The sequence below is a fragment of the Nicotiana attenuata genome, chromosome 5, assembly GCF_001879085.1.
Source record: "Nicotiana attenuata strain UT chromosome 5, NIATTr2, whole genome shotgun sequence".
In the NCBI taxonomy this organism is placed as follows: Eukaryota; Viridiplantae; Streptophyta; class Magnoliopsida; order Solanales; family Solanaceae; genus Nicotiana; species Nicotiana attenuata.
The window spans coordinates 38,099,215-38,171,303 of record NC_031993.1 but is presented as its reverse complement, the minus strand read 5'-3'; the positions used below and the strand labels follow the sequence as shown (position 1 = coordinate 38,171,303).

The 72,089-nt window shown below is 38.2% G+C and overlaps 2 protein-coding genes across 2 annotated transcripts; one reads left to right on the top strand and one right to left on the bottom strand.

The window, feature by feature from the left end:
- On the top strand, window positions 29,263-38,200 carry LOC109225669 (acyl-coenzyme A thioesterase 9, mitochondrial). Its single transcript, XM_019390418.1, has 5 exons — window positions 29,263-29,805; window positions 35,264-35,441; window positions 36,350-36,819; window positions 37,283-37,411; window positions 37,793-38,200. Exons 1-5 carry the CDS (start codon window positions 29,413-29,415, stop codon window positions 37,958-37,960), a joined length of 1,338 nt encoding a protein of 445 aa, XP_019245963.1. The 5' UTR covers window positions 29,263-29,412; the 3' UTR covers window positions 37,961-38,200.
- LOC109225668 (formin-like protein 1) lies at window positions 39,250-43,821 on the bottom strand. Its single transcript, XM_019390417.1, has 4 exons — window positions 41,801-43,821; window positions 41,510-41,709; window positions 40,743-40,987; window positions 39,250-40,285 (listed from the first exon to the last, which is right to left on the bottom strand). The coding sequence occupies exons 1-4, from the start codon at window positions 43,495-43,497 to the stop codon at window positions 39,479-39,481; spliced, it is 2,949 nt and encodes a 982-aa protein (XP_019245962.1). The 5' UTR covers window positions 43,498-43,821; the 3' UTR covers window positions 39,250-39,478.

Sequence of the window (72,089 nt, the reverse complement as noted above, 5' to 3'; positions counted from 1 at the left end):
AGTTGTGAAGACAGTCCTCGAATGAATCCCCTACCACAGAGAAATCATCCATAAAAACCTCCGTAATGTCCTCCATCATGTCTGTGAAAATGGCTAACATGCACCGTTGAAAAGTCGTCGGTGCATTGCAAAGCCCAAAGGGCATTCTCCGGAAGGCGAAGATGCCATACGGACAAATGAATGATGTTTTCTCTCTATCTTCGAGGGCTATTGAGATCTGATTGTACCCCGAATATCCATCCAAGAAACAAAAGTGCGATCACTCGGCCAGCCTGTCCAACATTTGGTCAATGAATGGTAGGGGGAAGTGGTCCTTCTGGGTGGCTGTGTTCAATTTCCGGTAATCCATGCAAATCCGCCATCCCGTGACTGTACGAGTTGAGATCAACTCGTTGTTCTCATTTTGTACAACCGTCATTCCCCCCTTTTTCGGCACACATTGGACAGGGCTGACCCAATTGCTGTCAGAGATGGGAAGATGATTCCCGCATCTAACCATTTGATCACTTCCTTCTTCACCACCTCTTTCATATTCGGGTTCAACCTACGTTGATGTTCTCTGGAAGGTATGTGCCCTTCTTCCAAGAGAATCTTGTGCATACAGAAGGCTGGGCTGATACCCTTTATGTCTGCCATGGTCCAACCAATGGCAGCCTTACATTCCTGTAGTACCTGTAGGAGCTGCTCTACCTGCACATCTAGCAAACCGGATGATATAATGACAGGAAAAGTAGAATCAGGGCCTAAGAAAACATACCTGAGGTGAGCTGGGAGTGGTTTCAGCTCCAGCTTGGGTGGTTCCTCTACTGATGGCTTTGCTGGAGGTGTAGCCCTTTTTTTCTAACTCAAGGGACTCGAACTGAGGTTCCCTTTTCCAGAATCCTTGGCTTTCAAGTGCCATGACCCACTCAGCTAACCCTTCACCATCTATCTCCTCCAAATTTGTCAGGCAGGCCTCCAATGGATCTTTAGCAGTCAGGGTCATATCATCTTCGTGCAGGATTATATCCACTGCCTCCACTAGGGAGCAATTAGCATATTCACTGGGTCTCCTCATGGATTGCTGAATGTTGAATATGACTTCTTCATCGTTCAGCCTCATTTTTAATTCCCTAGTTTCACAATCGATCAGTGCTCTCCCAGTGGCTAAGAATGGCCTCCCTAAAATGGTAGGTATCTCCTCATCTACCTGACAATCTAGAATAACAAAGTCTGCAGGGAACACAAACTTCCCCACTTGTACCAACACATCATCAAGAATCCCAATTGGCCTTTTAACCGTGCGGTCAGCCAGTTGCAACAGCATCGAAGTCGTTACAGCTCTGCCACTGCCCAGTTTGGTGTATATAGCCAGCGGCATCAAATTTATGCTGGCTCCTAAGTCACATAACGCCTTTGCAAATGCATAACTCCCAATAGTACATGGAATAGTAAAGCTACCTGGGTCAGACATCTTTTGAGCCATGGGTCTTGTCACTACCGCATTGCATGTCTGAGTCAGAGTTACTGTTGATAGGTCCTGAAAATCAAACTTTCGTGACATTAGGTCCTTCATCATCTTCGCATAGCCTGGCATCTCCCTCAAGGCATCCATCAGAGGAATATTCAACTGAATTTGACGCAGCACGTCCATAAATTTCCTGTATTGATCTTCCTTCTTTTGTTTTATCAGTCTCTGAGGGAAGGGTGCAGGTATCACCCTTTGTGCACTGGTTGCTGGCTTCTCTTTGTTGGGGTTTTGTGACACAAGAGGTACCACCTGTTCTGCAACTTGTTCACTCAGCTTAGCCTTACCCTTTTCTTCTTGACCCTGTTCAACCACCACTTCAGTAAAGTTCTGTTGGTCCATCTACCTCTAATGGAACTGGAATGGCTGGCGTAGTCTCTTTGCTGGCTTGTGCAATCTCCTGCTCTCTGTCTAAATCTCTCCCATTCCGGAGACTTACTGCCATCAGCTGATTCGAGTTCTGCTCCTTGGGATTAATGTTTGTGTCCACTGGCAATGTTCCCTGGGGGCGGTTGTTCAAAGCCATAGATAGCTGCCTCAAATGTTCTTTATTGTTGAGTCATGCACTGCCAACTTTTTCTGCATCTTACCATTTGTTCCAATGAGTTGTTGAAGCATACCCCTGATCTCCACCATGTTGTTATCTTGTTGTTGAGGAAGTGGCTGATATGTCAACTGTTGCTGATTTTGCTGTGGATAGCCCTGTTGTCTCTGATATGGTACTGACACAATTTGGCCTTGGGGTTGCATACCTCCAGGCTATGGCATGTTTGGTCTGTATTGCTGATTTGGTGCCGGTCTCCACTACTGTCCTCCTTGTCTCTGACCCCCAAAGTTGTTGACATATTTCATATCTTCTCTTACACCTTGATTTTCACCTTCTCCACTCCATGAACACACATAAGACTGATTAACACAGGGTGTGCACAGTCCTCCATTTGTTGTGTCAACAATATGCACCTGCTTTGTACCCCATCTCATCAATCTTCTTTGTCAATATACTCATCTGAGTCATGAGTGTGGCTATGTTCTCTGCATGCGAATTATTTGGGTCAAGAGGAACTGAATGCACTATGGGTGCCAGTGTTGTACCTCTAGTCATCCACCCCGAATTCTGGGACATCTTGTCAAGAAGGACTTTGCACTCAGTGAATGTATTACTCAAAAATGCACCTCCAGCTGAAGCATCCACATTGGCCTTTAGATTTTCAGCTAACCCCATGTAGAACCTCTGGCCGAGCATCTGGTCTGGAATTCCATGGTGAGGACATTTCACTAGCATCCCTTTAAATCTTTCCCAAGTTTCCTGCAAGGCCTCAGTTGGCTACTGCTTGTATGTAATATTTCATCAATCTGCCTTGCAGTCTTATTGGGCGGGTAGAACTTATTCAGGAACTGCTTGACTAATTCCTCCCATGTGATAATGGAATTTAGAGGGAGCGAATTCAACCAAGTCTGAGCTTCCCTAGTCACAGAGAACGGGAACAGTAACAGCTTGATAGCTTCCGCGGTCACATTAGGCTTCCTTTGGGTCACACAAATCGACAGAAAAATTTTCAAGTGTTGCTGAGGGTCTTCAATGTGTGACCCGGAGAACAATCCCTTATTCTACAGCAGATGCAGCATGTTGTTTGGTTGATCTTCTCACACTTGTTCTTGCCTCCAAAGTAGTCTAAAAACAAGCTTAATTCTGTCTTGGGCGAGCTTCTAAAGTTTATAAGGGTTTGGAGCAAGTTTTCCCCGAATTACACTTTGGTCCCCAATTTCCTGGCACTTGAACAGTTCACCGCGGTCGCGCCAAGACCGCGGTGGATTTAACCTCAGTCCATTTTTTGCTTCTTTATGCTCGGGTGCTTCTTGATTGGGTGTTTTCTTCACGTTATTGACTCCAAAACACTCCGTAATGCTTCCTCACTTAAATTATTCCCTGCGAAGCAAAAGAACACCAATTAGAGCATTTTGTTATCAATTCGCCTATAAAACAACAATAAAGCATGGTAATATTAAGGTGTAAATATCATCTCTATAGCCTAATATCAGCCGGTGTTATGGTTTTCTTCAATTCGCCTTCGGGGCAGGGTATTGTGAAATGGTGTGGGGGAAGTGGCTGTCAAAGATCGCGCTATGCAGTGGTTCAAGGTCGAATCAGTGTTCCTAGTGTTGATGGCTCGTGAAGGATGATCCTCGAAGGGGTTTAAAGTTGGTAGCAATCTATTGGTTCAAGTGCTACAGAGATGGATTTTGATTTAAGGCAACAACCGGACAGTGAAGGATGAGGAAGGACATGTGGGAGGTGTCTTGTCATGGTTAAATTTCTAGAAGGCCAAGTGTGAGAAACAGAAGTCGAGTAGTTGCTTAAAGGAGAGGGCTTAACCAAAGTGTTAGAGTGGCATAGTAACATATGAGTACTGTGGTAGGATAGCTACACGCCTTGAGGAATGTTTGGAGTGATTTGGGATTCATGGTGGACAGTGACTAGGTCTATAGGTTTAATTTGGAAATGTTGGCTACTATACTGGGGAAGATTGGATACGAAAGAAAGGAGTTTGCTTGATATGAAAGAGAATGCAACATGACTTCGGGTTGGAATGTATTGTCGCAGTTTTAGTGATGTCAGTGGGGAGTGAACAGACTTGCACAGCTGGTGAAGGGGCATGGGCTCAGAATAGTTTATTAATTTCGTAGTAATTGTAACCAGAGCAGCGTCGTTGGAAGATGTCGGCATGGAAATTTCCACGGGTGGGCTATCTCCTGTGAGTAGGTTAGCGGTTGCGTGGTGTTGATTAAGCTTCTACGAAGAATTCTACCGGCTATCCGGTAAGAGACCGAATATGTGAATGTGGCTAGTGATTCAGAGTGTTCAAAAAATGACTAACAGGGAGATTTCGAGAGATTTGGCAGGTCGATTATGCGAGATCATGTCAATAAGGAAGGAGGGGTCTTGGTGGGTTCCAGGGCTATGTAAGTGTAGCTTCAAGCTAAGTGGGAGAGTCCCACCGTCTACGATTGGATTGCACGGTCGTCTACTTGTGAGGTTTCTGGTTATCGGCGTATTGGTAGGTTATTATGAATAAAGAAAGAGAACATCAGTGGTAATTTGAGCAAAGGATTTGTGGAAATGTGTACAATATTTGGCCTTAATCGATTCATTTTTAGGCTTTGGGAAGACTCAGAGTTTATGCTTCAAGTAGATGTGATGTACAAGAAAGATGATTCAGCCGGGTGCTTCCTTGACAGGGTGTTAATGTGCTAGCAGAGCCTTGGAGTTGATTGTGTTCGGGGTCGAAGTGGGTGACTCTCAATAACTGTCCTAGTGGATTCAAATGTTAAAGTACGGTGCCTAAGGATTTCCAGTCCGTAGTATGGTTAAGTATTGAGCTTTTGTAGCGGGTTATGAAAGGGTCTTGGAGTGTTCTATATTATCTTCGGTCTACGGTGTAGCATTGGAGGAATGGGGGAAAATAACTTCAGATTTATGGAGGAATTATCAGAATGGGTGTACCAGCTGAAGATGCGAATGTGCGCACAAGGAGGGTATGAGATGGTTCGTGGGTTTTGAGACAACGTGGTCTCATGAAATAAGGTCACTCAGGATGAGTGCGGATTTTGGTTTTTGAATGGAGCTATTATTATTCGTAAGCCAAGTCCAGAGTAAATTAGAAGAAGTTGGGTCGGTTAGCAATGCTTGAATTGGCATAATGGTAGCAATGATCAGTTCCTTCAGCGTGTTAAGTTATACATGTGCTCTGTGGCGGTACGTGCGAGGCTTGAAAGCCGCCGTAATTGATTTTATTTGGAGGCATTCGAGTATTATGGCATGTTATGCGTAGATGGATCCCAGAAGAGTTATGGTGGTTTAGACCACTACTTGAGGCTAGTATTTTCTGCAATTATGGGAATTCAGTCACGTGTTGCAATGGTTCTCCTGAAATGAGTTAAGTGAAAGGTTCCTATATGATGAAGTGTGTATCCTATTAGTGGTTCAGGAGTTAAGATGAAATTCTTATACTCTCACGTATTAGTATGTTAGATGCAGTGAGCGGCATAGGAATTTGAAGTCGAGGATCAAGGTTGCAGTTTGGTGTCGACAAGAGCGTCACGATCTCGGATGAGTAGGAAAGGATTCAGATGGTTAGAGTAAGCTGGTATTGTCTTTAGCGCCATCTGAGATTAGTGTCCTATGTAAAAGACTTTGCATACTGATTGCGGATTCTTGATTTGCTTTACAGCATTAGTGTGGCCGGTGGTATGGATGTGCAGACTCGTTACCTGGTGCGGAAGGTCGTGGAAGAGTGTCCCACGGAAAGATTGTATAAGTGTGATATGTAGTCACTTGATTGATTGAAGATTAAAACCAAGTATGGAGATTATGGTACTATCACTAATTTGAAAACTTGTGCATGAAGGGCACTCGGTTCATTTGGTTATGGACTGTGGAAGTTTGTTCCGAATTTAACGGTTGTTCTTATGTGTCATGGGAAAAAGGGTTATTGTGGATCCTTGAAAGGTTATTGGCCCAATGCGGTACGATCTGAATCGGCTTGAGGTCCGTAGATGGATCAAAATGTGAATATAGGCTCTATATGTGTTCATTTCAGCATAGCATTGTTTACGGAGGAGTCTTCGGGCCTTGGATGTTATTTCTGTCATCACCCATTCCGTGTAGTCTCTATTGTGCCATGTGGGTTATGAGGCGGTTTGATTATTCGCACTCGTATTGAGATCCCTGAAATTTGTGGTGTTGTGAGAGCGAGGTGGCTCTCCATATACAGGTCATTTATTGCACCTTAGTTTTTCTTGAGTTTTGTAGCGTATGGCATTATCCGTCTCCCCAGGATTTGTACTATGCACTTCGCGTGCTTGTGGTTGATATTCGGGGATTTTGTAGGTATGAGCGTTTTGGCTTGATGGGTACTTCCCTATTTATTATCATGTGTGGATCGGGTGGAACGCCGCCACGGGTATATGGTTGGATCGGTGGCATGCCACCACGGGCATGTTGTTTGGGTCGGGTTGCACGCTGCAATGGTAGCATGTGTGGATCGGGTTGCACACTACAACAGTGTGATGTTGATTACAGCTCCCCATATGTATTCTTGTGTGTTTTGTTTCTCATTTCTGAGGAAGGTTTATAACATCCTTTCGGTTGTTTAATTAGCCACGTCGGTTGAGTAGTTTTTCTAGAGTTCGTTTTCCTTATGTATCACATTTCGAGTTTGTAGCTTGTGGGCACATTGTGGAATCATATGAGACTTTTGGCATTGTCTGAGGTGGCTTATTTCCTGAATAGCTTGTACTAGGAGAGACAAGATTTTTGGACCTAGGATCAGTGCGATCAGATTTATATAAGGCACATTAAAGAGTAAATATTGTTATTCAGTCCAGAAGGTAATGGTTCTTGTCGGGAGGAGAGACTCCATGAACTGTGATTTGGCAGGTGGTTATGAGTTTCTACACACCTCTTCTATCGTGGCAGTATTGCGAGAGTTCAAGCAAGCTTATATTGGTCATGAGGTATACTACGGGCTTCAGGTCAGTGAAATTTCAGTTGTTCAGCTTGGGAAAGATTGCATTGGGCAAATGAGTTACACGGCGCATGGTATGAATTCAGTAAGGACATACAATCATGTTTTGGTATAGTGTGTAGTGTCTAATATGGTGTACGTATGTGGGAAACAGGCCTGGTGGAGAATGTCAGATGTTGGAATTTGACTTTAAGGCTTACTTGACCAAATAAAGGGGAGGATCTTCGGATTGGCTCGAGCTAATGTACCCAATTGAGTGGTGGTAGCACGGATAGGTGCAGGAGGTGTTAACAAGTAATTTCAGACAACTCTAGAGTAGTTCTTAGCACGTTCGAGGGCGAACATATGCTTAAGTGGGAGAGAATGTAACGACCTGACCGGTAGTTTTGAGCTCTAGTGCGTCGTTCGGTAGTTTGAGGCCATGAGTAGCTTCACTTCAGCTATTATGACTTGTACGTGTGGTCGGAATTGAATTTTGGGAAGTTCACAATTGATTTGGAAAGAAAATTCTACTTTCGGAAGCTTTAAGTTTGAGGAATTGACTAAAGTTTGACTTTTGAGTAAACGACCTCGAAATCGAGATTTGAAGGTTCCAACATGTTCGTATAATGATTTTGGACTTGGGCGTATGTCTGGATCGGGTTTGGAGGACCCGGGAATGTTTCGACGCTTATTGTAGAAGGTGGCATTTTGGAAGAATTTCATAAATTTGGGTTGGAGTGCATTTCAATGTTATCGATGTCCTTTTGGGATTCCGAGTCTGGGAATAGCTCCGTATGGTGATTCTGGTATTAGGAGCACGTCCGGATGTGGATTTGGAGGTCCGTAGGTCATTTAGAGGTCATTTGGCGAAAGTTAGAAATTTGAAGGTTTTGGAAAGTTTAACCGGGAGTGGACTTTTTGATATCAGGGTTGGATTCCAATTTTCGAAGATGGAGTAGGTCCGTAATGTCGAATGTGACTTGTGTGCAAAAATTGTGTTGCTGCTGCTGATTTCTATTACTGGTGTTGTTCTTCGCGAACGCGAAGGGCCTCACGTGTTCGCGGAGAAGGAAGTTGGTCTGTGGCATTTTTGTTCTACGTGTTCGCAAGTGGGCAGAAGCGTTCACGAAGGGCTAGCTGGTAAAGCTTCGCGTTCGCGGGCCCTGTCTCGCGTTCGCGTAGAGGAAATGGGGGCTAAGGCAGATTTTGCTTCGCAAACGCAAGGGGCTTGCCGCGTTCGCGAAGAAGGATTTCTGGGCGTGAGGTTTCTAAGCTTCGCGAACACGAGGGAGGTGCCGCGTTCGCGATGAAGGGTCGCCTGGGCAGTGTTCTCTTTAAATCGGGAGCTTGGCTCATATTCACTTCACTTCTTCCATGGGAGCCGATTTTGGAGAAATTTTGGAGCGCCATTTTCATCATCAACCATAAGGTAAGTGATTTCTACTAGTTGTGAGTTACATACAAGGTTTATACATAGATTTAGGCATGAAAATTTGTAAAAAAAAGACCTAAAAATTTGTATTTTTGGATTTTGACCATGAAATTGGACATAGAATTTGGAATAAATTATATATTTGAGTTCATGGTGTTATGGGTAAAGTTTACCTTCGAAATTTTTTGGAATCCGGGCATGTGGGCCCGGGGGTATTTTATCAAATTTTCGAGCGGAGTTGCACATTTATTAGAGTATATATTTATGGATTTGCATATTTATTGACTAGTTTTTGAGCGTTGGGCATCAGTTTGAGTTGTTGGAAAGGCTTGGGAACCGGCTATGGAACTTCGGAGCGAGGTAACTCTCTTTTCTAACCTTGTAAGTGGAAAATTAACCCCATAGGTGAATTGAATTCATGTGTGCTCTTATTTGCGCGGGCTACGTACGCACGAGGTGACGAGAGTCTGTACGTAGCTACTAGTTATGCCTACGTCGTGGTAGTTTTAGGTTTACACCATGCCTTGTTGATAGCGTTATTTGATTATGTTTTGTTATTTGCCTTGAAAAGAGTTGAGATTTGTGTATGTTTATTAATTGCCTTGAAAAGAGTTGAAATTGAGGATTTTGAGATTTGAAATTTTCCTTTGAATCTCGTATTTTTGAAAAGAATTGAGGAGTATTATAATAACTTAAGAAATCTATGTTCAACCGCATCGTAACTATATTCCGCGAGCGGAGCGGGCCGTTCCCCTCGGCGGGTTAATAGATGCATCTATGGTTCGTGTTGTTCAACCCTCAGCAGTGCACACTTTATATTTATATATTGGATCGGGCCGTACGACCTCGGCATAACTTGCACATGATAAATCTTTGGAACTAATAATAATTGATATTGCTTCATTGGCTTGAGATATAAATTACTAAATGACGAAAATAGGTATGGAATTTCCTAATAATAAAAGAAATGTTTACTTACTTCTTGTTATTGAGTTTTCAGCTATTTTATATAATTCATGCTTAATTATAATATCAGTACTTTATTGTTAGTCCATAGTAAGTGTCGAAGTCGACACCTGGTAACTACTTATTCGAGGTTAGACTGGATACTTACTGGGTACACGTTGATTTACATACTCATACTACACTTGCTGCACATTTTTGTGCAGGTACATATATGTCTAGTGGCCTTGTAAGCGCAAAGGCGTAGTTATTTGCGGGGACTTAGGTGAGCTGCATTCCATGTTACGATCTGCAACCAGTAGAGTCTCCTTCAGAGTTATTTACATTTTTCCTGTCCAATTTGTATTTCGGACAGATAATTTTACTCCCTAGTTGATGCTCAGGCACTCGTGACACTCGATTTTGGGAGTGATTACGGGTTGTTCAACATTTAAGTTGCGAAAATATTATCATTTACTTTGTAAGTTCTATTTGTTACTATTTAATCGAAGGAAATTATGATTTCAAAATACAAAAAAGAGTAATAAAGTTAATTAATTCTTGTTGGCTTGCCTAACAGCGGTGTTAGGAGCCATCACGACCTTTAATGAATTTTGGGTCGCGACAGTCGGGGTGTATTATAGCTATCAACACTCAAGTACCCACTCAATACCTTTCGGTAAGAGAGTGATTTTGCCCAATTTGCTTTCTCAAGTCCAAATGGGTATTGAACAAAATAGTTGATAAATGCGCAAGTCGGATTTTACTATCTCTAGGTTCAACCCTTTAATTAGGACTATCAATCTCTTTATTTTGTCCCAAATTCTTGTTAGCCAAGTATTCCTATACTGAGTCTCTCTTTCTCAAGTAGAGACCAAGTCAAATAGGCATGAACTAATGTTTGCAACCATAAATTCTACAATGAAAAGCAAGAACAAGGCTAAATAATAAACATCCAATCATAAACAAGTGATAAATCAAACACAATTAGGTTTACACTCTAGGGTTGGGTCACAACCCTAATGAGAATCTAGCTACTCATAGTGGGTATAGAAAAAAAACAAGGACAAAAAGATGATAAAACTCATATTACAAGATTAAAATATGAAAAACCAATGTTAAATCACCAAAATAAGCTACAGTTGCCTAAAGGAGTAAGAAGAAAAGGCTACAATACTTTGAATATTCAAAACTTGACCTAATTTCATGAAACTATTCGATTTATACAAAGATGGAATTTTCGGACAAAAAATACCCTTTCAGAGGTTCGGCGACCGTAAAATTCCATGTGTGGTCCGCACTTCTCTTCAATCTTGATAGGAGTTGAATCTGCGGCCGCACAATTTTGAAATGCGGTCGCATCTCTCATATTCTGCGGTCCACACAATTCTGGATGCGGTCAGTAGGGCTCTTCTGCGGACCGCACGTTTTTGAGTGCGACTGCGTAGCTGACTTTTGCGACCGTACAATAATTGTGCGGTCCACATTTCCTTTATTCCTGAAATGATAACTCTCCAAACTTCTGCTCTTGGTTAGCTTCTGCGGCCGCACATTTTATTTGCGCTCCTAGTGCAAAATGTGCGGTCCGCACTTTGCGCTAGGACTCTAATATATTTTCCTTCACATTCTACAGCCGCAGATGGAAATCTGCGGTCCGCACTTGAGCTTTTGTGCCTGATTTTGTCCTTGAGTTCAGATCACTCCTTCTTGAGTTGGATTCATCTTAGTGGCTCATTTTCCAATACTCCTGCAATTAAGCATATTTCATCAGTTTTCGGGAATAGAGTTAAACACTTTTGGTCTAAAACGAAAGCTAAAAGGGGCTAATAAGTAGTCAAAATCCCCACTTATCAACTCCCCCAAACTTAAGCTTTTGCTTGTCCTCAAGCAAATAAGGTAATTCACACCTCCACTATTTAAGAGCTATTCCAGCTAATCTAAGGTGCATCAATCACACATCAATTGGGACCAACAATTACCCACAACACTTATGAATTATCAATAAGGCAATGATTTGAAGTTTTAAGCACAAATAGTTCTAATGTGACACTTGAGCATCAAGAGTTGACTTTATTCATCAAGGAAGCTCGGTCTTTCATGTAGGTCATTTTGGATCCCAAACTCCTCCTCCTCTACTCTCCGTTAGCATATCTCAATATAGCACTCAATTCAAGGATTTGTGAAAAGTTCGCTCATCTCTCTCAAAAGAATGTCACAAGTAGGGCTCTAAGTACCGTATGTTTGTCCCTCATGTAAATCACCACTAATGTAAGTTCACTCGGCTTGAAATCACGTAGGGATTTTTCGGAATGTAATGAAGGCTTTTGGACTAAGGTTGCATATGTTGGAATAGAATGGGTTCATCTTTCCTTAAGCACTCCATTTTCTCTTTTTGGCTCATGTTTTGACGACTCTTTGAGGCATTTTCATTTTCCATAGGGGAACTAGAGAGACTTAGCATCACTCTTTCTTGGTCATTATATTCATTTTCTCCTTCTTTGTTTTCTCCATGCTTTGCATCGTCGCTTTTCTTTGAATCCCTTCAACTCTTCCACTTATTCACTTTCTTTTTGCATTTTTTTTCTTTTTGTTCTTTCTTTCTTTTCTTTGCATTTCCTTTTCTTCATTTCTTTTCTCTTTTTGTGACTTGATACCATATTCAACCTCCTCCTCTCTCCCCCAAACTTATGTTTTAGCCAATTATGTCTCAAGAGTGTTAAGGAAAGCTTGGGTGCCAAGAGAGGGTAACTACAAAACGAATAAAGGCTTGTAACATGGTTATCAAATGAGAAATGTTTAAGGCTATAATGGGTTGACTAGGGATAACAACATTGGTGGGTCATGGAAAATTTCAAAAGGGTCAAGGAGAGCCTACAATCACTTCTCAAGCCAAGCAAAACTTAGAATTTCGCCTAGAAACACATTCAGGGCAAGTTCTAGAACATTCGGGTATTTGGACTTGCAACAAAAACATCTCAACTCACACAGCTGGATTGTTAAAGAAGATAGAGTCAAAGACCCACAACAACCATGTTCAAGATTGAAAATCACTAATGGTTCGACTAAACCACTCGATGATTGCTTAAGTCAACACAAGAGTCAGAAGGTCACTAACTAGAGCTATTTCATTCCAAGAACTTGTTTTTAATCATAAGCACGTAGTTAAGTATGTTGGTACCAAGTGAAGCATGGTTGACTCTTCTAGTCTGACTCAATGAGGTCCTCTTATTCATTATTACTACTATTCTTACCTAAACATCAAAAACGGACTCAATCCCTTAAGAAGGTTGTCACGTCATCCATCGTTGGGAAGAGTCACACGGTTCACACAAAAACTACCTTTGGAAAGAACCGTGGCATTAAGAAAACCAAAGGCTTATTAATCACTTAAATATGAAAAGAAACTACTAAATTGAAAAGAAGCTATTAAAGTAAATAAGAAGCTAGAAGATATAAAGTAAACTACTGAAAGTATAAAAGAATATACAAATGAGAGAGAAAGAGAGAGAGAGAATATATACATCAATAGAGAGAGAAGAATATGTAATAATGAAAAGAAAAAGAGAATGTTATCAGTTATTATAGGCCAATGTCAAATATCAAATCAAATAAACTCTCCCCTCCCCCCCTCCCCCCCCAGAATAAGAATAAGTATTGTCCCCAATGCTTAGCAAAATAAGAATAAGGAAGGGAAAGAGTAAAGAGGACTACGTATGTGGTCTTTGACATCTCCGTGTCCATAGCATCGTCACCACCCTCAAGCTCCTCCAACTAGATGTCATCATCCTCTACTCGGGGAGTAGCTGCGTTGGCGAACATCTGTTGCACCGCCTCAACAGTGTGGGCAGTGAGGTCTGGCTCCTCAGACTGGCCAGCTGGTGCCACTGGTGCTTATGGTGTTGCTGGAGCTGTCTCCATCAGTAGATCAAATGGAAGGTCCCTAGTGGCTGCTATCTTTGTGACCTCTCTGCTCAATCTGTCTACTGATTTATTGGACGCTTGGGATTTTCTCATCTTCTTCACCTACTTCCCAAGCTCCTCAATCTCTCCTCCATGTGCCACCAAAGTGTCCATGATAGTCTTCTGGTTCTCCAATATCTTCTTCAAAGTGTCCTCCACTATAGGAGAAATCTGGGGTGCCGGGGTAGATGTCTGGGCTGCAACAGCATTGGATAGGTTAGACATCTTTGAAGTAGCTGTTTGCATCCAGTTGTTGAGACTCGCCAGTGTTTGGGAGACTCGTAGGCAGAAAGTGGATGAGCAGGCATAGGCACCGGAATATGAGTAGAGGTGGAAGGAATTGATGCTGACGGCCCTGAAGATGGAGGTGGAGTCATGGTAGTTGTACTGGTGGATATGTTGAGGTGAGTAAGGGGGGTTTCTGGCTTGCTGGCTAGCTCGTGCAATCAAGGAAAAATGCCTTCGCCTTCTTTTTTCAAAATGAAAAAGTAAACTACCGGCCTGGCTGTAGTGGTAGGCCTATCAGCTGAATCTGTAACTACGACCGAAGGCTCAACAGACTGGCCTACGATAGTAATCGGCTGACCCTTGTTCTTCGGGTTCCTCGGGTCCTTCAAAGAGTACCATGTGAAGGGCTTCTTTGCCCGAACCTTTGTGTCAAAACTCTTTGACTCCACCCCCACATCCGTAAGATACTCTGTGATAGTGTTGGGATACGAGTAGGAGCTGTCACCCTACCTACCGACCAGAGACATGTTGGCCAACATGATGGCACCCATATTGATTGGGTACCCAGCCATGATGGAAGCCAGTAGAACTACCCTTGGGATTGGGAGGTTGTTTTCATTCTGGCTCGGGTCTAGTCGATTGCACACAAAGGACTGCCACCCTTTTGCTTCAAAGTTCAGGGTGTTCCGCTGAATATGAACCCCTGTTGTGATCCATGGTGGTGGTGGTCCTAGAGCTGCCAAAATCTCAGCTAGCCAAGGGCGAGCTGCATCACCCAATGCAAACTTCTCCAAATATTGCACCGACTCCATCCCCGAGCCCCAAATATGTGTTCAAGGTGCTCTGATCAAATCTAACTTTTAAGTTCCTCACTTTAGTCACCTTGGTCCCCTTCTTGATATGCGCCACATTGGCATAGAATTCCCGGACCAAGTGTTCCTTGGAATCCACCAGACTCTAAGTGAACCATGTCCACCCTTTTCTCTCCCGGAATTGTCTTGACATATTAAGGTTGTACCATCCAAGTCTTTCAACAAAAACTGACGCTCAAACGTGAGCTATCTCTGAGGCCACCACTCTCGGAACATGTTGAATGCAGTCAGGCTCACAAACTTATCTTCCCAAACTTCCTTCTTCTTTGACCTCTCAAGGCCGGCAACCCTGGTATCACCCCCTCGGCCATTGTTTGGAATATCATCATCATCAGCAGTAGTAGCTGGTGCGTCGGAGGCATGTGTAGAAGAGGGCTCTGAACCTTGAATATCATCTTTCGAGCCCTCGGAAGTGCTTGCTGAGGTGGAAGGCTCATCTCGGAGCTGAAATCTCCCCTGAAGTTGTCGTGGCTGTGATTGAGCATCAGGCTGCTCTTGCACAGAGTTGCCCTCCGATATTTCCCTAGATGAGACATATGAACTAGACTCAGCTGGCTCAGGAGCTCTCCTGGATGTTGCCTCTTTGGCTATAACTCTTTGCACGAAGAGTGGTAAGGTACCCCTACCTCAGCCTCGGGAGGGTTCACCCCTCCCCTTTGATGTATCACCACGTCCCCGAGATCTAACCATTTTCTGCAATAGATAGCAATAGGAGTCAGTTGTAGATCAAGATCAGAATAGGAGACAATTGCAGAACAAAACAGTATGCAGGGTAGGAAAGTGCGGTCTGCACATTTTTTAGTGCGACCGCAGATGGGTTTGTGCGAACCACACAATTTAAAAGTGTGGCCACAGTGATGATTCTGCGGTCTGCACAATTTTGAGTGCGACCGCACATCTGGAGTACGGTCCGCACAATTTTGGGTGCGGCCGCACAATGAAATCTCAAAAATGACAGCTCTCTAAAAACATAGATTTGCTTGATCTGCGTCCGCAGTTGAATTTCTGCGGACTGCGCAATTTCAAGTGCGGTCCGCATAATTATGCTACATCAAAGGCCCTAGCCTACTGATCTGCGGATCGCACAATTCCTTGTGCGGTCGCACAATTCAAAAATTAATCGAGCAGAGTTCTAGGGTTTCTAATTCACGTACAATTTAGACATGGTAGTAGCAATATAGACATGATAAACAGTATACACATCCCCCATATAGCAACTAGGAGTTTACCCATTACAAATTTCAGCCCACATGATTATGAATTTGACAATAGATCTAAAAATAACTAAACTAATTATGAAAAAAATTAAGAAAATTGAAAAAGTATAAAGGTTTTAAGGAAGGATTAAAGATGATGAACTAAGTTCCAGATGCTTGAATCAGTTAAGTGCACTATTTTTTTCTTTGTGTTAATTCTCAGAGATTATAAAGTTCTAACAGTAGAATGAAGGCCATTATTTATACTTAACGGGTTTTGGAAAGAGTTCAAGAGATGAGTGCGGTCCGCACTCTGATACCTGATGTGCAATTAACCTTAAATGATTTGCGATCCACACATTTTATAGTGCAGCCGCAGACTTTAGTGCGGACCGCATATTTCCTTGTGCGGTCGCACTTTGGCCATTTCTCTGACAAGAAAACTTCAGAGAGTGTGCAATTATTGATTTCCAGTTGTGCGGTCCGCACAAGAATTGTGTGGCCGCAGATCCTCTTCTGTTGTGGTATTTCGAATTGTGCGGTCCGCGCTTTTTCCATACTTCAGCCAACTTTTCTGATCACAGTCCCTGTAAAGCACACTCATTCCTACAACACACTTCAAAACCAGTTAGCACAAAATAAAATCTATCTAAAGAAGAAGAAGAAGAAGAAGAAGAAGAAGAAGAAGAAGAAGAAGAACATGGGTTGCCTCCCAAAAAGCGCCTGATTTAACGTTGCGGCATGACACAGATTACCATCATCACTTGAAATGAATTATCGCCATGACGTGGCCATCACCAACTTTTCCCTGATAGTGCTTCACACGGTGACCATTGACTCTAAACACCTCATCATTTTTATTCTACAAGTCCAATTCACCAAAGGGTGTCACACCCACAACCTCAAACGGGCCACTCCATTTGGACTTCAACTTTTTCGAGAACATCCGTAACCGAGAATTGAACAACAACACCTTCTTCAGACTCCTTGTTCCGAATGCACTTATCATGTAGGTACTTCATCTTCTCCTTGTATAAGGACGAACTTGTGTATGCATGGTACTAGAACTCATCTAACTCATTCAATTGTGCCAGCCTTAAGTTGGCAGCGACATCCCACTCAAGATTCAACTTCTTTAAAGCCCACATGGCTTTGTGCTCATGTTCCACCAGAAGATGACAAGCTTTCCTGAACACCAACCAGTATAGAGACATTCCAATTGCTGTTTTGGAAGCCTTCCTGTAATCCCATAAAGCATCATCAAGTTTCTTGGACCAATCCGTCCGGTTAGCGTTCACTGTTTTGGACAAAATACTCTTTATCTCCCGATTGGAGACTTCCACTTGACCTCTTGATTGAGGATGATAGGGGGTCGTGACTTTATGAGTGACACCATACTTGGTGAGTAAGGTATTGAAAGCTTTGTTGCAAAAATGCGATCCCCTATCACTTATGATAGCTCTTGGAGTACCAAATCTTGTAAAATGTTCTTCTTCAAAAACGCCACCACACTTCTCGCTTCATTGTTGGGCAAAGCAACGGCCTCAACCCATTTGGACACATAATCAACCACGACCAAGATGTAGGTGTTTCCACAAGAACTCACAAAAGGAACCATGAAGTCAATACCCCACACATCGAAAATGTCAATCTCCAAAATGGTGGTGAGGGGAATTTCATGTTTCTATGAGATTCCACCGGCCCTTTGACATTCATCACAACGGTTGACGAGATCACTTGCATCCTTGTAAAGAGTAGGCCAATAGAAACTGCAACTTAACACTTTGGTCACCGTTCTTGCTCCACCATGGTGACCACCGTAAGGCGAAGAATGACAAGCCCCAAGAATTTCAACTTGTTCCTCCTCCGGTACACATCTTCTAATCACTCCATCCGTACAAATCCGAAAAAGTTACGGTTCATCCCAATAATAGTCTTGACAATCCCGTTTGAGCTTCTTCCTTTGGTTTGAAGAGAACTCAACCGGAATGATATTGCTCACAAGGTAATTTGCTAGATCCGGGAACCATGGCACCTCTTTCATTGAAATAGCAAAGAGTTTCTCATCGGGAAAGGAGTCATTGATTTCAAGGCCATCATGCGGCCTCCCCTCCTCCTCCAAATGAGACAAGTGGGCCGCCGCTTGATTTTCACTCGCTTTTCAATCTTGGATGTCTATATCAAACTCTTGCAACAAAAGTACCCATCTTATCAAACGGGCGTTTGAATCTTTCTTGCTCATAAGATAGCGAAGTGCCGCATGATCTGTATGAACAATCACCTTTGCACCCATCAAGTACGGGCAAAACTTCTCAATAGCAAACATAATGGCAAGAAGCTCTTTCTCTGTAACGGTGTAGTTGACTTGGGCACTATTCATGGTTTTGCTTGCATAATAGACCGGATGAAAGATTTTGTTGATGCGTTTTCCCAAAACAGCCCCTACCGCTACATCACTTGCATTGCACATGAGCTCAAAAGAAACACTCCAATTTGGAGTGGTGATGATGGGAGTAGTAGTCAACTTGAGATTTAGCAATTCAAATGCTCTCATGCAATCATTATTGAAATGAAACTTGGCATCTTTCTCCAAAAGCCTACACAACGGGTTCACCACTTTAGAGAAATCCTTGATGAAACGCCGGTAAAATCTCGCGTGGCCTAAGAAACTCCGCACACATTTGACTGAAGTTGGAGGTGGAAGTTTAGAAATCACCTCAATCTTTGCCTTGTCAACTTCAGTTTCATTCTTTGAGAACTTGTGGCCAAGGACAATGCCCTCCTCAACCATGAAATGACATTTCTCCCAATTGAGTACCAAGTTTGTTTCCTCACATATTGCCATCACTTTATCCAAGTTTTCTAGACAATCATCAAAAGAATTCCCGACCACCGAAAAGTCATCCATGAAGACTTCAAGGTAATCCTCCACCATGTCCGTGAAGATAGCCATCATACACTTTTGAAAAGTCGTCGGTGCATTGCACAACCCAAATGGCATCCGCGAGAATGCGAAAGTACCATAGGGACATGTGAAAGTAGTTTTCTCTTGATCCTCCGGAGCAATAAGAATTTGATTGTAGCCGGAATACCCATCAAGGAAACAATAGAAAGCACGGTCGGCCAATCTATCAAGCATTTGATCTAGGAAGGGAAGTGGGAAATGATCCTTCCTTATGACATTGTTGAGAATTCGATAGTCCATACACACTCTCCACCCGGTCACCGTTCTTGTAGGAATCAACTCATTCTTATCATTGTTAACCACCATCATGCCCCCTTTCTTTGGGACACATTAAACTGGAGAAGTCCACGAACTATCGGAAATGGGGTAAACAACCCCGACATCCAACCACTTGATGATCTCCTTTTTGACAACCTCTTGTATGGCTTCATTAAGTCTCCTTTGATGTTCAATAGTGGTTTGGCACCTTCCTCCAAGTTAATCTTATGCATGCAAAATGCGGGGCTTATCCCCCGAATATCCGCCAAAGTCCATCCAATAGCTTTCTTCCTCTTTTGTAGCACCGCCAATGTAGAATCTACCTGCACGTTAGTCAAACAAGAGGAAAGAATAACCTATAAAGTAGAAGAAGGGCCAGGAAATTCATACCGAAGATGTGGAGGCAATGGATTCAACTCCAAGATGGGAGGCTCCTCAATTGAAGGCTTTGTTGGCGGAGTGGTTCTATTTTCAAGATCCAAGTACAATTTGCGAGGCTCAGAAGTGTACAACCCTATTCCTTGCAAAGAGTTCACACATTCCACGTAACCCTCCATTTCTTCATCATCACAATTGAGCAATACGGCCTCCAATGTATCATCAATATTCATCACAACACTTGTTTCATCCACTATCACATTGGTTACCAAGTCCACGAAAGAGCACACCTCATTGCTATTGGGTTGCCTCATAAACTTATACACATGGAAAACCACTTTTTCATCACCAACCCGGAAAGTAAGTTCTCCGGCTTCAACATCAACTAGAGCCTTCCCCGTAGCAAGGAAAGGTCTCTCAAGAATAATCGGCACCTCATAGTCAACCTCACAATCAAGGATAACAAAATCCGCCGGAAGAATGAATTTATCAACACGATCCAACACGCCATCAATCACTCCTAACAGTCTCTTCATGGTCCGATCCGCCATTTGTAATCTCATAGATGTGGGTCTTGGTTTCCCAATTCCCAAAGTCTCGAACACCGAATAGGGCATCAAATTGATACTTGCCCCAAGATCACAAAGATCTTCAGCAAATTCGGCACTTCCAATGGTATAAGAGATTGTGAAAGCGTCGAGATCTTCCAATTTAGGAGCTATTGAATGCACAATTGCACTCACTTGATAAGTCATCTTTATAGTTTAACAATTCATCAACCGCTTCTTTGTCACCAAGTCCTTCATGAACTTTGCATAACCGCGCATTTTCTCCAAAGCCTCAACCAATGGCACATTACTAAATATATTCTTCATTATGTCAATGAACTTCCTCACTTCATCATTTGCTTGCATCTCATTATTCGGAAACTCATCTTCTTGTACCACTTGCTCATCATCCACAAGTTTCCTTTGACTAGAGGTGGTTGCATCCCCACCTTTTCCACTCCTTGTAGTAACGCCCATCGCATGTCCCGTGTTGTTCTACCCTTTGGGTTCACCTTCGTGTCACTTGGTAGTGCCCCCTTAGGGTGAGTGTTTAAAGCTTGGGAGATTTTCCCAATTGAACTTCCAAATTGTGAATTGAAGTGTTGTGAGAGGCTAGTTGGGCATCGGAGTCGGCATTCTTCTCCATCATTTGTTTGAAAATATTCTCAATTCGTCCCATCTCATTGTTGGAAGATCTTGGACCATGGAAAGGATAAGAAGGTGGGTTGCTCGGTTGTTGATACATCGAGGGCCTTTGAAAGCCCGACCCTCGATTGCCTTGGTTATTGTTCCATCCCCCTTGGTTGTTGCCTCCCCAATATCCTTGACTATTTCCACTCCAATTGCCTTGGTTATTTTGACCATTCCAATTTCCTTGATTGTTTTGATTGTTCCAATTCCCTTTGTTGTTACCATCATTCCAATTACCTTGGTTGCTCGAATTCCAATTCCCTTGATTACCTTGAGGTCGCCATCATTGTTGATTCGGGCCTTGAGAGTTGTTTCTTTGCCTTTGGAAGTAGTTCACATATTGTACTTCCTCTTCTTGTTCATTGTAAGATTCATCTTGATCAAACCCACTATCATCTTGTACATAATTTTCCACATGGTTTTGCATTTGTGGACCCTTTTGCCTTCTCTTATTTACAATCATACTAACTCCCTCCATTGCATTGACTTGCTTAGGACCTTGCACTTGTTGAAGTTGAGCCTTAGCTAATTGATTCATTGTGGTGGTCAACTCGGCAATTGCTTGCCCATGATCATGCAATTCTTTATGTAGGTGAATCGCATTTGGATTACCTTGAGGAACATTTGCTCTATGTTACCATGCCGATGATGTATCTGCCATTTCATCTCAGATCTCACAAGCTTTCGCATATGGCATTGTCATGAAATTTCCACCGGCAAGTTGGTTGACCACGCATTGATTGGTAGTATTGATCCCCCGATAGAAAGTTTGTTGAATCATAGCCTCCGTCATGTCATTGTTTGGGCACTCTATCACCATAATTCGGTACCTCTCCCATATTTCATGTAACGGCTCATTGGGTTCTTGTTTGAAAGCTAGAATCTCGTCTCTAAGAGTAGCCATATGCCCAGGAGAAAAGAACTTGGAAATAAATTTCTCCGCCAATTCATCCCATGTATGGATAGAATGGTTTGGCAATTTCTCTAACCAATCCAAGGCTTTCCCCCGTAGAGAAAAAGTAAATAGCCTCAACCTTAAAGCATCCTCGGAGACGTTTGTCTGTTTACTCCCCCAACAAGTGTCCACAAACCCCTTCAAGTGTTCGTATGCATTTTGATTCGGAGCCACGGTGAAGAATCCCCATTTCTCTAGCAATGTGAGCATAACATTCGTGATTTAAAAATTGCCCGCCCTAATGTGGGGCGGGACTATGGCACTTGCATACCCTTCATTCGGCAATACCTGGTGTGGAGCTGCTCTTGGTGGAGGTGGGGTGGAACGGGAACGTTTTCTTGAGGCGGTCGTCCTCGTCTATTTGCTTGAGGTTCAAGAGGAACCTCTTCAACTTGGTCATCTTCCACGTCCACATCCCCATAGGCATGTTTTCGAGTGGATCATTGTTGTTGAGAGCCATTATTGTACCTACAATTGTTTCACAAAAAGATTAGTGCGGAAAAGAAGACAATTCACACACGAAATCAAATATATAACTAAATCCATTTTTAGCTCCTCGGTAACAGTGCCAAAAATTGATCCCGTCCGAGTCACACCTCTATTTGAGGTTATGAAACGGTCGATGCAATATTAATACCCATCAGAGAGTCGGGGTCGAATTCCACAGGGAGCTATATGAATGGGATTTACAGGTATATATTATGGTGAATGAGCTTGAACTATCTTAAATTACACTTCCACAAAATTGGTTGATTCTAGGTCTAGTTTAAACTAAAATTTCAAGATAAATAATGGAAACTAAGAAATTGCTTTTGTTGTTGTTTTCAAATAATGTAAAAAGTAGGGCTATGACCTTCACCTAGGTGATTGCCTAACGGGTTGTATACTTTAAAGCTTGTTTTGTTGGTCGGGATGTATTATAGCTATCAACACTCAAGTACCCACTCAATACCTCTTGGTAAGAGAGTGATTTTTCCCAATTTAGCTTTCTCAAGTCCAAATGGGAATCGAACAAAACAGTTGATAAAATGCTCAAGTCGGGTTTTACTATCTCTAGGTTCAACCCTTTAATTGGGACTATAAATCTCTTGATTTAGTCCCGAATTCTTGTTAGCCAAGTTTTCCTAGACTAAGTCTCTCTTTCTCAAGTAAAGACCAAGTCAAATAGACATGAACTAATTTTTGCAACCATTAATTCTACAATTAAAAGCAAGAACAAGGCTAAATAATAAACACCCAACCATAAACAAGCCATAAATCAAACACCCATTAGGTTTACACTCTAGGGTTGGGTCACAACCCTAGTGAGAATCTAGCTACTCATAGTGGGCATAGAAGAAAACAAGGAAGAAAAGATGATAAAACTCATATTGCAAGATTAAAATATGAAAAACCAATGTTAAATCACCAAAATAAGCTAAAGTTGCCTAAAGAAGTAAGAAGAAACGGCTACAACACTTTGAATATTCAAAACTTGACCTAATTTCGTGAAACTATTCTATTTATACAAAGCTGGAATATTCGGACAAAAATACCCTTTCAAAGGTTCTGCGGCCACACAATTCCATGTGCAGTCCGCATTTTTCTTCAGTCTTGATAGGAATTGAATCTGCGGCTGCGTAGCTGACTTCTGCTGCCGCACAATTATTGTGCAGTCTGCATTTCCTTTAATCCTGAAATGATAACTCTCTGAACTTCTGCTCTTGGTTAGCTTCTGCGGCCGCACATTTCATGTGCGGTCCGCACTTTGCACTAGGACTCTGATATATTTTCCTTCACATTCTGCGACCCCAGATGGAAATCTGCGGTCCGCACTTGAGCTTTTGTGCCTGATTTTATCCTTGAGTTCATATCACTCCTTTTTGAGTTGAATTTTATTTTAGTTGCTCATTTTCCAATATTCCTGCAATTAAGCATATTTTATCGGTTTTAGGAAATACAATTAAATACTTTTTGACTAAAACGAAAGCTAAAAGGCGCTAATAAGTAGTCAAAATCCCCACTTATCAATTATCGCTTTCGTTGAAAAGGTAAAGAAAGTATTATTTTCCCATCCTTAAAGGTTAAGGAGATTAACTGAAATTTACTCTTTTGTTTCTGAGCAACTTTCATTCTTAAAAAGAGTAAAACTTGTTATTGAATGATAGATTAATCATCGACAGAAAGAACAATGATCTCTCAGTTATTTACAACATTACACATATGAATGAATGCTTATTTTGATGGAATTTGGAATTAGGTTAATTGTTCATAGCCTAGAATGATAGTGATGTGCTCCAAGTGGTGGATAAATAAAAGTTCTAATATTAAATACTATGTGTGTGGATAAGTGAGGCCCAATAACAATTGACATGTGATGGGTAGACACTCTTTATAAATAGAGGTCAACTCCCCTTTCCCTAGCTATCAGAAAACCCTAGTGTATTCTGCCTCTTGAATACGTGGTAACGATGGACGTCCCATCAGTCAAGTTTTTCGAGTTGTGAGAACGCGTAGATAGTGGATCGTGAAAGTTGGTCTCGGGCTTAATCGTTGTTTCCTATCGCTGTTGAATCCATACAGTTTAATGGTATGGTTCCTTAGACTCCAACTCTAGATTGATTGCACAGTTGTATCTTAATCTATGCTATGGCTGCAAATTAATTATCTAACAGTTGGTATCAGAGCCACCATAGTTCGAGATTAAGATCATTATTTAATCTTGAGTCTATACATATTAACTCATGTTCATTTCAAATACTGGATAACGAAATTAATTGAACATGTTCAACCCGTTAAAGTTGAACTAAAATGTTTTCAATTCTACTGACTTGTTTTGATAGCCACTGCCGAATCTCTATTTTTCTTAAGTGAAGATTAATTTTGTGAATTAAAGATACGAGTGCTCCGGTGGTGACAAAACCCACAATTTTATTCTTATAGGCGGTTTATGATCCCTCTTCTAATCTGTATTGAAGAGATTCTGAACGGATTATCTGGTTGAATCATGCTTTCCTGAGCCAGCATGTTTAGATATTTTGTGATTTCTACTGACAGCGACGGTAAACAAAATAATACCTTGAAGGGAATACCTTGATGTATACTGACAGAGGCGAGAAACAAATTAATAGACCTACAGTATGTGAATTGTGATAAGCACACGCATAGTAAATTAATAATTAACCATTCCCTCTGTTTCAGTTTATGTGAACATATCTTCTTTTTGGTACGTTCCAAAAAGAATGACCCCTTTTCAAGTTTGGTAACAATTTAGTTTAAACTTACAATTTTTCCCTTAATGAGAAGCTTTTACAACTACACAAATAATTTGGGCCCCTTTTTGACTTGTTTAGGACACAAATTTCAAAAGTCTTCATTTTTTTCTTAAACTCCGTGCTCAATCAAACATGTTCACATAAATAGAAACGGGAGAAGTAACTTACAAAAGGTCTTTGGCTTTACGTGGAAACTAAAGAGAGTAACTAATAAAGACCTTTCTATTTAGGAGTGATTATCTCCTTATTTACATAATATATTATTTTTTGTGCCAAGTAAACAGCCAAACTCACAGTTGGTCGTTATATTCCTTCATTTTAATGAATTTTATCTGTGCTCTTACTATTTGGTCTATGAATGGAATTAATAAATATATATTACAGAGTCTACACATATGGGTGTGTATAACTAAGATCTTGTGATTAATATCACCAAAGTGTTCTATTTATTTGGAATTACTGAAAAGTTTTTAATATTATATACACTGGAGATTATTCAATAATTGTATTGAGAATTATGATTAATGAATAGTTTCTACCATAGTGGTCTGTTTATTTGAGTATTAGAATATTCTCAATGTACCATGCCTAAATTGTTCTTAAAAGGTGTATACTAGTATTGGAGGTTTACCTTTTTGATACTAGTGACGCTAAATTAATTTATCAAATGAGATATTGTGTTTTCGCCTAGAGGATGAAACTTAATGTCTTGGATTCTCATGTATATATATAAGATAAGGACAATTTGTTGTAAGAGAAGGTTTTGTGTCTCTTGCCTAAAGGAAGGACACAATGTATGCCTTGTACTCTTGGATGATATGGGGAGGAGGTTTTGTATCTCTTGCCTAAGGTGAGGATACAATGAATGCCTTGGACTTCATGATCTTTTAAAGGGGAGATAGTTGCATCTTCTACCCAAAGGAGGGGGGTAATAGATGTCTTTGACTCTTTTGATTTATACATTCATGCCCATGGTTTTCTCTAACTTTTGTGTTGTTTGCTTATACAGCTGTTAACAACATGAATACTCAGTTGAATTCCATTGAAACTCTGACTAGTAGCAACTACAAGATGTTGAAATAAATTTAGGTTTGATGGACCTGGACTTTGCATTGATTGAATAGAAACCTACTGAACCTACAACTACTAGCACTGCTGATGAAAAGGCTAAGTATGAGAAATGGATGAAGGCTAACAAATTGAGTCTTATGATCATAAAGAGATCCATTTCTGATCACATAAAAGGTTAAATTAAGGTTAATGGCAATGCAAAGGATTTCTTGAGTGCCATTGGACAGAAATTCCTAGATTCTGATAAAGCTGAGATATGTAGCCTAATTGATTCCCTGTCTACCATAAAGTATGACCTTGTAGGTAGTGTCCGTGATTATATCATGAAATTGGTTAACATTTCCACCAAACTGAATAATTTAGGTGTAACCATTACCGATGATTTTCTTGTTCAGTCATCCCTAAGGTCCCTTCCTGAGCAGTTCAGCCAGCTTAAGACAACCTATAATGCACAAAAGGATATGTGGAGTATTGGTAAGCTTATTACTGTTTGTGTGGTAGAGGAAGAGAGGATCCAAAAGGAGAAGGTTGAGGGCGTAGTAAATCTTGTTTGTTCGTTAAGATTAGCTGATTATCCCTCTTATAAAAGAAAAGGTGGACCCAAATTTCATAAAAAGAGACATAGTCAGTCTCATCGTCCAGGTGGTAATAGTGGTCATACTAATAAGTCTGGTGTTAACCAAGGTCAGTCTCATAATCCTCTTGGTCCTCTAGTTGTAATTAAGAAAGAAATCAAGTGATGGGATTGCAAACAAGTAGGTCATAAGAAAGCTGGGTGTCCTCTAAAAAAGAAACCAGGTAATCTTTTGGCTTATGTCTGCTTTGAAACTAGTCTTGTTCATGTTCCTTTAAATTCATGGTGGTTGGATAGTGGTGCAACTGTTCATGTAACCAATGACTTGTAGGATCTAGTAAGTAGACGGAAGGTTGTTGTGGGCAATGGACTCAAAGCAAAAATAGTGTTTATAGGGATTGTTATTTTACCTTTTAAAAATAATTCTAGCATTCTGATGATAGGCTATAATTACGTATTTTAGTCGCTTATTACACTCAAATTTACTGCACTTTAGTTGAGTTTGCGTTTTAATCGTTAGTGTTTTGCACTAATAATGTGTTTTATGCCTTGTATGAGTGATTCCGAGCTATATAGATGTTATGAAATAAATTCAAGTGATTTGGAGCTTTGAAGTCTGAGTAAAAGCCCAAGAAATTAAGCCAGGATCGTATTCAGGGATCAACAGATGATAGAGCAACAAAACGAAGAATCGAGTAGGCATATTGCGCACTTTCTAGTAAAATGCACATAACATTTTGCTCAGAACTCCATTTGGGTTTCACAATATATAGTTAGAAAGCTAACTCAAAGGGCTACAACTTTCATATTTTATATTTTTCCAAATTCCAAACGGAACAGGATAAAAAACGCGGTCGAAACCGCGATCGTGGACTTGAGGCGGGCTGAGGCAGTATACTTGCCATATACCGCGGTCGTACCGCGGTTGACCGCGGCCGCGGCTGTCCAGACGTGAAAAAATTATCCTTTTTCGCGTAGGAGAAGGTATAATAGTTTGGGCCCAACCCTACTTGGTATATATACATGGAAAACGGTATTTTAAAGGAGGAGACCAATTTTTGATACACTTTTGACATAATTTTGACCTAAGGAGGCTAAGGAGACCGGGGATTCGACCTAAGGAGTCAAGAACACACTGGAAGCAAGGCGGAGAATTCTTCAACGAGTTTTTCCTTCCTCTTCCTATTTTTCATTGTTGGTTATGATTTTTAGTATTGTAGTTTTACATACTATTATGAATAGCTAATTTGTTATCTAGGGTTTTGATGGAACCTTTTGTAGGATAAATTCTTGTTGTGTTTTTATATAATTGAGTCGTTGGATTTCTCTACTTGTTCAACTACGTGTTTATTGTTGTTGATTGAATGGCCATCGATTGACTATGCCTATTTATTATGTGTTGCTTGAGAAAGGATACATATTTAGGTAGTTGTTGAACAACATCACTCCTAAAGTATGTGAGAGATCAATACGGAGGGTTTAAAGGCGAGATTAGAGATAACGAAACCTTGGTGCGATCGTAGTGAGCAGTGAATTAATGTCAGCTAGTGTAGTTCGAGAGAATACATCTAGTAAATTGTGGTAGTTGCTCGAGTGAGAATTACGACAACCAAAGTACTCACAATCGGTAGAGAATACATTGGCGAAATTGTAGGGAACATAGCTAGAAGGATTCCGACAATTGGGGAAATCATAACTCTAGACCTCCTTAATTTAGTCTCCAACCCTTTGTTTCGTTAGTTGATAATTTTATTGCTTTGTAGTATTATTAGTTAGAAATATAAATCTCAATCTTTATAATTTAGAAAATTGTTCAAACTTGTCTTCTTAGTGATATTAAACAGATATAGCTAGCCTTAGTTCTCTGTGGGATTCGACTCCGGACTTTTAGACCGGATTATATTTGCAGCAACCGCTTATCCTTTTTAGGACTAGAGTTGGGCGTGATCACATTCGTTTATAAAATATTGTGTTTGTACCGTTTATGAGACAAAAATTAGTTTCAGTTTCACTGTTGGACAAAGCTGGTTATTCATTCCAACAAAATAATAGCATTATTAAAATTTTCTACGATTCACATGTTGTTGATGATGCCTTTTAAGTGATGGTCTATATCGCTTGAACGTGTTGAATGAATTTTTTTTTCCTGCAATGCATGTTGAAAATATTGCCCACAAAAGGTCTGATATGAGTAAAATGTTTTACCTATTATAGCATAGGCATCTTGGTCATATTTCTAAAGAAAGAACTGAACGATTGGTGAAGGATAGATTGTTATATGGGTCATTGTTAGTGTTCTCCATTAAGACTGGATGGATTGCTATGGGTCATTCTATCCTTAGCTATATAAGTAGTGTGGCCACTATATAGTCTAAAATCTTTTTTAGAAAATATTTTTCTCAAAACTCAAAAGTTTAACATTGTTTTCTTGTCCTCAATTAACGTTGGCATCCAAGTGGGAGAATGTTGGACTTTGAACTTGCGTTAATTGTTTATAGCCTGAAAGATAGTGATGTGGTCCAAGTGATGGATAAATAAAAGGCCTAACATTAATACTATGTGTGTGGATAAGTGATGCCCAATAACAAATGGTCTTTGATGGGTAGAAACTCTTTATAAATAGAAGCCAACTCCCCTTTCCTTAGCTATCAGAAAATCCTAGTGTATTCTGGCTCTTGAATACGCGAGAACAATAGACATCCCATCAGTTAAGTTTTCTGGATCTCTGCTATGGCTGCGAATTAATCCTTTTACGTCGAGTACTCTGGTCAGTGGAAATGTTTTATTCGTAAAAGTTGAGGGACCAGAGTGAAGTTAACGACATAAACTTAGGGACCGAACTGCCGTTTTAGCTCTAATTACAGAGCTTTTTAAGAAAGAATTTGTCCTAACTCCTAACTTCCTTATTAAAAGGAAAGAGAAAGTGGGGTCCAAAAATTGTCCTTTTCCAACAGTTTCTTCGTGACTTGCTTTTTGGAATTCCCAAAGTTCCAAACTTCAGCTGCTTCTTACCAAATTCAATCTCACCTTCCAGTCAAAACTGTTTATTTTTCAACAAAGATTTACTGCCTTCCAATGGAATTTAGCTCTTCTTCTCCAAATACCATTCGTGTAGTGTCCACTTTTGCTTCACCATTTGAGGGTTCTCCTGACCAAAATGATTCCTCCAATTCTTCTTCAAGCAGAAAACCACTTAGTTTATGGCCAGGAATGTATCATTCTCCAGTGACTAATGCTCTTTGGGAAACAAGGTCTAAGATTTTCGAAAGACTTCTTGATCCACCACTTGATGCTCCCCCACAAAGTGAATTGCTTAAGAAAACCCCAGCAGAGAGCAGGACTTCAATTCTTTATAATTTCTCCACTGATTATATACTGAGGGAACAGTACAGGGATCCTTGGAATGAGGTCAGAATTGGGAAGTTGCTTGAAGATCTCGATGCTCTTGCTGGTACTATCTCTGTCAAGGTACAAGCTTTATTATCTATGCCAATTTCGTATTTGATTAATTGTATGTCTTTATTTCCATTGCTGCATTAACATTTTAACTTTTCATCGGGTGGAGAAGGGTAGAAGGGCAGGCGGCAGGCCATTATCCACCGAGTTTTGAACCGTGCTCCTGGGTATTTCTCGGATACTGAAAATAGAAAAAATTTGGATTTTCATGGTTGAATTTAGAAGTCTAAGGTTGGTTGTTCTGTTGTACATATATGTTTGTCGTTGTTCAAATTTTCAGTGTTTCCATGTATTTTAATGCCTGATTCCATTGGCTAAAACTATTTATCAATATAGTTCCATTAAGTTACTTACTTAGTCCTATTTTTCATATCATGTTTTGCACAAGACTATTGTTAGCTTGATACCATCAAATAGGGGATAGTGGCAAATATGCATACTCATCACTGAGCTGAATATCTTCGGTGCTTGGCACTGTTGAAAAGGGGATAGTGGTAAATACGTATACTCAGTAGTGGTAGTATACATACTCAGTACCAAGTTGCATATCTCGTTATGGTTGGCACCATCAAAAAGGGGATAGTGGTAAGTATGCATACGAGTTGCAGATCTTTGTATGCTTGGCACCCTTTGAAATGGGGATAGTGGTAAATATGAATGCTCTAGAGTTTAAAAAAAAAGAAGATACTTTTTGTCTAAGTCACTAAGGTCAAGTGTTAAAATACAGATTGCTTAGGTCATGTGATTCAAACTTTTAGTTTATTGTTTATTTTAGAACCACGTGACTAGATTTTCAGAAATTGGATTGATGTGCATAGTGATGCATATGCAATACAGGGAAGTAGACATTGTTCAAAACACTACAGAAAAGAAAAGTGGACATTGTTCAAAAACACTACAGAAAAGAAAAGTGGACCATTAATAGGTGATGTAGCAGTACTGTTCATATGTATGATCTGATCCATCTGTTATTTTCTTCGGTATGTTCATCTAAATTCACTTCATTTGAGGAATAATATTAGGCAATGTCCTGCACTTACGCATGAAATATCTGCAACATTTGCTAAAAAGCTATTGAAAAATGACAGATTTTTGGATTAGATGAGGTCCACCTATGAGAGTTGATGTTGAACTAAGTTTCCTGTCTTTGTTTCATGTAAGAACTATAAGAAGATGAAGTCCTTGTACAGAGGGACATGCTCTTTCTCTTTTGATCAACTGCAAACAAGATCAGGGTTCCAACTGTAATATCCTGTGAGCAGTCACCATCCAACCTCACCAACAAAGTTACAGATTGATTTGCATGGATTGTAAGCTTAGTGTATGTAACAGCTTCATCTGGCAAGGTTATGTGGGGGAACAGGATGATGGCTTCTTGGATAAGTAGAGTTCTTATATCAACTGAGTAGGATGAGAGATTCCCAGACTTAGTTCACATGCCTACCAACAACTGACCATTGTCCTATTTTTTTTTACAGTGTGGAGGTCCATCACTGTTTCAGAATAGAAAATATGTCAGTAAAATAGCATGACGTCAAAAAGATGGAAAAGGAATGGTGGGACATCTACCAAGTTTCATGTTGGTGATTGATAGTGTACCATATTGGTTGAAGGAGTGAGTTGTTGTCTCTGGACAATTCATGCCTCATGAACTAACTTTTAAGGCTGAGTTAGCTCCAACATCAATTTTCATAACATGGTATCAGAGGCAGACTCATCTCTATTGTTATGTTATCCAATGTTGGACCCCCTATTTTAAGCTATTCACGAGCTATATGTCAATTTTGTACATGTTGCGGAGGGGGAAAGCGGTGTTAGAGTGTCTCATATTGGTTGATGGAATGAGCTGCAATCTCCTTATATGGTGTTGGGTATTCCGAAGCTCATGTGCTATCTTTTGAGGTCAAGTAGGCCCATGGTCAATTTACTTAACATGGTATCAGATTTAGACTCATCCTTATTATTGTGTTACCCAGTGTTGGGTTCCCCCGTAATGTTATCCGCACTCCGAATATTCAGTGCTAGGCATGTAGGAGGGGATAGGAGGGAGGGTAAGGTGCTACAATGTCCCAAATAGGTTGAGAAAATGGGATGTAGTTCATTTATGGTCTTGAGCAGTCCTCATCCTTTTAGGTTGACTTTTGGGGTTGAGAAAGTCCAGTTTCTCAACAATGAAATGAGTTGTAGTCTCCTTATATGCTCTTGGGCAATCCTGTACTAGTTTTTTGGTTAAGTTAGGCCTAAAGTTATTTTTAGACATATCCTTGTTCTATTTTTCGATATTGGGCCCTCATAGTATATTATCCATACTTAAAGGTCCAGTCATAGGCGTATGGGGGGAGTGTTAGAGTGCTCCATATTGGTTCACAATAGTTATAACAACAACAACAACATACCTAGTATATTCCTACTAGTGGGGTCTGGGGAGAGTAGTATATATGCAGTCCTTACCCCTACCCTGCGAAGGTAGAGAGGATGTTTCCGTAAGACCCTCGGCTCAATAAAAACCCTCGCTCAATAAAGTAAAATCACAGCAGTTATGACAAAAGTTCACACTAGTTATATTCTCCTTATATGGTCTTCTTCAATTCTTATCTCATGCACTAGCTTTTAAAGTTGAGGTTGTTCCAAGATCCATTTTCTTAACAGCGATGAAGCTGAAAGCAGTAAAATGGATTTGAGGAAGAGAACCTAAAAGCTTATTCCATGAAGTGAATATTCTGAAAGGAAAAGGGGAGACTGATTGAGATAAGATTCAGCAGGACATATCACAGATAGCTTGGGACGAATTTTTCCCACATAGGAGACTTGCTGAAAAAATAAACACATAAGTTGGTTGAAAGAGGGAGACAATAATATCAAGTTCTTCCAATGCATGGTTAGTGCCCTTAAAAGATCCAATTTCCTTAAAACATAGAAATCAACAGAGACGAGCTCTTGAAGGATAATGGAGCTTGGCAAAAGATGCTACAGTATTATCAAGACACTACATACTGAAGAAGGAAGCCTAGCGACAAGGCATGGATGGTGTTACTTTCTCGAGTATTAGCCATGAGAATGAGGAAGAGCTTGAGAAATCTTTCAGGAAGTGGTGGTTAAACAAGTTATTTTGTCATTGCTTAGGTAATGAGGCACCAAGGTTTGATGGTTTGCACTCTAACCCTAACATTCTTCAACATTGTAGGGAAATGGTATTAGAAAAAAGATGTGTTGGAATGCATAGATATTTCCATTTTTGTGGATCATTTGGGATAAGTTTCAGCTCATCATTTAATAGTTTTGATGCCCAAGAGAAGAGGGGCATATGATATAGAGCATGTACAAAATCATGGCAAAAATAGTATAAATAAGGTATAGGATAGTAATGGATTAGAATCTTTTACTTAGTGCCTTTATGAGTGGAAGACAAATCTTGGATGCCAGTTTTATTTCTAATGAGACAGTGTACTCGAGGCTCAGAAGCGGAAGATCATGGTTTATGTGCTAAGCAGATATGGGAAAGCTTATGACCATGTAAAAAGGAAGTTCTTACATAAATACTACTGCAGAATGGGCTTTTGGGGACAAAAAGTTGATACATTATCACATATCCACCGTAAAGTTCTCCATAATGATTAAAAGGACTCCAATGGCTTTTCCAGTAATAATAGAGGCATTAGACAAGGAAACTCATCATCTCTTGAGTATAACTCATTGAGCAATTCTTAAATATAGGCTTCTGAATGGAATTGTGGCGATCGAGGGAATGAATGAAAAGATCCATATTTCACATCTTTTATTCCTAGATGATAAATTGATATTGTGCAAATCACACATAAGACATGTATGATTATTGTTCAAAAATATGGATATGGTTTCAGGTTAACCCAAACAATGTATAGATATAATGAAGTAAGATTATATTCCCATAGGAGAAGCACAGACCATACAAGAATTAACATCATTATATGGATATAAGATGGCTAATCTCCTGAGAACTTATCTGATCCCACTTTCTATCATTCATCTACTCCACCATCTCAAACTAGTTGAGATAGGCTATTTGAATCCTCTATACACCGTCCACTCTACTTGAGACCATTTATCTGACCTTACCTTAGGGTGGTGACCAGTGATGCGAAAAATTTAAAGGAGATTGAAGAATAGAAAAAGCAATATTTTTCCAATAGGGGTGTAAAAACTCTTGTAGAAGCGACACTTTCAAGCCGGTAGTTCACAACTCATGTTATTGCTCACCATTTTGCTTCTATTAGCTTGAGTAAGAAATTAATGAGACTTTTTGTGGTGTGAAGCAACAGTTGAGAGGAGATATTAGCCGGTAGAATGCGACAAGGTCATGGCCTCAATTTGAGCAAAAGGTTTGGGAGTCAGGAAAATAAAGATTCATTATGCTTTATTCAGAAGTGGTTATCGAGATTTGCATGCGGAGAAATGATGAGGACGGTAGTTCTTGGAAAATATGGATGTTACAACATAGTTGGTTCTACAATGAAGTTAATACTTCAGATGGGACATGCCTATGGAAAGGAATCATGAGGTGAATGAAAGAATTCTCTAGATTCATTGGCTTCATAATGAATAATGACAACCGCATTCAATTTTGGTTGGATATATGATGCGGAGAGTTGGCTAAGAAAGTTTCCTGATATATTCTCAATCATGACTAACAAATGGTAGCCAAAATATTAAGAAGAGATGCAGTTCAAGTGTCATGTGATATCTCATTCTGGAGATCCATTCATGACTGGGAATGGGAGACATTGAGAATTCCTTGAGAAACTTAACGTCACACCCAATTTGGATGCTGGTAATGGTATGGAAAAATAAGGTACTGAAGAATGTGACTTTCTCTACATGGTGTTGCATTTGGGTTGTAACCCAAATGTGGATAAAAGGAGGGATTGCATAGTAGCGAAATGATACTGCTCTGCATGGGCAAAAGAAGAGGTGAGGATGTGGATCACCTACTGTTAACTTCGTGGTGGAGTTATGCACATCTACTATTCCTCTTTAATATGTTATAGGTATGACCTTAAAAGATGACAAAGTTTTTAGCAAGTTGGAGGATGAGAAAAGTTGAACAAGGAAGAAAAAAGCATGGAATATTTCTCTCTTGTATTTTTTGGTTGATTTGGAGAGAAATAGTAGAATTTGTAGGGTGTGGAGAACTCTATGTGGGGGGTTAAAGTGTTTGTTTTTCTCATTTATATTTTGGTGTAAACAAGATCTTCATTTCATAGATAGTTGGATGGATCTTGTGGACTTTAATGTGCTTCCTTACTTTTGTGTTTCAACACTGCCTTGGCATAATTATAATTAGTATTTGATTTTTTTTTTAAAGGAATATAATGCTGTGCGCTGTATGATTTTTGGAACTTTTTCCTTAGAAAGCGACATTCTTGAGTGCTAGCTTATGTACTTCAATATATTATTGGGATGTGTCTGCTAAACTTCTTGTTGGTTGAATCAGCATTGCTCGGATGTTGATAGCATGACTAGACCACTCTATTTGGTGACTGCCTCCGTTGATAAAATGGTGCTGAAGAAGCCAATCAGTGTTGACACTGATCTGAAAATGGTTGGTGCAGTTATTTGGGTTGGCTTTTCTTCAATTGAAATTCAACTTGACGTTATACAGCCATCAAGTGGTATTTTCTTAAACTGAATTCGTTTACTAGAATTATGCAACATTTTTCATTAGCTGCTCGTCTAAAGTGTATCAACTAATATCATTTAGTTAACCACTTTCATACTTTAAAAAAAAGTATCTTTAAGTTAGTGACAAAGACTGATACTTACAGAGAACCAGAAAGTGTTTACATAGTTTACCATATATATGTACCTAGTGTATGAATATGTTAAATTCAAAAACAATTACGATCTAGCCTAAACCTGGTTTTGAGACTTAATCTTGCTTTTTCTTATTTAAGTCCGCATCGGCCGGTAAAATCTCATGTTGACAATACTATTTAAATCGTTTCATCTTTAACTTGTATGGTTGTACCCCTAAGACATGGCATTTTATAGTTGAAGTATGCCAGCATTGCCATCATCCCCAAATTTTACTTGACGCAAAGTTCGTGAATGTAGATCTTCTCTCCCTATAGAAACCAACACTTCTTTGTCAACCCTAGCCACATATTCTAAATCTTTGTATTATCGTGACAAGTGATAACCTAGAGTGTTCTTTCCTTTTCTATAAGCTGCTATTTTCACATCTCTCTCAGTTTCTCACATGTAGATCTTATCTCTGCTGTCAACACCACCGAGACTCCCATTCTTGCTATAAATTTCCTTTTATTAAAGTTACGATAGGGGCTTACATTTTACGGCTAACTCTTCATTGAATACAGTGGTAAATAAAAATGATTTTATCTGCTGGTCATTGCATGTTTCTTGCTTGTCTTTCTCATCTTTGGTCTCGTTAATCTTTTATTCATTTGATAACTAAATCCCACAAAATAACTTTGCATTCTATGCTTTCACCTTTGTCAATTATAGACTCGTTCTTTCAACATTTGAGAAATCCAGTTTAACTTGGAGAATTTTCTTACAGGGAGTAGTGACCCCTCAGAGTCAGTTGCTCTGACAGCAAACTTCATTTTTGTTGCTCGTGACTATAAGACAGGGAAAGCTGCTCCAGTGAATCGATTGTGTCCCGAGACAGAAGCAGAAAAGCTGCTTTATGAAGCAGCAGAAGCTAGAAATAACATTAGGAAAAGAAAGAGAGGGGAGGACAAAAGGGAGATTGAAAATGGGGGAGTTAACAGACTTGAAGAATTATTAGCTGAAGGTAGAATATTCTGTGACATGCCGGCATTGGCTGATAGGGACACCATTCTTCTCAGAGATACCCGCCTTGAAAATTCTTTGATTTGTCAGCCCCAGCAAAGAAATATTCATGGTCGTATCTTTGGGGGTTTCCTGATGCTCAGAGCATTCGAACTAGCATTTTCTACGGCTTATGCTTTTGCTGGCCTGATGCCGTCCTTCCTGGAGGTTGATCATGTTAATTTCCTTAGGCCTGTAAGTGCATTATCTTGAACATCTCCTCTTCAGTTATCACTGTTAACTTGATTCATAGTGGAGCTATTTCAATTCTTTTACGAGGGGTTAGGGTTGGTCTCACACCAACACCAGAATACAGCACACCTAAACCTGTTACCCATGAATAAAACTAGTACAACGATGGTTATTCTTTCCTCCACCGCTAGAATACTTGTTAGCTACATACAAAATGAAAATGCAAGAAGTGCTCTTTGTTCCCCCAGCGCTAAATACTTTTCATGACTGATCAGTTGAATCATAACAAGCCACAAGAAAGGCCCTACTTTTGTATGTGAATATGGAAAAGATGAAATACTAGTATATGTTAAAGGAACTTGTCGCTTAATCACTAGTATCATTCAAGGGACAAAAAGAAAGGAGTGTATCATCTTAACATTATCTTTCCAAGTTTATTCCAGAGGTGCATTTGTTCCTGTTGCAGGTGGATGTTGGAGACTTTTTACGTTTCAAATCATGTGTACTTTACACTGAACACGAGAATACTGATCAGCCTCTGATCAATGTAGAAGTTGTTGCTCATGTTACTAGGCCAGAGCAGAGGTCTAGTGAGGTATATTGAACTTCTAAAAACACAAACTACTCCCTCTGTTACATTTTGTATGGCATTCTTTCTTTTTCAGTCTGTTCTATAAAAATGATACATTTCTATACTTGGAAATTCTTCAACTTTAAAATTCTCATTTTACTCTTAATGACTTGCACTTATTATTATAGAAATGTCATGGTATGTTTTTAAGGCCGCAAGTTCTAAGAGTAATTTTGGTATGTAGTAAAAGTCTTTCTTTTTTAAAAACTCTGCGTTTAAATAAAAATGGATTTACGAAATAAAACCACGGGAGTGGTTAATGCTACAGCACAAACAGTTGGCTTTTGCTAATGTAGCAATCTACAAAATCCTGAAACTGCTCTTTTTCTCTAACCTGAAATGCAGGTATCCAATAGGTTCTACTTCACATTTACTGTCCGTCCAGAGGCGAAGGCCACAAATTCTCAATTCAGGATCCGGAAAGTTGTTCCAGCTACAGAAGAGGAAGCTCGTAGGGTCCTGGAACGCGTGGATGCTGATCATCTGCAGTCAATTAATTATACCTGCAAATAAACTTTTAATTACAAAACTAAATAGATGGCGACTTGAGTTTTAACATGTAAGTAAGACAGTTCATATAAATTGAAACTGAGAGACCAATGTTGTAGAGTAATTTATATTGCTAGATTACTTATACAAATTACCTAGGAGATGAGGCTGAATGATGGAACAAAGTTCTAAATTAGGAAAGACGTTATACGCAGACATTCCTCTTTTTTATTACAAAACTAAATAGAAATGTTTCTTTGGTAATGCTACTTCTGTTATTTCTGTTTTGCTACAGCCATCATTATTTGTGTATGCAAACTTAGGCAGGTATCGCCAGTTATAGATATTTTTTTACCAGATTTTGAGTGATTTCTTTTGGAATTCATTTCTACAATATCAGTCTAACGGAAATTTTTTTCTGGTTTTCCAAAATAGTACTCCCTCCGTTCCGATTTATGTGAACCTGTATGATTGGGCACGAAGTTTAAGAAAAAATAAGACTTTTGGAATTTGTGGTCCTAAACAAGTCAAAAAGGGGCCGAGTATTTGTGTGGCTATAAAAACTTCTCATTAAGGGTAGAATTGTAAGTTTAAGCTAAATTGTTACCAAATTTAGAAAGGGTTCATTTTTGGAACGGACCAAAAAGAAAATAGGTTCACATAAATTGGAACAGAGGGAGTAGCAGCTATTTAAAGACTTCTTTCAAGTAGAATGGGGAATTGCCATCAATTATTGCCAAAAAGGAGGTGAAAGCATTTCTAGGAGTATTTGTTTTTGAATTTAAGTTTTATACACTAACAATAGTATATTAATATAACCTATAACAAGTGACATTTCATGGCAAACATGACATAGTAACATAGAAAATAGAGTAATAATTTGATAAAATCAGTTGAATTATACTTACAAATTTTGCACTGTTAGTAAATATAACTTAAAATCATTGCTCTTTATGCAATACACAAATGCATCTAGCTTTTCTCTCCCTAAAATGCGTAGCGAGATTGCATTCTGTCTTTACTTTCTCCTGCAATCATGCTTTCTTGTTTCTCATACTTTTATAAGGTAAGTTCTTTTGAACCAACGGTCAAATAAAGCACAAGGCAACCAATACACAGCTGGCTCACAATGTTAAATTTTAAAAGTTCCTTCCTTTTTTTGGATGGAGGTATCCTATTTCCCCACCAGCCCTAGCCATAACACTCAGATGTTTCACTTTACAAATAACACTGGCCAATTCCTGCATTCTTGATTTGGAGGCTCTGATCTTACAAACTTAAAACATAAAATGTTTCTGGCGACACGCTTTCGATATTTGCTAAAGAAATGCTCTTTATATTTCTATGAGAATGGATACATTTCCAGATCTTGTACAATGAACTATATAAATACAAAATTTCAAAAAAAAAAAGATTACATGTACCTTAAAGGCAGGCAGTCTCAGACAAACTCCTAGTGGCCTTTATAGTAGTAGATTACATTGGTTTTGGCCAAAAACAAAAATCTAGGGTTCTGCCTGCTATAAGCTAATATTTTTATTATTAAGGGGATGAACTGTCCTCGTCGGAGGAACTATGCTGCCTTATTGCAGTCAACCCGCCAATGGCTGGTTGTAGAGTTGGATTTACTGGAACTGGAAACTTGTGGGCAGAACTAACTATTGTACGTTCATTTATCATCCCAACTTCCTTGCAAACGCGATCAAGAACCATTAGGAAGTCTCTCACCACCATAAAGATTCTAAAAGGGTGAGCCTCTTCTCTGGCTGAATTTCCGTGGAAGTATTCAGTTATTTCTTTCACCAAGGACATGGCGACACTTTCTAGGGCTTGGAGCCTTATGATCTCCTCCTCTGCCATTTTCATAAACCTTCTCATGGACTCGGAAAATTCTTCTATGCTGCTGTCCTTCAATCCAACTGCTTCAATTGATCGGACAACTTCAGCGATGTTTCCAATCCCTTTAGAAAGCTTTAAGACCTCACTATGAAGCACTTCTGAATCCATTGCAGCAGCCTTCTTAACATTTATAAGCTCTGAACTAAGGTTTGAAACAACTTGGAGGCCAAGCTTCCGGCACTTAGCATCATCACTAATGGTCGACTGTTGATCTTGATTTCCACCAGAGAGGCGAGCTCCTTCACTTCTTATGATCTCCTGTACCACAAAATGCAAGAGGGATGTTTTCCCATCTGCTCCCTTCACATCTGCAAGTTTTAGCAGTGTATCCAGTTTGAACGCATGTGCATCACCGCGATTTGTCCCAACATTCATGCGGTTACCGGTTTTCAGCACTGCTTCCAGAAGCTTTAAGAACATTCTATTACTTCTCAGCTCTTCACAAGAAGCCTGTCAAGTAGCAAAGCTTATAAGGATTACAATTTCCAAGACGACCTCATAAAAACTTAAGAAAAGACTTCCCAGTCTGCTATCGGTTTGTGTGAGCATATAATAAACAGAGTATGAATACTTGAATTGGTTCAATTAGCATGCAATTCGATAGTTCAAGACAGAAGTACATGATTAGTTTGTCACAAATTCCGACAGTTCAAGATAAAATGCATGATTATTCCCTAGTCCAACAGATGTCCTATCATATCAGCATCAGCACTTCCTTCCAAAATCACAGAATGCTATTTTTGAGTCTCATTAATCATAGGTACCAGCATATTTTCTTAATTAACTTGTTATACATCAAGACCTTACAAAAGCCTCTCTTCTGTCAAATCAAAACTCAGAATTGTTTTGTGATTTTTAGAGAACTCAATATACAACTAGAAGCAAGATATGACTTTGAAACAATTACCTCTAGAGTTTCAAAAGACTTTCTGAGGTAGTCAACCTCAGAATCAAAATTTGAAATGTACAGCATAGCATCTACCCTTTTGAATGCAAAAGGTATATCAAGCACTGCTTTGAGAAACTTCTCGGCTGGCCCAAGCTTAAATGGAGAATCATCTTTATACTCTTTCAGCTTGCGTTCTTCTTCTTTCGATGGAGCCATCTTCAATAAACTCTCAAGGAGCTCAGTCCCTAGGGCATCAGCATTTCCTGAAAAAAGAATGTACTTCATTTCTAAATCCGAAAACATTATATATTCTAGATATGCTTGCACCCAAAAAGGAGAATTAGAAAAAGGATCATCTTATTGAAGGTAAAGAGCAACAATCAGCAGAAAACCCGAAATGTACAGCTGTGGACATGGTTTGGCAACAGATACACCAATATGCTTTACCAGAACCAAATAAAGTGAGATGCTATAGCCCAATAATTAGAATTAATACCCTGAAATCCAGGGAGCAAATGCAAAATTACCCTTTGAACACCTATAAACTAGTCACGTATCAATACCTGCTAAGACAATGTGAATGTCTACACTATGTTCATTTATACTAGTGCAGGTAAATTGTTTAATACCAGAAGCACATATGAACTGATTGATAATTCAGCAGTAAGTAAAAGATCTTTTCTGTAGCACGAGAGCGATCAAGCAACAATAAACTGGCATTTCTATCATCCGAGTCATTTTTCAGTTATAATTTACAAGTCCAAAAAAACAGAGTAGAAGAATACCTTCTAAAAGTGCTTCGCATACTTCCTCAACAGTCACATTTAGTGCCCTTAGCTGAATTGAAATGTTCTGTGACTTCTTTGGGTCAAGTACCCTATTCTCTTGACTCTGCGAGGGAAGAACAGCGCGTCTAGTTGTTTCTTTTGGATTTGAAGTTGGAGTCTTCACAACAAACAAGGTTTCTATCATCTCTTCATCCAATCTGCAATTAATCAGCTATATTTAATTACCCAATAAAAAAATGAGGAGCATTTAAACATAAGTGTAACAACAAGAGTTTAGATTATCCTTACTTAAATGAACTTGATTTGAGTTGATCCCACACCGTTTCTCGATCAGAACTTGCTCTTACTTTATCCCAATGCAAAGTTTTTAACTTTGGTTTAGGAGTTTCCTCGTTTTCTATTTTCTGCTCATTCTTCTCAATGGGTTCCGAATTAGAAGGCAACTGATCCATTGGAGAAATCAATACTGGACTTTCAAGTGCTATAGGCCTTAAAGGAGTTACAAGAACTGGAGGCTTAGATGGTGGCTTTGAAATTGGTGGCGTTGGAGTTTTTGGACTATCCCAATTTTTACATGGTGGTGGCGGAGGCGGAGGCGGTACACTAGCCGGGATACTAATCGAAAGAGGCGGTGGCGGCGGTGGCGGTGGCGGCGGTGGTGGCGGGGCAACGGAAACTGGCTCAATCTGCTGTATCTGATTGGTGATTCTCGCTGGAGATTCAAGATTCTGATCCCAAACATTGAAACCTCGGGGCGAAGAGTCAACGCTTCTGCATGAATATCTCTCCGGTGATGATGAACTAGGAGGAGATGGTGAATCAGATTCATTCCCCATGACTAATATCGGCACAAAATTTGCTCGCGGCGGAAGCGGAGGCGGAGGAGGCGGAGGAGAATACTGAGGTGGTGGAGCAGTATAAATAGCGACCAGTTCCGGTGACTTAGGCATTAAGCTTTTCGGACTCAAACTCACCGGCGGTGAAATGCTCAGTGATACAGACCGAACCGGTGAACCCGAACCGGAACTGGAAGACGAGTACGAAGAAGAAGATGAGCTGGACCTGGACCCACCACCAAAATTCTCCACCTCAACGGCAGCAAATGCCCTACGTGACGCCGATCCAGTACCGATCGAACTTTCTCTGCCGTCCAAAGATCCTCTCGGAGAGTAAAACTCCTCATCCTCTTCAGTTCTACCCGAGATTACATCTGCATTATTATTATTATTCCCATAATTTTGACTCAAATTCCGTCCAAGTAACGGCGGCAATGGATGGATCTCCGGCGATTCCATTTTTCTCGACGCTGGGACACTAGTCACGTTGCCGCTACGACGACGTTGCGGAGGGTTGTGGGGCCCATCAATTCCACCATGTGAACTGACCATAGTACCCAAGTAGAGAAACTCCGAACTGGTCTGCGATGGTCTTTGTAGCTTAGGAATATGACTGCGGTTACCACTACTACTGTTATTACCATTATTACTATTACCATTAGAATAATTGAAGTGAGTGCTGCTGTTAGATCTCTGGGTTTTAGCATCACTAGTAGAAGCAGCTTGATTTCTTCGCTTGCGGATGTGCAAGAATACAGCAAGTGAAAGAACAAGGACAGCAGCGACGACACAGATGATAGCGGTGGCGATGAGTTTGGAGGAAAGGGGTTTGGATTTAGCGGAATGGGGAAGGATAAGAGAAGAAATATTAGCAGGGAAAGAAGCAAAAGCAGAAGGGGAAGGTGGGGGAGGAGGAGAAGGGAAAGAGGGGAAAAAGGGAGTATTATTGTTATTGTTATTGTTATTGTTATTAGGAGTAGTAGAAGAGTCAAAAGGGTATTTAGGAGTAGTAGTACCTGTCGGTGATGGAGCAGAAGAAGAAGGTGGTGGTGAATCTACTGGGAAAAAAGGTTGGTGGAGAACACGGCGGTTTGTGGCGGAGACGGTAGCGGCGAAGAGGAGGAGGAAGAAGAAGGAGGAGGATAACATGGCGGTGTTGGGTGTGAAAGGGAGAGGGGAGAAGATAGCGAAAGAGAGAGAGAGGAGTAATAAATGTAGCTAATTAGCTAAGAGGACTTGGAAGCACAGTGAGGAGAGAGAGAAAGAGAAAAGTGGAGATCTGCATCAGTCAGCACAGAAACATCTGTTGCATGGATTTGGAGTAGTAGTAATTGAGAGTGTGAAAAGGTAGAAACAGAGTGTGTGTGTGTGAGAGAGAGAGAGAGAGAGAGAAAATGATGATTAAGGGAGTAATTAGAGAGAAATGAGTGGAGCAGTACGTGCGTGGCTGCATCCAGCTAATATTCTGCTGCTCATTTTCCGCACTCAAACAACGGCAAATTGTAAATAGTAAATACTACTGCTTTCTTTTCAATTTGTCAGGCGAGTATAATGTTATTTACGGTATTGATCTCATTACAAGATTATTCAATACAAGTAATATTAATAGTAAAGGATGTTTGACTAAGCTACATTTATCTGTTCCTTAAATGTTTTGATTATGTTATATTTACTTTTTTTTTAATGAGTAATTAATAGCTACTATTCCCTTTGTTCACTTTTAAGTGACCAATTTACTTTTTTATTTTGGTCTAAAATACGTGTCCATTTATATAATCAAGAAAAAATTCAATTTGTTTTTTCAAAACTACCTTTATGTACGTATCCCTAAAAAGTTATTTACTCCTCACATTTGAGAAGAGAAGTAAGTACTACAATAACTATGCCGCAACATTTAGTTAAGGTAGTTTAGTCACACTAACTATTTTTGTCTAGACTTTAGTATTTTCTTAATAGGTGTGCCCAAAGCAAATTGATCACTTATTGTGTACCGGAGGAAGTAATAAATATAGTATGTACTTTACCACACAGCCCCTAATAATGATAGCCTTTTAAAAAGTCCAGGGAAATAAGTTTGAAAATGAGTAATTAATGATAAGGGTAAAACAGGAAAAAAAATATTATCTTTCTTTTGATTTAATATAATGGACAAATAAAAATAAAAATATATTTTTAGTATAGTGGAGAAGTAAAAATGAATATCTTCCGTTTAAGGTGGAATTTTGAAGGAAAAAAGTATAATGAATGCCTATTTAGTTTCCTATATATGATAAATATTTAATATTTGGACCAATTGTTTTTACCTAAAGTGCAAGATAAAAAGACCGGAAGAAGTATTTATTTGTTTTAACATAAGTATTTTTATCTACATATTGCTAACTCATGTATTATGATTTCAAGCATAAGAAAATACATAATTTTTGCATAATTCAAATGCTAGTTTTAGTTAATATATCCAACAAATTATTGCATTAGTTATGCATGGATTATATTTTCTTATACGACAAATCCAATGTTGTAATTAAGTATAGTTGTATAATATGTCGAAACTACTTTTACCTTATTCCGAACCATTTTATTTTTACAAGACGACATTCGATTTACATGAAATTTAAAATCTAAGTTAATTTTATATTATAGTAGTGATAGTGAATTTTGAATTTTTAAAAGCTGCAAAAGATAGGTGCAATTATTTGTTAATGTTATGAAACAATAAAAGAAGAAGAAGAATATTACAGAGAAAAGTAGAGAGAGAATTCTTATTGATTTGGGATCAATTACACCTCTATTTATAGGGAAAGAGTGACTTAGCCATCAAGTAACAAACCCTAAGATCTCTCTAAAATATAGACATTCACCATAAACACAATTATATTTATAACACTCCCCCTTGAATGTCTATTCAACAGATAATGTGCCTCGTTAAAACCTTAACTAGAATAAAACCCAGTGGAAAAAATTCTAGGGAAGGAAAAAGAGTACACATATATAACAATACGCTTTTGGTTGCCTCGTTAAAAACCTTGCAAGGAAAACCCAGTGAGACAAAACCTTGTAAGGGAAAAAGAGTACAACGCGTATTAACTCCCCCTGATAAAAGCATCAATTCACATCCTTGAACCTTCGCGTTCCAATCTTGTGCACCATCTTCAAAAGATCGTTGGTAGAAATTTGATAAACAAATCAGCCATATTAACTTGAATGAATATATTGCGCCTTGAAATCACCATTTTTGATAGATATATAATGTCTTCATATAATGTCGTGGAATGGCTCTTCAATATCTCCATAGAGATTCTCACTATCATATTATCATGCTTATAATTATAGCAAGATACATATGTGCACAAATTGCACTTAGGATGTGGTACTTCAGGACCAAGAATTCTATATGCTTTAAGCAATTTAAATCCTTCAAAGATTGTCATATAAGTTAAGCCATATAATAGACTTTAATTAGACGCATATCAAGTTTTCATGTCATGCTAGACAAATAAGATATCGAAAACTGATTGCACATATCATTGATTTATACTTTCAAGTGGTTGAACTGTAGGTCCAAAACTACATGTCTTTCATATGAAACCAATTCTATTCGAATTGTGTCTCTTCCATTTGGCCAATATTTTTGTGTCTGTATTCGGCAGACTTGAGGTCCTCATCTATACTTAGCGCTATGATAGATGTCGTCGACGAACATTTTATATCGGTTCCAATATTTTTTAATAAAGACATAACATAGCGATCTCTTCATTCATATTTTCAGGTACCTGAACCTCTCCTGAGATTTTATGAAGTATTATGTCATGTGATGTTCTAGATCACTTGCCTCCTTTATTATGATCATTTTGATCATTTGCTCATCTTCTTTATCAAGAAGTTTATTTGAAACCGATTTTTCTATACGCTTTAAACGTACCATAGACTTTGTCCTTCTAGGACTTATTTTAATATGAGCATTTGCAGTGAGAATATTGTTACTTTCTTTGGGTCAACAAATGCGTCTAGCATGCTTTGCAATATATTGCAGATGAATTATCTTTTTATGAACTTCAAGTTCATATTATCGTATTCGAGGATCTAGATATACAAATGATAATTCATTCCACGTAACTTTTTCTCAACTGTTTATCTTATCTCCCTCTCATGTTAGAAAAACCAACTTTCTTCCTCAATTTTGGGAACCCATTTTTGTGCATTATGGTATTAGTAAAAATATACACCGCACATCAATAATAATAAGATGAAATGATTTGGTTCCTGACCCTGAACCACTTGTGAGGGGAGAATGGTAATATACTTTCGTATATAACATATATCAAATTATAGATAACTTTATTCTCATAAGCAATAATTTAGCTATTAAGTGGAGACACTCAATAAATTATTTTGCTAAATCAACTGTGATGTAAACCAACTTATCAAGATGAACTGTCTTGAATAGAAATCTGGAAATTATGCTCTAAATTGAATTATTGAGCAAGTTACCTCGCAAACATCAGGTTGCAGGTTAATAATAATCGCACATGTAACCATCTCATAGATGCATCTTATGTGGTATACATGGCAGGTGAATGGGCCCATATTCACCTTTGATATTTTCAGCATTCATGGGATTCAATTCCAATTTTAGTTGGTCTATTAATTAATTAGAACAAGCAACAAAAGAGAATTTGTAAAGAACTTTCTAGTTCTTTAATATTTACCCATGTGAATTCTCTTTTATTTTTGTGCATCATACTTAAATTAACATGGCTAAACCAATTATGCCAACTGAATAGATTATCAAGATTGATAAAGTTCAGGTTACACCATGACGTGTGCAATTATCAATAAACTCCAAGTTTATTATGATATGGGGTTTTTATATAAATAAATACCCACTTTATTGTGATATTCTTTTATTTATGTAGTACAAATTGAGGAATAAAGCGGATAACTTTTCACATACATATTACCCCGCTACAAGTTGTAGTAATAGAAGATATTAAATATTTCCTTTATTTATAGTCTCAATATAACCAACCGCTTTCGCGAATACTTTAGAAACTCAATTAAGTTTCTTTGAGACTTACTGCGGCATCATACCTTATTGATAATCAATTTTATTTCTCCAAAGTAGTATAATTGGCTCTTCTAGAGCTTTCAATTAATTTTGTACTACCACATATTCATCAACATCCATATGGTGAATATCTCTTTCAAGGAGAAAGTTTTATCATAATGGCCATGGTCAAAATCATTATAGGCAAGATATGTTGCTTCTATTACTTTTGCCCTGTAATAAACTAATAATCACATTTCTATAATACTTTGGCATAATCACAATAGGTACGTGATCAATGACCATTCATGCGATAATAATGAAATTATCTTCTTATTTCATCTCAAACCTCTTTCTAGAGGTGAGTGTGGTATATTTACTACCACTAGCACGTTCATATTCTTTCAAGAATGAATATGTATTCATAAATCACATGCGTCACATCACATCATGAATGGACCATAACCATCTATATATGCTTTACAAAATCTCATGTCAAATCGATGACAAATATTACTTTCACGTAGTGAAGGATTATTTTGAGAATACTTATTGTTCTCATTATCACAATGATGACGATTATAATTTCGTCTATTGTCACGTCCACATCCATTGATACATTCATGGTAATAATTTTGTCTTCCTTCAGACGTATCACATACTGCTATCACATTCTCTTAAGGTAATGAGAATGAAGCAAATTCAATGGTACGGGTTTTCACTTCTTTTGCTCACAATCATACATAAATTTGGCCATGGCAAGACATAAAAATTTTACCACTTCGAGTGGTTATAATTTCTTACTAACTCCATTAGAGTTATAATCAAAATTTATTGTTTTTGCTTGTTTTTAAAATCAAATTATATAATGTCAAGAATTTAAAAGAGAAAAATAAAGTAAAATACTTACCTTAAATCCAGAATTTAATCATGAAGGAAGTTCATGGAACAATTGACAATCATTATGCTCAATCCCAAAGCTTCTACTCAATTGGTTAGAGTCTCGTGCTGATAACGTGTTATGAACCAATAAAAGAAGAAGAAGAGTATTGCAAGAAAAGTAGAGAGAGAATGCTTATTGATTTGGAATCAATTACACCTCTATTTATAGGGAAAGAGTGACTTAGGACACCAAGTAACAAACCCTAACATCTCTCTAAAATATAGACATTCACCGTAAATACAATTATATTTATAACAGTTAATACAATTTTGTCAACTATTTTATAAAATTAATTGCAATAGAGAATTGAAAGGATTCTAAGAAGTGAAGCAGTAGTTTAACGACTATAATTCCATATTGTACGGGTTATTAACAGTCCCCTTAAGAGAATATTATAATAAGAAGAAAGGTTAGTTTCAAAGACCTCTAATCACGTTTCACATGCACTAGTCTTTTTTGTGGTTTATAATATTATTTTTATTTCTCTTATTTCGATTCATGGTAACAATTTTTTAAATTTTTTTTTATTAATGAAAAAAATTATGACGTGCCTAATTTATCCTAATATATTCTTTTATTCAAGTAATTTTATAAATATTTCTTAATTAACAAATTCACTTGAAATTCCTTCCTATCCTGCAAACATTGCTTTCGTTCCATGTTATTCTTCTTTGTGGGAACCAGTGGAAAAATTGCTTTCTAGCTCCTTGTAAAAAAGTTACTGTATTGTATTTACACATCAAAATAAAATGTTCTTTACAAATGTTTATCTCAATAAACCTATACTACATGTTCTTGTAGTAAACCAAAATAAAATTAAGTGAAGTAATTCGTTTATCTTGAAAGACAGGAAATCTTCTCTGTATCTATACTTTGACTGGCCTTTTCTTTTCCGGCGAAACAATTTAAGGCAACATCTCTCCCAAGTTTGATGGAGAAAAATGAACTCCCTAAACGATGAAGCCGATGGATTTAGGGTTTCAATTTGTAGAGACCTTATTAAAAAAAGATATATTTATGAGGGTAAAGTACTCAAATATCTTTTTTATGTTAATAAAAGATAGATTAAAAGAATTATTTCAAAGAAATCAAAATAAGAGGGATATGCGTAATATCATAAATCACAAGGGAGGTAAGTGTGACACTTAAAAGATGCAGTCAAAACTTATAGTAAAAAAGAAGTTAAAATTCTTAATTTTAAAAATAAGTCTCATCTGTAACATTTTGGTAATAAGAGTATTGAATTGAATAAAGAATAATTCTGTTTACATAACTAGATGCTATTATAAGAGAATGCAAATTTATTATATTAGTTGGGACAGATACAATTAATTTTCAGTTATGTTTAGTTTGCGATCAAAAAACGTTTGCTATCTAATTCAAGAACAAAGTAAATACTCACTTTTTACATCATACACTTTTGTGTCATAATAAATGATACTTTTCTAAATTTTGAAATAATTTAACTTAAATTTTTTTATCCTTAATTATATAATTTTAAAGCAACTAAAATATTGTCACATCTTTAAGGTCATAAATCTTAATTATTTTTATACATAAAATGGGGTGACAACCATATTACATTTGTTACCATTGTTTGCTACTTGGCTGCTTTATCTTATCTCCACTGTTCCCTGAGCCGAGGTCTATAAACAGGTTCTCTACCTTTATAAGATATGGGTAAGGTATACGTACATACTACCCTTCTCAAACCTTATTTATGGGATTACACTGAGTTTGTTGTTGTTGTTGTTGTTGTGGTATAAAATGGGGCGAAGGGAGTGCAAACCTAGTTAAGCAGTCACATCTACTCATGGACGAGCCAACTCTTAGATTAGCGCTGGCAAGTGGGCTGGTCCGGTTCCTAAACGGGCCAAGTGGACCGGTCCCAAAATAAATGGGCCTAACGGTCCCCGGCTAAAGGATCTTTTTGTAGGAACCGGCGCGGGACCGGGCCCACAAACTCATGGTCCCGGGCTAAACGGGCCGGGCCCGCGGGCTAAGTTGGCCCAACGGCTAAATTTTAAAAAAAAATAGAAATTAGAGACGAAAAGATGTTAAAAAAATATCTAAGGCAATGCCTTGTAAATTTTATTATAGAATTGTGACCTAAATTTTTTAATTCAAATTTAAAGACAAAAGTATTGTAAAGAGATATTCAAAATAATGCCTTGTAATCTTATTATAGCATTAAAAAAATATGGCAATATTTTTCTTAGTCTTCCTCCCCCCTATGGAATGAGCACAACAAGGAGTTAATACCACCATTGAGAAGAAAAAGAAACTAATCAACATGTGCCAAAATACAAGTTGCATAATACATACTAATTTCTGTTCATACAAGTTACATGGTATCTCTTACAAACTTCATAAATCCTTCAAGGTCCGGAGGAATTTCCGTTGGTGGTGGCGAAAAAGTAGCTTGGTCATTGTCGCTTCCATTGCTGGGCGAAGCAGCATCCTCCGCAAGTTCAACTGGCATTTCTTCGTAAGCTTCGTCTTCCTCTGGTTGTGATTCAGCAAGTCCAAAATTTCTTCTTTCCTAACGGATCCAACCTCTGAAAAGTACTGATTTTTTCAAGCTCTCCCTCATAGACGCTCTATAATCACCGAGTTGAAGTCTTGCTTGACTGAAAGCGCTCTCCGATGCCACCGTTGAAGCTTGAATAGTAAAAGTATCTCGGGCCATCCTTGAAAGAATCAGAAAGTGTTTTTCTTTGTCCTTCCACAATTCCCTGCGACAAATAAATTTCAAGCTCATTTAGTTGTGAAAAATTATTACTACTAGAACCTTGAGAACCCCTAAACTCCGCCCAAGCACTAAGTGCTCTTACTCCCACAGTTCTTTTAGATGATTGAGAATCAAAAGAAGAAGGAGTTGGAACATTTGGTCTAGCATGATTTAATGTAACTTGATAAGCATTATAAATAGTTTGAGCATTTATTCTAATTGAGGATATTGCTTCCAGAAGTTGAGACAACTCATCTTTTGTTATTTAAACTTTTCAAATGGCTAGTTTTCTTTTTTAAAAAAATTAATGTTGGGACCGTTTGGCCCGCCAAGGGACCGGTCCGGTCGGTCCCGGTCCCTTGGCGGGCCAAACGGTCCCGGTCCTACCGGTCCCAAATCCTAGAATCGGCCCACGAGACCGGCCCAGGCCCACATATACCGGTCATACTAGTCCTGGCCCGTTTGAATCGCGGTCCCGGGCTGGTCCCGGATCGGCCCACTTGCCACCCTTATCTTAGATTATCAAATTTCTATGTTGTATTCGGTTTATCATCAAGAATATCTCAAGGAATATACGGATCACACCAAAGAAAAACAAAAAAGAACAAAAGTTCTTGGGATAATTGTAATAGAAATTAAATTCTGGACTAAAATTACAAACCAAGTCTTGTTTTTCACTTTTCCTAGAGACGAGCCTAGCTTTAAGTTGTTGAATTATAGGGTTATTAATTTTGACAATTTTGCCAAACAAATTAGTCCTAGTATTACTTTTTCTTCTTGTTGGTGGCCCCCTACTACGTAGGCCACTCTTCCACCTTATTTTGCCAAATTATCAGTATGTATTTTGTCACATTGCTTTTCATGTGAACAATTGACAATTTCAAAATCTAAATAGTGTGTGCTTGAGTCAAGAGTAACCAAAAAAAAAAAAAAAAGAAAAAAAGATTTTTACTTATCTATACTACATCATAAACTTATTTATCCTTTTATACAGAGGTTATTACTTAATTACATTAGCATATATATTTTACCATTTATATACAAATTAAATATATTAGACTCCAATAATGTTACCCATTATAGGCTTTATTCTTTTCTATTTTTCTTCTCCGTATATATGTTTCTCTCTACGTTCCTCTTCGATTCGGCTTTTGCGGATGAACATGCTCGGAGCTTTGATGAATGGTGAAGAAAAATGATTCAACTTGTTAAAAGCCGTAGAATACATACATGAAGTACCAATACAAATGTGTTACCAGAACTTCTTTTTAGATGAACAAACAAAAAATTGTCAACAGAAGTGGCGTTTGGAACTAAACTAAAACTAATTGACGATGTAATTGAAACTAAACTGAAGTTGGTCGTGTATACATGAGCTTAAACTCCATTGATAGTCATTAGAAAGCTTAGAAGTTTAAATTCGAAAATCGAAATTTGAAAAATTATTTTTTTGTTTGGATTGGGTGTTGTTGCGAATGATTAGGTGTCCTTTATAGTTTATATCTTAATTTTGAGAAAATTTGGTGAAGACATAAACAAATTTTATATAGTTTGTATGCTGAGTGTAAAAACAGTACACAAAATATCTACAACTTATATATATGTAGTATATAAGCTGCATAAAAATTGTATGTGAATTATAGTTTTGACCGAATTCTGTACAAAAATTTTGTATTTAAGTTTTAGATAAATTGTAGATTTTGACCGAATTTGTATATATTTTGTAAAAAACGTTAGTTACTTTATGTAAATATGAAAACTTAGACAAAGTGGATAATAAGTTTAAAATTTCGTGTATATACGAAAAAAATCCTATAAAAAAAGGGACAGCTGGTGTATTAAGCTTCGGCTATGCGTGAGGCTCGGAGAAAGGTCGGACCAAGTGTCTATCGTACGCAGCCTTACCTTGCATTTCTACAAAGTTTTCACGGCTCGAACTCATGACCTCCTGGTCACCTGCCAATTAAGAGTAACAGTTTTGAAATATATATCTAATTTTATTTTTATAAACTTTCACATAATAAAATTATTGAGTTCTGTTGAACCTCAAACTTATTGTTGGACCAGTCACTTTTCCCCTATCTTTTTCCTACTCCATTGAACATTTCCAAGTGGTGTTTTTTAATTTTAATTTCATCCCATGCCTTTATATATTTATTAGCAAAAACGGAACATATATTTTTCAATTATATATATATAGAGGTAAACTTTTATAATCAAACACATGCTAACAAGAAACAAGAATATTCAAGTTCTTAAAAATCGGGAATAAAAGTTTATGAAAATAAAAGCTTATAAGTGAGGAAGAAAATGAGAGATTTTTGAACAAGGAGAAATTTTGTAACTTGAACGAAATTTTATCCAGGAAATAGTATTAGGTGCCTTCTAGCTCTTCAACGCCGTTGAAGTGTTTGGCCAAACTTTTAGAAAAAGAAAAAGTGCTTTTGAATATAAGCAGAAAGTTTTGGAGAAGTGGAAAAAGTAACTTCTCCCAGAAGCACTTTTGAGAAAAATACTCTTAGAAGCACTTTTTAAAAGTTTGGCCAAACAATAATTGTTCTCAAAAGTATTTTTCAAATTTATTAACCATAACACAAACTGCTTTTCACCAAAAATAATTTTGAGAAAAATGATTTTAAGAAGAAACACTTTTCAAAATAAGCTGATTTTAGAAATTAGCCCAAACATGCTATTAGTTCTCCACCTTGATATGATTCCAGCTCTTCTAGAAGTGAAGCGCTGTTTAATCATAATACCTGTTTACCCTGGAATCCGGATAACAATTGAATTTATATGGGGTTTTAAGGATCCGTGAACTAAAAGATACAAAAGGTTTAGGTTGAGGAAAATAAAGATAAAGACTCAACAATTGCTGTTAAAGTAAATAATCGCAGAATATAATATTGCTTAGAACAATTGTGCTTGATAGTGTACAAGAATTTAGAGAGATGGTACTGTAGTGTAATGGTTTTTTTTCCGGTCCCCTCTTTATGGGGTCTTCTCCCCTTTTATACATTCTGATTAAGGGTAAAAATAAGGTAGGTAAATTAATTACATCGTGGATCCCTGTAATTACGCCTTAATGGCCTGAAGTGGTTGAGAAAATCACGTTTGGGCGAGATATCCGGCGACGCTTGGTTATCCGTTACGAGTCCGGCTTCCGACCTTGTGTGTTTCTCCATCCGGTGGTGACTCATATCGAGCTCTGCAACGGTCTCGAAATGACTCGACCTCGGTTGTAGACGTGGCCGTCGTTCTACCTTGCATCCAGGTCGGGTTCGATGGCCCCGACTTGCCCCGGACCGGACCCAACCCGGTCGGGCTCAAGCAAAAAAGGGTATCACCCAATACAATACCATTGACTGTTCTTAAACAAATCGCCATTTTGTTTTCCTCAACAAACAACTAGGGGGTGTTGTCCATCAAAAATTTACTCTTTTGAACGGATTTAACTTATAATAATGATTGTGTAAATAATTTTATCACTATTAGTGTAATTCTATATGTTGTAGTCCGTTGTTTGCCTTGTTTTTTGGGTTATTAATTGCACATATTATGAGCAACTACATATCTTTTAAGTGACCTAAAACTTCTTTTACACACCAATATATAAAAATTAACATCTTTTTGAATATGTTTAACTAGGTGGATTTTTCTTAAAAAAATTAAGTTTAAATTGCCTTAGACCACTTTTTTAGAAACTTTTTGAAAAAAGAAAAAGACAACTTCTAGCAACTATCCCATTTCCTCTAGCAAACTTTTTTTCTTTAAAAAAACAAAGAAAATTCAAAAACTTTTCCAAAAATTTCCCGACAGGCTTAAATGATATGTTCAAAGAGTTTGTTGTAAAATAGAAGTGATATCTGAACATATGCATTAGGCCTTGCACCATATACTTGTCGGATTTAGCGTACCAAAACTATTTGGCAATAGATTTTATTGGAAGTTCAACACCTCATAGAATTGAATATAATTGGAAATATACATCTACTCTTTTAGGAATTAAAGAGTGAGTGAGGTGGATTGAAGTATGTGTAGGGTTCAAATTGACCCATAACAAGGAAAGGTCAAAGTGACAGCCGAAGTACGAGTTGATGCACAAGTTAGTAAAGGAACCTCAAAGGGATCAACCAACATACTTAAATAAAATTTAACATAAACGGATTGGTATTTATATGGGGTCTACCATATCTGGTACGCATATGACGGAAAATTTTATTTTGTGTTTTGTAGGAGGTATTTTTTTTGTCTTACAGTTTTGTGGACCCAAATTTTGTGGACCAAAAAGTGTAATATTGAGGTCCACAAATTTATGAGAGAAAAAGGAGTCTCACACAACTAATGTCAGTTGTGTGAGGCACACAATAAAATTTTCGCATATGACATACCTTATTTGAGTTTAATAGTTTGTTTGGCCAAAGCTTTTTCGGGACGAATCATTTTTTCTTTAAAAAAAGTGTTTTCGTTTAAAGTATAGGTGTTTGGTCAAGTGTTTGAATACAATGTGTTTTTGAAAAACTTGATCAAACACTAATTGCTTGATCAAATACTAATTATTGTTCAAAAATACTTTTAAAATTGATTAACCACACACAAATTCTTTTGAGCTAATTTTAAAAGCTTGGCCAAACGATGTATAAGTAATATAGATCGTCAGTATAAACAATTCTTTACACTAAGATAAATCTCCTTAGAACATGCTCATCTATTTGTTTGATCTTTTGCAAAAGCTTTTAGGAAAAAGAAAATGCTTAGACAATTATTGCTTCCTTGTTTTCAAAAAGTTCTTTGTTTTTTTTTCTAAAAGGAGACATCTCGAAAACTTTTTTTAAGAGACTCTATAAGTATCAAAAGGTTACGTAAACAAACACAAATATATGAGAGCGTTTCCTTATCCAAATTTATATTCCTTTCTTTGACACTGGGAAGTTGGGGTTGAAATTGAAATGGACAAAATTTATACGCACACAAAGTTTAAACCGAATGAATAAAACATATGTTTTTACATAAACTTGTATATTTCTTCTCACATTAAATTAATTAATATAGTGTAAGTAAACATAGAATGAGAATAATTTTTTTAACACATTGAAAAACTAAAACAGAGATTGCCGACAGTCCTGTCCTACCCAAGATTGTACGGTCAACGAAAGTGGTCGGTAAAATGTCTCATGATTCTGTCGAAGCTGCATAACAACTCCATATTCCCATCCCACCACCGACACGCTTCCCATGTTTTTCACTAGGTTAATTAGAGTTCGGAATCAAAATATTGCTTTTTTAGACTTAAAGCATAAAAATAGGTGGAAAAAAACTAATGACCAAAGTATATATATCGCATTTATTTAATGCGCTATATCTTAACAGCACGTTTGTCCGTTAAGATATAGCGCTTGGGTTACATGAGCTTTATGTAAACTTTATTGACCCACCAATAATTTATCTGAATTTTACTGACCCACCAATAATTTATCATAGGCGCTATACAAAGCGCCTATGATGCATGTGTTATACCCTTCAATTATTGTACCCCCGGACTGGTTTTTTGCTTAAGGAGGATCAGAATTTCGGGAAAAATTCATTCAGGATCCTTGAGGTCTTCCAAAATATTTGTTTGCTTAACTTATTTTGCATTTTGTTATTAGTTTGCGTTGATTTTTCATTTTCGAGCACTACGACATGTTTGGACTCAATGTTGTACCAAGGTGTTACTGTGGCAAACGTGCGATTTTGAAGCCATGTTGGTCAAATTGCAATCTGGGACGCAGACGCTGGACGTGTAAGCAAGTTGTAAGTTATTATTACTGGAAAAAATATTTGTTAATAGTTTTTATATAACATGTTAATTAATAGTCTTTTCTTATCATCTATATTGGTAAGATGAAAATCAATGTGGTTTTGAAGAATGATATGATGAACCCATTAACCGGGAATACTACAAATCATGTTTGCTAAACATTTGAAATTTGGCCGGTGAGTACGAACTCCAGATCTTGAAACTGCAAGAACAACTTGCGGCAGTGAAAGAGGAACTAAAAGAGGCAGAAGAAGAAAATAATCGTTTGGAAGAGAAATTTAAGTGGTTGACACATAGAATAATGAGCGATAGTGACTAAACAAACACATGTATGCGTTTAGTGTAGTTTTATATTTTTATGTCGTACATGTCATGTATTATCTTTAATTGTTAACGAATTTAAATTTATGTTAAGCTGTCTTTTTTTTGTTTGTGTTCTAGTGTTAAACTAATAATAACCCGAATAATAAAAACACATGTGCAAATTATATAAAACATAAATAATTTTGCTTATTATATATTTAATTTCATATATACAACTAAGAATACATATCAATGAGTCCCACAGCCTGTATGCTTTAAAGCATTGGCGGGCCTGAGGCGCATCCCATCCCGTCCGGCTACGCTATCAGGATCATCCTCATCATGTGCCCTCTTTATCGAAGGATGGCTGCAGCATTATCGTCAGTAAGGCTGGCAGCCTCGGTAGAAGCGGCAGTTGGGGCAGCAGTAACCTACAGAATAATAAGATAATTTAGTATATGACATATAGAATACTAACATACGTGCTAGAAAAAAAAAATATAATGGTCATAGCATGATCTCAGCGGGCTCTTGAATAAGATCATCCGTCTCCGGCAAGTTAGTATGCACAATGTGGCCTTCGTGGCGGGCGACGAAATCTTTAAAAAAATAAAAACACTTAAGACATTACTGACTAATCTATAAGGTAAAAACAAATTGAAATAATAGTAATACAAACATACCTGCACTTAAGTAGCGACACAATGCTCTGTCGGAACAACGAGGTGCACTGGAGTAGATGAAGTATGTGAAAGATCCTCAGTATCCCTCCGTGATGAGCCATAACTCAGTCGTCGCCCACTATGCACCTCTCGTATCAGACGATCAGCAACCACCATCGATGGCTCTGAACGATCAGGAAAATACTGATCCCACTCCTGCTGTAATGGCCGTGCCCACGATCAACAATGAAGCTGACGGGGTCACCTACAAAGTCCCCAGTGACAGCTGAAGGCTGAATGATGGCATATCATGAGGAGCATCGTGTGGCTCAGGGTGGTCACCCGACTAAATCATCTCTAATGTCCTCCACGGGTGCCTCAACGCCCCCTTGCTTGGGACCCCGTCCTCGGCGACCACCACGACTACGTGGGCCACCCCTTCCTCTCTGGCCACGCCTGCCACGTCTACCACGTTCAGGATCCACTGGTGGCCCATGATGGTACTCCTCGGACGGCATATAAGATGCCTCTTATCGTAAGCGCACATCCTCTCTGGCACGTGTCAATGTGGCAGCAGCAAGATCAGTTACCCAACGGCCAAGCCCGTGCATAACTGTCGCTCCCTCTCCTGTATGTGGTAGCATCTCTAATCCCAATTGGTAGAACTGGTGTAAGCCAATAGCATGCATATCATATAAAATATTAATTACGGAAGGATAATGTAACATTATAAGTAAGTATAACAAATAACATACCAGTGCCTCATGCCTCCCGGCGTATGGAATGTACCGACCACCTGCGCGATGAACGGGATTCCCGACGAGAAGTCGGGTAACACCGCGATATAAACCCATGTACTCATGCTCGCCTTTCATATGGTCAGGTGGAGGGTATGGCGGAATCAGGCCATACCTCTTGTCCCAATCCTCAATCTAGGCCTCTAGCCAGGCCAAGTATGTCTGGTCGACCCTACAGTGATCATCCCGCTAGTAATGTATCATGTGCCAAGTGGGCGGAATATGTACAAGATGGGGTCGACCAAACTGGCGAAGGACTCGCTCGGTGGCATGATGCTCGACTATATCGAGACATATCAGTGGGATGGAAGAGCTCCATATAGCTCGACCGTGGGAGCAATAATCTGGCAATCCAGCTATGGGCGCGTCGCTGTATGGCGTCCATACGAACTATTTATTAAACACAAGAATCGTGAGTAAACGCAATACATATCAAGCCAGGCCAAGTAAACTTAAGTATATATGTACCTGAGAGCCTTCAAGTAAATCTAACAAATCCCTGCAATAAGGGAGATAATTTCGAGCCTCGACCTCACGGGCGTGGCCTCGCCTATCAACCCACCTCCAAGCTAGCAGGAGAAACGGTGCATCCAGAGCTATCGGTGGAAGAGGTGGCTGAAACTGCAGGAATCGCTCCCAGCCCTAAACCTAATATAGATTGTGGACGTAAAATTTAAGGAATTTTTTACTATATATGTTATAATCATGAAAAGAATTGACTATGTTTTCACCTGCAACTGCGGGTAAAAAACCGGCAGTGTCTCTCCGGGTGTCCATGCACGCCCGACACATCTGCCTATACAGGTAAGCTAGAATAGCTGCAACCCCGCTGTAACCAGATAAATCATCTATGCGCTCCAGATGATGTAGAAATCGCAAGTTGACTAGATTTCCCAAAGTGTTCGGGAATAATATACCACCAAACATCATTAGCAGCAACAGCCTCATGTTCCAGTCGATATCCTCTGGCGGTGAATCATTACTAATCTCCGGGTCCATCACCACCAGATGCTACCGAACATGTGTCAGCTGCAACCGACTGGCCTCACTCAATGCAGTCGGCTCCGCAGGCTGGAAACCAGTGAGCCGCTGCAATATATGAAGGTAATCCTCTCATGTATAGTCTCTAAGAGCATGCAGGTAAGCTACATGTATACCATCAACAGGCAGCACGAAAAGAACATCGACGTCCTCTAGCGTGATGGTAGCCTCACCGATGGGTAGATGAAACGTGTGTGTATCCGATCGCCACCGCTCTATCATAGCCGTGATCAACTCCCAGTCAAACTGCAACCGGTCAATCTCTATGATCCTGTAAAAACCCATCCCCTGAAGGCGTCTATCTATATTGGGATGTAGTGGGTGGTCTCTAATAAACTCCCACATATCGTCTATACGTCTGGGGCAGAATGTCTGGGACAGACACTTCCCATCCCAGATGTGATGGTTGCCCTGTAGCAACTGTAGCTCTCGAGATGTAGGGTTTGGGATACACAGAGGGAAGCTCTATGACGATGTATGTAAATTGAACAATATTAATTAAAATATTTTTCTATTTAATTGTTTAACATCTTTAAATATATTGCAATATCTTTTATATTAATATTTAATTGATAATTTTTCTATATTATTACTTAGGTTGATACATTTTCTATATTATTAATTTATATGTTAGTTTCTTCATTTTTTTTACTAAAATTCGGAAGGGTTTGTTTGAACTATCATCTTTTTCAGCTATTTTTGGGTATAATAGAATTAAATAATTAATTTTCAAAACTATACATTACATAATTAATAAGTATCCATATAAAATTACTTATTTTGACAAATTTTCTATATTATTGTTTTATATGTTATTTTACATTTTTTGACTAAAATTCGAAAGGAATTTTGTTTGAACTATCATCTTTTTTTAGATATTTTTGGGGTTAGCAGATTATTAAATAATTAATTTTAATAACTAAAAAGATATTTCTAGATAGACTAATGGCTACTCATTTGGACGTTAAATATTATTGTAAGTATTTTAACAACCGATTTTTCGTATTTCTAAATACTGATACGGTTCTTAATATATAAATGTCAAACTTAATATTTTTCATGTTGGAGAAACTGAAATGATGATTTACCTCACAAATTTTTTATTTCCACAAACCTTTTTTTTTCCAAAAGAACAACAACAAATTCAGTGTAATCTCATAAGTGGGGTTTGGAGAGAATCAGACCTTATTCCTTGTGAAGGTAGATAGGTTGTTTCCAATAGACTCTTGGCTCAAGAAACAGTGAAAATAAAGCAACAAATAATAGTAACAACAATGTAATAGGGTAACGGAAGCGAATGACACAATATGTAATAATAAAGAATCAAGAATAAGAAAATACAAGAATAGTACTAGTACTACAGGTAAGCGTAGGAGAAACTCATCGCTACATGTCAACCTTCAACCCTTACTCGATCTCTACACCTTCAAAAGAACTTTTTTAAAAGGCGAAATACATAAATGGCCCCTTCAAGTTGTCCTCAACGACCAGCTGAACACCTCAAGTGAGCCTATTTTCAATTAGACCCTTTATTTATTTACAAAAGAAGATCAGCTAAACACCCGACCATGTCAGCCCCCATTGCGTGAAATCCACTCTCTGGGACGCGAGTTGCAACCTAAAATTAGGATTTTTTTTTTTTACTAAAATAATGCGGACCCCACTTAATTTTCACACCCCTTCTCCTCCAATTCTCTCTTCCACCATTCAACACTCTCCTCTACCCTAAATCACCTTTGCCTCCATTTCAAAAGAACAAAATTAACAAATATATCATCACATCAAATTCAACAATTTACAAAGTCTATATTCAGGAATATAATGAGCACCCATTTTCTTACAGAAATGAATACTTTCTTCATTCCAATCAGCCACAAGCCAATCAACCATCCCCATTCCCATTTTCGCAGCTTGTGATGCAACAGCAGAAAATAACATTTTCCCAAATCTCATCCCTCTGTAACACTTCCTCACAAACATTTGGTCTAAATATAAACCAGGTTTCTCAAAAAAAAACCATTGTAGCTTGGAAAAACAAGCACGTGACCTGCTACATAAACATTGCCATTATTCTCACCATCTCCTTTAAATTTTGATCTAAAAGTCTCAATTTCAGGGTCCAAAATTTCCATTTGATCAAGATTGTAATTATTCTTGATTATAGGGGTGAAACTCATGAGGTTATTGGATTTGGTTATGGGAGGAAAGGGGTTGGGAGAAATTTCAAGGATAAGGGCAGTGAAAGAATGAAAAGGAGGATTAATGGATTTGAATAAATTGTTGTGAAGTGATGTCTCTGTTGTAGTGAAGATTTCTGATAGGCCATGGTATTCTGCCATTTGGGTAAACCCATCTACCACCATTCTTGTGCTTAGAGGAGGTGGCGTGAAAAACACCATAAGTAGTGCCATTAGTACCCATTTGCAGCAATATCTGGTCATCCGTGAGAGGCAACGAGACAGAAGGGGATTGGTCGGAAGGGGCTCTTTGACATCGGAAAATGAAGTTGGAGGTTGGGGTTGGGGGGGGGGGGGGGTAGGAGGAGAAAGGGACGCTGGTTTTCATTTTAAATTTATTTTGTTTTTTTTTGGTTAATTTGTGTTAAGTTTTAATTACAAATTACACGTGTCGTTCATTGATTGGCTCATTTGGCAAGTGTAACTCATGCATATGGTATGCTGTACTGGTGTGTCTATTTGATTTACTTAATAGACACTTGAAATGTCTACTTGATAAATATGTCTGTTGAGGTGTTTGAGGTGTTCAAATGACCGTTGTGGACAACTTGGAAGGGCCATTTATGTATTTCGCCTTTTTAAAATGCAACTTAAAATAATTTTTAATTTCATCCAAATATTATTCAGACACCTACTGAATTTTTTCATGTCTATCTTCTAAATTAGATATGAAATACTACTGAAAGTGATTTTAGGAAAAGATTCCACGGAGCAGTAAGAATATTAACTCGGGAAACTACTATGTACCTGTTTCCTCGAAACACATCTGAAAATGTTGCAACGAAGAAATTGACAACAATATGTGAAGCAGTGAAGTGAATTTCACATATTGTCAGTTTACAACTAAAGTTTATTCATTGTACAGTAAAGTTACAGAACTATATTTGTTTTAATTAAAGCTAGTAATGTAAAAGTAACATCACAAAATTATTATTTGTCTTATTAAAGTTATTGAACTATGTGTTAGCCCAAAAATTACAACTCACGGAAAGCCAATTTTCCGACCCAAAAAATGACACATCATTGCCATGTCAACATTTCTTTTTATGAATCGTGATTCACCCAGTAAATGTGATGCAAATTTAACCAATCGCGTAAACAGTCAAATCCTACCTAAGCATGTTATGCTTCGGATTGGGATGGCGTGATGGCACTCATTCTACCTAATCCGTCGAACGAAGCCTATTCAAACTAGCTGAAAGTCTAAACTGAATATCATACTCAAGAATTCATAAATAAGACTTAAGATAATAATCGTCTCAAAACTGAATTCCAATATAAACTTTAACGTATCTGACAATTGAACCTAAACTTTTTATCAGACAAGCTGCACCGGGCTGGACATAGGAAAAAATAGCCCGTCCAATTAGTGTAGCGGGCTGAGGTACCGGGCTGAAAAATTTTGAGTTTAGGTGGGCCCGTCCGGGTTCGAGCCTATCCGGTTCGAACCGGGCTGGTTTTTCTTTAGAGTGTATTATTATACCTTGTTCAGTGTAATTGATACTTGAGTGTTTACAAACTTCTAAATTATAAAATAAGTATTTTAAGACATAAAATTAAACTTTTAAACTTTAAAGTCTTAAATTTGAAATTTGAAAATTAAAATTAAGTGGTAATATTTAATAAGACTAATATATAAGGATAAAACTTCAAAGGTTTCATTTCATTGTATAATAATACTTCAAATTAACTTGAAGGTTCTATTTTAAAATGAAACAATTATAAAAAATAAGAAAGAATACATCACATGCTTTGCATCATTTTTGTAAGTTCTTCCATGTCAACACGAGGTTCTTGATTTTTGGCATTGCTTGATTCGGAACCATAAACCATTATATCTCCAATTTCTTGTCCTCCGGTTTATCTACCTCTTCACGTCCTTGATTTTGTCGTTCTGATCTTATCCAATCTCTGAAGCACATTAGAACTTTCAAAGCGTTGCTACCCAATGAGTGACAGGTATCTCCTAGTTGCTATTTTGCTTGACTAAATGCGCTCTCTGATGTAACTGTTGAAATCGGCACGTTTAGCACGTCTCGAGCCATGGCTGAAAGAATAAGAAATTGTTTTGAGTTGGTCTTCCTTCAAGCCAGCGGTAGAAATTTTTTGTGCGGGCTATGTTACTTTTTGCAAGTAGAATTGGAGTTCATCAATATGCTACTGGGTTGTTGATAATCTCTTAGTGTAGATCAATTTAAATAATCTTCAACACTATCATCTTTCTCCATAGAACTAGATGGAGATGTTGAAACCGAACTTGAAAGAATATTTGTATTGGCATCTACAACAGAAAAAGCATCAACTTTGTTAGCATATAATTATATAAAGCTTGTAAATATTTGTGTAGATCAGAAATGCAAGTGCCAATATCAGGGGTCTCAGTTGGTCCAATATCCGTAAACATATAAAGCATTGATTAATTGACGACAAGTAACTATCTTGATAGGAGTGTTTAAAATGCACCAATTAGATAAATAGAGGGAATATGATAGAAATATTTCTTAAATTTTTTTTAGCATAGATTCAACAATAGAGTTATATCCTTCTTTCTAGCATAAATTCAACAATAGGTATATGATAGAGTTTCTCTTTTACTCCATGCTAGAAAGGATATAAGCTTTCTTCTCCGTTGTAAGAGAAACTATATAATGAAGACTAGTGAACAAATAACAGATATATGTATGATGTTGTCCAAAAGCCTAAAAATACTATATAATGAAGACTAGCGAACAAATAACAGATATATGTATGATGTTGTCCAAAAGCCTAAAAATATAAGCTCTACAAGTACTTCTAGGAATACCTTTAAATAAAGGGTTATAAATTCTTTGAATATAAGTAGCAAGATATGGTGAATAAGCAAAGCTAAAAAATCTAAAATAATCATTTTAGCTAATTCTTCCCGGTCTTTCAAAATATCGTATTTACCAATACCCGAATTAAGTTTTTGTTGCCCAGATTATTCATCAGCACCTATACAATAGGGTGGTTATCTACCATGTACCTACGAAGTTGACCCGTTCTCCCTTGCTTAGCCCCGGTCTCATATTTATAAACTCCACGACAAATATTACATCTTACATAATTATTATCTTTTTCTAGTCTAGTAAAAAATTTACAACACTTACTTCTCAATCTTTGATTCTCTTATTAGGGAGAGGAAGCCGACCTATATTACCGAGACCGCTATCCCTAGTAGTTCGACTAGCAGTACCAGATGCAATGGTATTTCAAGATTATCAGGGGGGTTAATATTATCTAAATTATCATATATAACATAATTTCTTGTAATTATTCATAATTTACACTTATAGTTTCAGGTGAACTTTCAAAAATATGTGTAAAGCTAGTAGAAGAACCACTTTTTATTTTCTACTCTTACTAATACCATCCCTATTAGTACATATTATTTTTGGATACTCTAAATATATACATTATGCAAATTAAATTAAAAACTAAATTGGTAATTCTAAATAATAAAATAAAAATAAATACTAAAGAAGAGAAAGAGATGAAACGAGTATATCGGGAGTGCGGGATGCCGCACTAAATTTCATATTTGAAAATTGAAAACCTGCTCACTTTACTTGTAAATTTGTAATATCACACTTCAATCGATATTTGATAATATCGCAGTTCAATTGATAATTATAATTTTGTAGTGACTACCATAAATAAAATTAATAAAACTTAAAATAACAATTAATTTAAAGCAATTCAATTATCAAGAGAGAATTGAAAGAGAATTAGAGTAGAAGAAGAGAGCAAGTCGTGAGAAAAAAATGAAGAAAGGGGGGCTATTTTTGGTTTTTAAACGGCTAAATATGTAATTTATCAACTATTAGGGGTGGACAACTATTTCATTAGTGGGGTAGGCCGAAATGGCCTTTTTTTGCAAAAAATTAGCCGTTGGCCAACTGTCTTCACAAATTTTGACCATTGCAACTGTTAGATTTTTTCTAAAAGAATTAGGTAACAGCTACCGGGCTGGACAGGATGGAACTTGGTAAAATCCCGTTAAGGAGTTACTGAGCTAGCTAGGTTCTGCAGCGTCGGCAATAAAAAAGCCTGCCTCCTTCCGGAGCAACCCCCTACCCTAGCTACCCCATCCCACCCCTTACCGGATCGGGATGACCTGGGTTATACCGGATCAAACCGGGTTGTTAATGGGCTGAAACGGACCGTTTAACACCTTTAACTGAACCCACTAGTAAAGTTATGAGGCTCTAACTGCAAGTGTGAATACATAAATCTATGGAGCATTTCCGAGAGACTCTAAGAAAGATCGCTACTATTGGGGAAAATCAACGAAGCCTGTTCTCTGAGTCTTGGGAGCCTACCTTAGTCACGGGTTTCGTCACCTGCTCACTCAACGCCTTCCATGCGACATGGCAGACCCAAAAGTACTAAGTATCTCAGGCACACATAAGCGATTTTCAAGTCTTAGTACACCACTCCCCTTAATGTTGGAATTTTTGATTTTTTTTCACTAAGGACACCTTCCTTGAGTACTAAACATTGTACTATTTATTTTTCACTCCATCTACTAGCATTATTTATTATCTTACATATGTGCAGTTTAGTTTTCAAGAACTCTGTACTATCATGCATTAGCTACATACTGAAACTACAGTTGTCATATATATTTCAATATGTTTTACCTGAACACTAATAAAATGAGAACTATAAGACAAGTAACTAAGTAGTTGAGCATTGATAAATTGAATACCTGCCGCTGCTAATCGAAAGATTGCATAACCGGTCTTTCTAGTCATTATCCTACTGCAAATAATTCTTGCTAAGAAGAATTACTAATCTAAAATAGCTTTTTCAAATTCAACGATTTCTTATTCATAGGCTATTATGAGTTCAAGACATGCCACTATGGTAAAATTGATAGATACACGACTCTTAGGAAGTAGTGCTAATGCATCTCCGTTCGAGTTCGAGTGGCGACATACTGTCTTCTAAAAAGGATAAATCGATCTTATAATGAATTCAATCATCGATTTCTATTTTTAAATTATGTAATTAAGAGCTATTCTCTTGTAAGATTTTTATAACATATTCAACCTTAGAGCATGTTATTTTAGACTACACTTAGACACAAGAAGGGGGATTGAATTGTGTCTTGCCTGATTTTTGCCTTTTCAAAGAACCTGGTTCTTTGAACTAGTTTCTCATACTCAAACAATAATAATTACGAAAAAGTAATCAACACAGAGATTTTTACGAGAAAAACCTACTTGATCAAGGGAATAAAAAACCATGACCTACCCAGTAGGTTTTTCTCCAAAGCCTCACTAACTGTAAAGAGCAGTTTTTATATTACAACTCAATAACCAAGGAAACTACCTCTAGTACCCTAACCCCTACAATCACTCCAATTGTAGCGACCCCTTTCTAAACTAACTCTAGCTTAGAAAGCATGACGCAACAAAGTCTCAACAATAACCTATTACAAAACTTCTATGAAAGCAAATATGTTACAACTCAGAACACAAAACTCAACCTAACAACTAAGGAACTTAAGCAGCTTCATCTTCAAAAACCTCTTCTTCAGTTGAATGAGTTGAATCTTCAGAATTACCTTGTTGCTTTGCTTTGCTATTGTCAGAGGTATTCTCGCGATTTCTCTCAATCGCAGTTATTTTGAATTGTGGAAAAAGGTCTTCTTTTATAGGTGCAAGGTTGGTCGAAATTCTTCTTCAATTGATGCTCTAAAATCTAGAATATTATGGTTAAGGAAATCCTTTCTTCCTTAGACTAGGTTTCCTTAATTAACTCCAACTTTCATTCTTCTTGCTTCCCACGAGTATTTTTCATATATGCATATTTCTTTTATTACACGAAGTTCTCTAAATGAGTATTCCTTCTTGGACATGGACAAGATCTTCTAGGAATCCCTACTCACATGAGAATACTGGTCATTCACGTCTGACTTGGTGACTTCAGCTAAATCTGCTGTAAACCTGGTTCTTTTGACCTTCAACAGTCTTAGTTTGTCACAGCTTCACAACAGTCTTGTTTACGCCAGACTAGACCCTGAAATCTGGTTCTTATCACAGTTTGTTAATCATCAAAATACAATACATTCTCGGCTCAATAAATTTCAGCTTTTTGATGATAAGAAACCCATGTGTAACTCCATCAACTAACTTATTCCAACTTCATCAGCTTTTAGCATAAGAACCGGTTTCATTCACAATACTCTTCTTTAAGTTGTCCATATTTGCACAAGTGTAAGGGACTCACCTTCCATTAATTGCAGCCCTATAGATTTCTAGGCATATTTCATTTGTTAGACCTACAACCAGACAACTGAAGATTTTTTCCAGTTATTAGCACAAGTGGTTTTCATGAACCTGGTTTATAAGCACACACCTAACTTCGCCCTATGGGCATCATCGAAAAAAATATATCAGTAAGCGTAATGAGAGAGTGTAATAATGTAAAACTCATGGCCGTTGGGGCTACACTAACACGTGCATTTCATCAAGAGAATGCACGAATAATCGAAACATGCAGTCCAGACATTTAGAATGAGCTAAAATAGGAAATATTATAGATTGTCATTTGAGAACACTATGTACCACATTAAGCCTAAAGGGGCCCAAACCAAAAGACAATTGAACAAACCCATCAAACTGCCAATGACACAAAATAACAAAAACACACTGATCATAGAGGGGGCATAGGACAAGGGACTGACACCAGGTCTATAGGAACCTAAGAGGATTGATGACCAGGTTCTTTGGTGGAAGAGGGTTCTCCTTGAATTAGCCATAGAAGCCTGTCGATCCTTGCAGCAGAGGCTTCTTGTTCTCTCTTCTTCTCCTCTTTCAACCTCCTATTTTCCTCCTTCAATGAGGCAATCTCTTCTTTCAGCTTCTCCTTTTCCTCATTGGCAGCAGCCAATTCCTCAAGTAGGTTGGTAACTATACTTTTGCTCTTGGTTCCAGGTTGCCGGGCAATATAATCACATTCCTTTAGAGTTTCCTCATTAAACAGATCCTTCTTTGTACCCTTTTTAGGACCTTTGAGGGGTACATTAAAATGCTTAAATACCCTAGTCAAATGGAACCCATATGGCAAAGTATGAGTACCCCGTTCCTGATCAGCAGTCCTTGCCATGTGCTTCAACATCAGAGATGAGAGGTTAATTGGTCTATTTTGGTATAGGAATTCCATAAAAGCCAAGTCTAGGTAGGTTTCCTCATGCCTCCTCTCAAATCGAGGTAGCAAACATTTTTTCACAAACTCAAAGAGCAGTTTGTGAATCGGCTCCATCTCTCCTTTTCCTACCTTCCTAGAAGTCAACTTCTCCCTCTTCTAAGTGTACTTATTGTTCAGGTACATGGCATCCTCCTTTTACCCCAACTCAAGCCACTCACCCTCACGTAAGTGTCAAAACCCTCAACTAGCACATTCAAAATCTCACCTAGTATTTTTGCATCAAGAACCATGTTTGCTCCCCTAACTTTAGTGCTCCCTTGATCATTCTCCAGCACTTTAAAATTCATGAAAAATGAAGCATTGTTTTATCATACATGATTGGAATTGGGCAAAGGAACAGATGAGTCCACCCTTGGACTTCTAACTTCTCCAGCAATTCCTTCATCCCAAACATAGTCACTACAGCAGGATCTATCACTCTCCCTTTCGGCATCATCAGCCCAGTAAACCACTCATCTCTACCAACTATGGCAATTTTTCTCCGAGTCTTTTTCCTTCTTTTGGAACTGGTTCCTTTCACTTCTGGATCAGAGACTGCAACTTTTCTTTTCTTTCGGAGTGGCTTCAGAAGATTCAGCCTTCTTCTTTCCCTTTCCTTGAAGAGGAACCTACTTCTCCTCTTCTTTATCAACCTCATCTCCACTCACTAAGTCCACCCCTCTTACATCATACTCAATAATTAGCCTGAATCCTTTTATTTCTTTCTTCTTTTTCTTGATTTCCTCCATAGCTTTCTCAAGTGCTGCCTTACATTTTCCTCTAGTCACAGGTATTCTTCCCCCTAAATTCACAGCCCTAGAAGGCAAGATTGATTTCTTTGCAATAGCCTTCACCCTCTTGGGAGCAGATTTTTCTTCAGCTTGCCGTTTCTCTTTCAACCTAGCAATGAGATTTACTAGAGCCTCGTTATCATTGTCTACACTATCTTCCTTTTCAAATTCTGCTTCTCCTTTCAAATTCTGCTTCTCCTTCATCTTCCTCTTCTCCTCAAGATCCGTCCAATCAAGAGACTTAGATTTTTCAGGTTCATCATTTAAAGAAACCGGTTTTTGAACCGAATTATCCTCCTGCTCAGTAACGACTTCCATATTAAGTTCTCCCTCACCAATAGTAGAAGAACCTGGTTGGTATCCAGGGGCTTCTGGTGCTTCTACGCCGGTGCCTATAATCTCCCCATGTTCTCCTACATCTTCCTTCTATGTACCCTTGCTTACATCACCATATTTTTTTGTACTTACCCCACTATCCACCACTACTTGATCCTGAATTTCAGCAATTACTTTAGTAGTAGTTTTCTTTTCTTGTTCATCACCACCCTCTTCCACATGACCAGTTTTTGCTTCCCCCTCAACTCGTGGCTCTTCCACAACTTGTTTCTCATTCCTAGACCTTTCACTTTCTTCTTCGTCAGAGTAGTCGAATAACCCGGTGAAGGATTTTAGGGCTTTTGGTGGAGAGGGTGGTACTAGGCTAGATTAGGCTTGGGTGGTTCCAGAAACAAGTGCAGTGGGGTTAGGGTTTGAATATTCTATGGTTATTTTAGAGGGTATCTTGCTTGGTGAGTTTGCCATGATAATGGGGTTTCTGACCTTTTAGGAAGAAGGAGTTAGGTTTTTTTTGAATTTGTGTTGAACTTTTAGGGATTATGATCAGACTGGGGGGAATAAAGAGGGAAGAGGAATATACAGGGGGTGACTGATAGTTTGATGGCTCTAATTTTTCCTTTTAATTGTTCCTAATACGACTCTAATTGGGAGAAAGGTGTAACCGTCAGAAAAATTTTGAATTTTGAAAAGTGATGATTTGAGTGAGTTAATTGAGCGGCAAAGAGGTGTGTAGGTGGTTTAGGGAACTGGTCCTAATTGCACGCGGACTAGGGCTAATCATGATTACCCTATGATTTGATAGTTTTGAAACCTAATCCATTAATTATTTTTATGGCTTTAAGAGATTGATTGAAAAGGATAGGTGGGAACCTGGTTTAATGAAATGACAGTCTAACGATTGAGCACAACAATCAATTGAAAAGGGGGTATATACCTGGATGTAAAAGTGACGATGTGTGCATATCTGTTACAATATAATACTGAGTTAGACATTTTTCAACATATTTTCTTACTGAACACATTATTTGTTCATAGCTAATCATTCAGGGAAGTCAAGAGTGTCTTAATCCATCTTGATTAAATCAAGCTCCAAGCGGTTTCTTTCAAAGTGATCCCTACTCAAAGTTTTGGTGAATATCTCAGTAATTTGATCTTCAGTTTTGCAAAACTCCATATATGCCCTTTTTCAACATTTTCTCTCAAGAAGTAGTGCCTCACATAAATATGTTTGGTTCTCTTATGGTGGACCGGGTTCTTGGCAATATTCGTTGCACTTGTATTGTCACAAAATTTAGGCACCTTTTCAATCATCATTCCGTAATCTTCCAGTTGTTGTTTAATCCATAACAGCTGAGCACATCATGATGCATCGACCACATACTCAGCTTCAGCAGTTGATAAGGCTACATAATTTTATTTCTTGGATGCCCATGAAATTACTCATAATCTTAGAAACTGAGCCATTCCAGATGTACTTTCCCTGTCCACCAAGCGTCAAACGTATTTAGCATCTGCATAACCAACCAATTCGAATGAGTCTCCTGTTGTATACCAAAGAATCAAGTCTTGTGTGCCAATGCGATATCTTAAAATCATTTTAATAGCCTTCAAATGTGATTCTTTTAGGCCGGATTGGAACCTTGCACACAACCCACACTATACACAATGTCAGGCCTGCTTGCTGTTAGGTAGAGGAGGGAGCCTATTGTATCTCTGTGCCTTTTTCATCAACAGGAGTACCAAGTTCATCCACATCCAGTCTAGTTGTAGTAGCAACAAGAGTATCACTTATTTTAGCATTGTCCATATCAACCTTTTGAGCAGCTCCTTGATGTACTTCTACT

What these genes read in the sequence shown, in the direction of transcription:
- LOC109225669 (XM_019390418.1), top strand. Translation starts at nt 29,413, where the DNA reads ATGGAATTTAGCTCTTCTTCTCCAAATACCATTCGTGTAGTGTCCACT. An exon ending in CTGGTACTATCTCTGTCAAG is followed by an intron (nt 29,806 to 35,263) that starts GTACAAGCTTTA and finishes TGGTTGAATCAG; the next exon opens with CATTGCTCGGATGTTGATAG. An exon ending in CGTTATACAGCCATCAAGTG is followed by an intron (nt 35,442 to 36,349) that starts GTATTTTCTTAA and finishes ATTTTCTTACAG; the next exon opens with GGAGTAGTGACCCCTCAGAG.
- LOC109225668 (XM_019390417.1), bottom strand. Translation starts at nt 43,497, where the DNA reads ATGTTATCCTCCTCCTTCTTCTTCCTCCTCCTCTTCGCCGCTACCGTC. An exon ending in CTCAAATCAAGTTCATTTAA is followed by an intron (nt 41,710 to 41,800) that starts GTAAGGATAATC and finishes GATTAATTGCAG; the next exon opens with ATTGGATGAAGAGATGATAG. An exon ending in AGTCTTTTGAAACTCTAGAG is followed by an intron (nt 40,286 to 40,742) that starts GTAATTGTTTCA and finishes GCTACTTGACAG; the next exon opens with GCTTCTTGTGAAGAGCTGAG.